Raw genomic sequence first — 72,089 nt, 5'->3', positions numbered from 1 at the left:
AGAGTAAGCAGGAACTTTGCCATAGAGTGTTGAAACTTGAGGAGGAAAATGACGATCTAAGGGAGCAGAACTTTTTGCTCAAGTGGAAATTAGACAAGCTCAAGACTGCTCCAACAACACCACCATCACCACCAAAGGAAGACAACTAAGCATTGGTATGGGCAATCCCCTTGGCTTCTGCCAAGCTTGGGGGAGTTGCCCTGGTATCGTATCACCTTTATATCTTTTGCTTTTACCTTTGTTTTAGTTCTTTCCTTTTCAGTTTTTATTTCTTCTTTTAGAGGAATAAGTTTTTAGTTTTTAGTTTGAGTCTTTTACTTTTGTCTCTCCCCTCATGTATTCAAGCTTACGAGCCATATAATAAAGAGTATCTTAGTCAAAGGCTTTGCTTTGTGCCATGATCAAAAGTATGAAAAGAACGATAGCATGAAAGATCATGAGACGATCTTACGGAAAGTGATAACTTCACATATGACACGTATGATGATTGAAACATAGACATTAGTCATTGTTGCAATTAATAAGAAGTAATAAGGAAAGAGAGGTTCACATATAAATACATCATCTTAGACACTTTTTACAATTGTGAGCACTCACCAAACTATTACATGCTTAGGAGTAGATGTTGGACAAGGAAGACAACATAATGAATTGTGTTTGCTTGGTTCCAAACAATGTTATATGATTAGAGATCCCTTAGCATGTGACGATTGCTTCCACCTCATATTAGCCAAAACTCCCGCACGAAGTAGAGATACTACTTGTGCATCCATAAACCTCCAACCAGTTTTGCCATGAGAGTCCGCCATACCTACCTATGGATTGAATAAGATCCTTCAAGTAAGTTGTCATCGGTGCAAGCAATAAAAATTGCTCTCTAATATATATGATATATTAGTGTGTGGAAAATAAGCTTTGTACGAACCTGTGATGAAGAAGACATAAAAGCGACAGACTGCATAATAAAGTTCTTTATCACAGGAGGCAATATAAAGTGACGTTCCTCCACACTAAGAGGACACACATTCAAACCTCAAAAGCGTATGACAACCTCTGCTTCCCTCTGCGAAGGGCCTATCTTGTACCTTTACTTTTTGCCCTTGTAAGAGTCATGGTGATCATCACCAATTCCCTTATTTTGCCTTTGTCTTGGCTACCGTCACATGTTTGGGAAAGATCTATATTCATATATCAACTTGGAGTTGAGTGCTTATGCTTTATTTTTGTTGACTTTACCATTGAGGTAAACCGTTGGGAGGCAAAACTATAAGCGCCTATCTTCCTCTGTGTCCAGCTGAAACTTTAACACCATGAGTACCACGTGAGTTGTAACAATTGAGGAAAACAAAAGAGATGATTGAGTATGTGGGTTTGCCTTACAAGCTCTTATTTGACTCTTTCTGATGTTGTGATAAATTGTAATTGCTTCAATGACTATGGACTATTGTTGGTTACTTCTCGGTAAGGTTTGTTGCTTCATGCTTTGCTTTGTGAAGGAATTGTTACTTTCCCATAAGAATCTTTATGATGTATTGTTGTTCTATGTGTGATCATGATGCCCTCATGTCCGTATTATGTTTTTTTCGACAGCTTCGTCCCTCAACATGTGGACATGTTTTTGGAACTTGGTTTTTGCTTGAGGACAAGCGAGGTCTAAGCTTGGTGGAGTTGATACGTCCATTTTGCATCATGCTTTCATGTTGATATTTATTGCTTTTTGGGCTGTTATATTACTTGTGGTACCATATTTATGCTTTTTCTCTCTTATTTTGCAAGGTTTATTTGAAGAGAGAGAATTCAGGCAGCTGGAATTCTGGACTTGAAAAGGAGCAAATCCTAGTCCACTATTCTGCACATCTCCAAATGCCCTCAAATGTTACGTGGATTTTTTTGGGATTATATAAAAAGTACTGGGCAAAAGAACTACCACAGGGGGGCTGCCAGGGCGCCACAAGCCCTGACACCGCCACTCCCTGGTGGCGGAGTGGGGGCTTGTGGGCTCCCTGACGGCCCAGTAGCCCCCCTCTTTTGCTATATGAAGCGTCCTGGTCCAGAAAAAAATCAAGAGGGAGCTTTTTCGTGGTTTCGCCGCCGCCACGAGGTGGAACTTGAGCAGATCCAATCTAGAGCTCCGGCAGGACGATCCTGCCGGGGAAACTTCTCTCCCGGAGGGGGAAATCATCGCCGTCGTCATCACGAACACTCCTCTCATCGGAGGGGAGGCATCTTCATCAACGTATTCATCAACACCATCTCCTCTCCAATCCCTAGTTCATCTCTTGTAACCAATCTTCGTCTCGCAACTCCGATTGGTACTTGTAAGGTTGCTAGTAGTGTTGATTACTCTTTGTAGTTGATGCTAGTTGGATTACTTGGTGGAGGAGTTTATGTTCATATCCTTGATGCTATTCATTACACCTCTTATCATGATTATGATTATGTTTTGTGAGTAGTTACTTTTTTTCCTGAGGACATGGGATAAGTCATGCTGATAATAGTCATGTGAATTTGATATTCGTTCGGTATTTTGATATGTTGTATGTTGTTTTTCCTCTAGTGGTGTTATGTGAACGTCAACTACATAACACTTCACCATATTTGGGCCTAGAGGAAAGCATTGGGAAGTAGTAAGTAGATGATGGGTTGCTGGAGTGACAGAAGCTTAAACCCCAGTCTATGCGTTGCTTCGTGAGGGGCTGATTTGGATCCACTACCTTAATGCTATGGTTAGACTTTGTCTTAATTCTTCCTTTGTAGTTGCGGATGCTTGCGAGAGAGGTTAATCATAAGTGGGATGCTTGTCCAAGTAAGGGTAGTACCCAAGCGCCGGTCCACCCACATATCAAACTATCAAAGTAACGAACGTGAATCATATGAACATGATGAAACTAGCATGACAGAAATTCCCGTGTGTCCTCGGGAGCGTTTTTCCTCCTATAAGACTTTGTTCAGGCTTGTCCCTTGCTACAAAAGGGATTGGGCCACTTGTTGCACCGTTGCTACTACTTGTTACTCTTTGCTTGCTACATTTCACCTTGCTACACAATCACTTGTTACCGCTACTTTCAGTGCTTGCAGTTATTACCTTGCTGAAATCCGTTTATCAGAGCCTTCTGCTCCTCGTTGGGTTTGACACTCTTACTTATCGAAAGGACTACGATTGATCCCCTATACTTGTGGGTCATCAACCGCCTTGACCTTTGCCCTCTCCTGGTACTCCAGCATCAACCTGGACCGGCTGAGCACCATGAGGGCAGCGTTGCAGGTGGACATGGCGCAGCGTGAGGAGGAAATCGGCTTCCCAACCCACGAGCATGCTAGCTACGTGGCGCTGGACAACTACTTACCCAAGCTTGACGAAGATGGCGTGCCCCTCCCAGAGGATGACTACGATGTTCCCATCATCGACGGTGACGAAGAGGTGGCGTCCAACTCAGAGGAGCCCGAAGGCGATGAAGGAGCTGCCAAGATGGCTGCCTGGGGCGCAGCCGAGTCTTACGACCAAGGGATGCAGCCGAGTCTTATGCCCAAGGGATGCAGCCGCCTCTAGCGATGGCGGGGTGCCGTCGACTGGGGATGGTGGAGTGGAGCCGGCTAGCGACACGGAGGTGTCGCCGACTGGTGACAGCGGAGCGCCGCCGGCTAGTGATGCGGAGGTGCCGCCGTATCACGAAATGGAGGCGAGCAAGGAAGTGTCGCCAATTCCCAACGCTTAGACGAGCCAGACGACCACGGCGGCTGGGACCGGGAGGAGGCACTGTTGTAGCCATCTGTTATCTTTCTTGTTTTCCTTAGAATCTGAAGTTTGTTATGAACAAGTCCACCCACTGAGGATGTATTGTAACGTACTATCGGCCTTGTGCCTTTATATTTTTATTTAAACACCGCACTTTTGGTTTTAATATGTTGCTCTCTGTACTTTTGCTCATTATCTTTCCTTGCTCCGAATCCTTTTTTCCCATGTTCCCCGCTCCTTTGCCTTTTTTCCTGCCAGGAGGCCGGCTTGCGGACTGTGGCCGGGAAAAGAGTGGGCTGCCAGAGGCGGGGTGTTGGTACTTTAGATTTTTGCAAGTTAGATTTTTGAACGGTCTGGACAGTGTGGCTAGACCCGGCCCGCCCCTTGTCAATATTTCCCATGTACCCCGCCCCCTTGTACATGTGCACCTGCCGGCTGGATAGCCAAGTTGTGGTATGCAGCCGGCTAGGGTTAAGCCGTCAAGGAGGGGGGCTATGGTACTTTACCGAGCTGGGGTGGGGATTGGGTGAGCCGGCAGTCCCCGGGTTGGCCGAGCCAACTCGGGGCACCCGGTACGGAAGAAAACTTAACCATAGCTAAGATGGAAAGGCAGTCCCCGAGTCCTGCTCTAGGGTGCCCGCTGCTCATTCATTGAAAGTAGGGCGGATACATACATACAGTTTTCAAATGTAAAACGGGCGGAGGAGTTCTACGTTCCATGGCACTTTGTCTCGAGGCCGGAGGCGTCCTTCTTGTTCTTTCTTTCCTTCTGAGCGTCGATCAGATAGTAGGCATTATAGCTCAAAGCCTTGCCAATGATGCATGGGCCCTCCCATGGGGCGGACAGCTTGTGCTGGCCGACTGTCCTTTGGATCAGCAGGAGCACCAGGTCGCCCTCTCGGAATGAGAGTGACTTGACCCGCCGACTGTGGTAGCGGCACATGGCCTACTGGTAAATGGCTGTTCTGGACAACGCCAGCTCGCGTGCCTCCTCGAGGAAGTCGATGCCATCTTCTCTAGCCTCCTTGGTGTCAACCTGAGTGTATAGGGTGACCTGAGGTGAATATAACTCCGTATCGGTGGGGATCATTGCCTCGGCCCCATAACAAAGAATAATGGGGTAAAACCAGTCGAGCGATTGGGCAAGGTTCGCACGCTCCATAGCACAACCCACAATTCCTTAACCAAGGCACCGGCCGAGCGCTCGAGCGGATCGACCAGCCTGGGCTTAAGGCCGACCAGGATGAGGCCGTTTGCCCGCTCGGCCTGGACGTTTGACTATGGGTGGGCCACGGACGCGAGGTCCAGCTGAACTCCGGCTCGCTGCAGTAGCGGGCGAGCGCTGATACGTCTCCAACGTATCTATAATTTTTTATGGTTTCATGCCATTATCTTGTCAAACTTTGGATGTTTTGTATGCCTTTTATATCTTTTTTGGGACTAACTTATTAACTCAGTGCCAAGTGCCAGTTCCTGTTAGTTTTCCTTGTTTTTGACCCTTTTCAGAGGAGGATTTTAAACGGAGTCCAAATGGAACGAAACTGCCAAAAAGATTTTTTCTGAAACAGAAGACGATCGGGGAACTTGAGAACCAAGGCAGGGGGCTACCAGGGACCGCACAAGCCCCCTAGCCGCGGCCAGGGGGCGCGCCTCCCAGGCTTGTGGGCCCCCTGGGCCTCCTCTTCCCAAGGTATTTCGCCTATATATTCCCTAAAATCCCAGAAAAAATCAGGAGATCATCGAAAGTACTTTTCCGCCGCCGCAAGCTTCTGTCTCCGCAAGATCCCATCTGGGGCACGTTCTGGTGCCCTGCCGGAGGGGGGATTCGGATACGGAGGGCTTCTTTATCAACACCATGACCTCTCCGATGATGCGTGAGTAGTTCACCATAGACCTACGGGTCTATAGCTAGTAGCTAGATGGCTTGTTCTCTCTCTTGGATCTTCAATACAAAGTTCTCCATGATCTTCATGGAGATCTATCCGATGTAATCTTCTTTTGGAGTGTGCTTGTCGAGATCCATTGAATTCTGGATTTATGATCAGATTGTCTATGAATCTTATTTGAGTTTCTTCTAATCTCTCTTATGCATGATTTCATATCCTTGTAATTCTCTTCAAGTTGTGGGTTTTGTTTGGCCAACTTGATCTATGATTCTTGCAATGGGAGAAGTGCTTGGTTTTGGGTTCATACCGTGCGGTGACCTCACCCAGTTACAGAAGGGGTAGCGAGGCACGCATTGTGTTGTTGCCATCAAGGGTAAAAAGATTGGGTTTTCATCATTGGTTTGAGTTTATCCCTCTAAATCATGTCGTCTTGCTTAAGGCGTTACTCTGTTCGTCATGAACTCAATACACTAGATGCATGCTGGATAGCGGTCGATGTGTGGAGTAATAGTTGTAGATGCAGAAAGTATCGGTCTACTTGTCTCAGACGTGATGCCTATATGTATGATCATTGCCTTAGATATCATCATGACTTTGCGCGGTTCTATCAATTGCTCGACAGTAATTTGTTCACCCACCATAATATTTGCTATTTTGAGAGAAGCCTCTAGTAAACACTATGGCCCCCGGGTCTACTTCACAACATATTTTCAGCCTTACTCTTTTACTTCATTGCACTTTCCGCCTTCAGATCTCACTTTGCAATCAATCTTGAAGGGATTGACAACCCCTTTATAGCGTTGGGTGCAAGCTCTTTTGTGTTTGCGCAGGTACTCTGGACTTGACGAGATTCTCCTACTGGATTGATACCTTGGTTCTCAAACTAAGGGAAATACTTACTGCTCGTGTGCTGCATCACCCTTTCCTCTTCAAGGGAAAAACCAATGCAAGCAAGTCTCCGTCAACGTGTCAATTTCTGGCGCTGTTGTTTGAGAAGTAGCAAGCGCACCCTTGCCGAAATTGGTGCCGCTGTCGGTGATGATGTTTTTGGGGATGTCGTAGAGGACAACGATGTCCTTGATAAAAGTGACGACCGTAGGGCCGTCGACGACCACCAGGAGATGCGTCACGCCGCCCCGGGCAGTCTTCAATGGACCCACCATGTCCAGGCCCCACAGGACAAACGACCATGTGAGGGGGATGGTTTGAAGAGCCGCCGCCGGCTGGTGGCTGCGCGCCTTGAAGCGCTGGCAGCCATTGCACTTGTCGACCAATTCCTTGGCGTCCTTTACGGCGGTCGGCCAGTAGAACCTGTGGCGGAATGCCTTGGTCACCTAGGAGCGTGTGGCAGCGTGGTGGCCGCACTCGCCCTGGTGGATGTCGAGGAGGATCTTGCATCCTTTGTCCGCCTTGATGCAGCACTGGAAAACTCCAGACACGCTGCGCATCACGAGCTCATTGCTGATGATGGTGTAGCCGATAGCCCCCGAGTCGGCATCGACAGCCCCCGGGACCGACGGCGCAGCCCCCGAGTCTGCCGGAAAGATGATGGACTCGGACTCTAGAGAAGGTGTGATGGAGGGACTACACAGGTGCTCCAAGGACACGCCAGCTGGGATGGGCTGTCTCGTGGAGCCAATCTTTGCTAGCGTGTCGGCAGCCTCATTGTCGGCTCGCAGGATGTGGTGGAATTCACAGCCCTCGAAGCCGCCAGTCAGCTGCTGGACCAGGAAGCGATAGTTGATCATGTACGCGTCCCTAGCGTCCCATTCGCGTGTGACTTGCTGCACTACCAGGTCAGAGTCACCGAAGTAGAGTATGCGTCGAACGGCGATCTCCGTGGCCAGTCGGAGGCTGTGGGTGAGCGCTTCGTACTCTGCCACGTTGTTTGACGCAGCAAAGTGGATCTGCAGGACATACTGCACCCGGTTCTCCTTGGGGGAGGATAGAACGATGTCGGCTCCGAGGTCGGTGCGCATCTTCGAGCCATTAAAGTGCATGCGCCAATGGGTGGAGTCGAGAGGCGACGGCAGGTACTCCGTTTCTGCCCAGTCGACGAGGAAGTCCGCCAATGCTTGTGACTTGACGGCAGTGTGGGACTCATACCTAATGTCATGGTCGGCTAGCTGGAGAGCCCACTTGGCGATCCGGTTAGCCACGTCCATGTTGCCCATGATCTTCCCAAGGGGAGTGGTCCTCACCACTGTGACCGGGTGCTCCTCTAAGTAGGGCTTGAGCTTCTGGGCTGCCAGGAACACATCGTAGCACATCTTCTCGTAGTGCGGGTAGTTTTGCTTGGAGGCGGACAACACCTCGCTCAAGACGTAGACCGCTCACTGGACCGGCTGGGCTCGGCCCGGGTCCGAGCGCTCGACGACCATGACGATGCTGACGACACGGCTGGTCGCTGCAATGTAGAGAAGCATCGGCTCTTTGTCCGCTGGTGTGGCCAGCACCGACATTGTGGTCACCGCGCGCTTGAGGTCGCGCAGAGCCTTGTCGGCTTCGTCTCTCCAGACGAAGTCATCTGCCTTCTTGAGCAGGCGATAGAGTGGGAGGGCCTTCTCTCCCAGCCGGCCAGTGAAGCGGCTGAGCGAGGCGAGGCAGCCAATGACCTTCTGGACGCTGACCAGGTGACTCGGCCCCGCCATTCGCTCGATGGCCCAAATCTTCTCCGGGTTTGCCTCGATCCCTCTTTCGGAAACGAGGAAATCAAGGAGTTGTCCGGCTGGTACGCCGAACACGCACTTCTCTGGGTTCAGCAGGATCTAGAACTCGCGCAGGCTCGCGAACGTCTCTTTGAGATCGTCCAGGAGGGTGCGACTTTCATTGGTCTTGACCACAATGTCGTCTACATTAGGAATGTTGGATGGGAAACAAAAAAATTCCTACGCACACGAAGACCTATCATGGTGATGTCCATCTACGAGAGGAGATTGGATCTACGTACCCTTGTAGATCGCTAAGCGGGAAGCGTTAAGAAACACGGTTGATGTAGTGGTACAACTTCGTGATTCAAATCACTGTCGTCCCATGATCCGTCCGACGATCCATTTAGATCTAGCGCCGAATGGACGGCACCTCCGCATTCAGCACACATACAGCTCAATGACGATCTCGGCCTTCTTGATCAAGCAAGAAAGACGGAGAAGTAGATGAGTTCTTTGGCAGCATGACGACGCTCCGGTGGTGGTGATGATCTACTCTTGCACGGCTCTGCTACGGCAACAAAAGACCTTCCCCGGCAACGGCGTCAGAGGTCCTTCTACTGCTGGCTACGCCTAGAGGGACTTCCTTGGCAAATATGCAAAGGATTCCCCCGCGGCCTTGGAGCCTTGCGTTGGTGTTCCCTTGAAGAGGAAAGGGTGATGCAGCACGGAAGCAGTAAGTATTTCCCTCAGTTTGAGAACCAAGGTATCGATCCAGTAGGAGGATCGCGTCAAGTCACAAGTACCTGCACAAACACAAAGAGCTTGCACCCAACGCTATGAAGGGGTTGTCAATCCCTTATAGATTGTTTGCAAAGTGAGAACTGAAAGCAAAAGTAAACAAAGCAAAGTAAAAGTAAAAGTGGAGACGATAGTTGTGAATAGACCCGGGGGCCGTAGTGTTCACTAGTGGCTTCTCTCATGAAAGCAAGTAGACGGTGGGTGAACGAATTACTGTCGAGCAATTGATAGAACCGTGCAAAGTCATGATGTTATGTATGGCAATGATCATATCTATAGGCATCACGTCCAAAACAAGTAGACCGATACTTTCTGCATCTACTACTATTACTCCACACGTCGACCGCTATCCAGCCTGCATCTAGTGTATTGAGTTCATAAGAACAGAGTAACGCCTTAAGCAAGATGACATGATGTAGATGGACAATCTCAAATCTATGATGAAAGCCCATCTTGTTACCCTTGATGACAACAACATGATGCGTGCCTTGCTGCCCCTTCTGTCACTGGGAAAGGTCACCGCACGGTATGAACCCAAAACCAAGCACTTCTCCCATTGGAAGAATCATAGATATAGTTGGCCAAACAAAACCCAATACTCGGAGAGACTTACAAGGATATCAAATCATGCATATAAGAAATCAGCAAAGACTCAAATATAAATCATAGATAATCTGATCAGAAATCCACAATTAATCAGATCTCGACAAACACACCGCCAAAGAGGATTACATCGGATAGATCTCCATGAAGATCATGGAGAACTTTGTATTGAAGATCCAAGAGAGAGAAGAAGCCATCTAGCTACTAACTACGGACCCGTAGGTCTGAAGTGGACTACTCATGAGTCATTGGAGGGGCGATGATGTTGATGTAGAAGCCCTCCAGCTCCAAAGTCCCCTCCGACAGGGCACCGGGAAGGGTCTCCAGATGAGATCTCGCGGAAACGGAAGCTTGCGGCGGCGGAAAATTGGTTTCGTGGACGCCCTGATTTTTTCTGGGATTTTAGGGAATTTATAGGCCAAAGAGCTAGGGCAGGGGAGCGCGAGGGAGGCCACAAGCCTGGTCACCGCGGGCCCCCCTGGCCGCGGCAACAGGGCTTGTTGGCTCCCTGTGGGCCTCGTGCCTTGGCCCTCAAGTCCCCCGATCTTCTTCTGTTCTAGAAAAATTTATTTCGGGGATTTTATTCCGTTTGGACTTTGTTCCAAAATCAGATGTGAAAAGAGTCAAAAACACAGAAAAACAGGAACTGGCACTTGGCACTGAATTAATAAGTTAGTCCCAAAAAAGATATAAAAGGTATATAAAACATCCAAAGTTGACAAGATAACAACATGAAACCATCAAAAATTATAGATACGTTTGAGACGTATCAAGCATCCCCAAGCTTAACTCCTGCTCGTCCTCGAGTAGGGAAGTGATAAAGAATGAATTTTTGATGCTTTCATGCTACCTAGCATAGATGTCATTTGTAACTCCTCTTATGTGACGTGAATGTCGATACGTCCATTTTGCATCATGCTTTAATGTTGATATTTATCGCTTTATGGACTGTTATTATACTTTGTGGAACAATACTTATGCCTTTTCTCTCTTATTTTGCAAGGTTTATTTGAAGAGGGAGCATACCAACAATTGGAACTTTGGACTAGAAAACGAGCAAGTCTGAGTCCTCTATTGTGCGCAACTCCAAATGCCCTGAAAATCAACGTGGAATTTTTTGGGAATATATAAAAAATAATGGTGGAAAGAAGTGTCAGAGGGGAGCTACCAGGGGCCCACAAGCCTGGTTGTCACGGCCTACCCCCCTGGCCGCGGCAACAGGGCTTGTGGGCACCCTGGTGGCCCACTGCCCCCCTATTTTGCTATATGAAGGGTTTCGTCCGAGAAAAAATCAAGGTGGAGCTTTTCCGTGGATTCGCCGCCGCCACGAGGCGGAACTTGAGCAGAACCAATCTAGGTCTCCGGCAGGATGATCGTGCCGGGCAAACTTCCCTCTCGGAGGGGGAAATCGTCGCCTTCGTCATCACCAACATTCCTCTTTTCGGAGGGGAGTCATCTCCATCAACATCATCATCAGCACCATCTCCTCTCCAAACCCTAGTTCATCTCTTGTAACCAATGTCCGTCTCGCGACTCCGATTGGTACTTGTAAGGTTGCTAGTAGTGTTGATTACTCTTTGTAGTTGATGCTAGTTGGATTACTTGGTGGAAGAGTTTATGTTCAGATCCTTGATGCTATTCATTACACCTCTAATCATGATTATGATTATGCTTTGTGAGTAGTTACTTTTGTTCCTGAGGACATGGGATAACTCATGCTAATAATAATTATGTGAATTTGGTACTCGTTCGGTATTTTGATAAGTTGTATGTTGTTTTTCCTCTAGTGGTGTTATGTGAACGTCGACTACATAACACCTCACCATATTTAGGCCTAGAGGAAGGTATTGGGTAGTGGTAAGTAGATGATGGGTTGTTAGAGTGACAGAAGCTTAAACCCCAGTCTATGTGTTGCTTCGTAAGGGGCAGATTTGGATCCACTAGTTTAATGCTATGGTTAGACGTTGTGTTAATTCTTCTTTCATAGTTGCAGATGCTTGTGAGAGGGGTTAATCATAAGTGGGATGCTTGTCCAAGTAAGGGCAGTACCCAAGCGCCGGTCCACCCACATATCAAACTATCAAAGTAACAAACGCAAATCATATGAACATGATGAAACTAGCATGACAGAAGTTCCCGTGTGTCCTCGGGAGCATTTTTCCTCTTATAAGACTTTGCTCAGGCTTGTCCCTTGCTACAAAAGGGATTGGGCCACTTTGCTGCACCGTTTCTACTACTTGTCACTTGTTACTTTTTGCTTGCTACGTTTCACCTTACGACACCATCACTTGTTACCGCTACTTTCAGTGCTTGCAGTTATTACCTTGCTGAAAACCGTTTATCAAAGCCTTCTTCTCCTCGTTGGGTTTGACACTATTACTTATCGAAAGGACTACAATTGATCCCCTATACTTGTGGGTCATCAAGACTCTTTTCTGGCGCCGTTGCCGGGGAGGGAAGCGCCTTTGGTAAGTGGAATTTGGTAAGGAAACATTTATATACTGTGCTGAAATTTATTGTCACTTGTCACTATGGAAACTGTTCCTTTGAGGAATTTGTTCGGGGTATCTTCACCACGAACGGAAGCACGAGGAGTTGTTCCTCAACCTGAGGTACCTAGTGAAAATTTCTTTTATGAAATTCCTTCGGGTATGCTTGAGAAACTGTTGGCTAATCCTTTTACAGGAGATGGATCTTCACATCCAGACTTGCATCTAATCTATGTAGATGAAGTTTGTGGTTTATTTAAGCTTGCAAGTTTGCCCGAGGATGAGATAAAGAAGAAAGTCTTTCCTTTATCTTTGAAGGATAAGTCGTTGACATGGTATAGGCTATGTGATGGTACTGGATCATGGGACTACAATCGGTTGAAATTGGAATTTCATCAAAAGTTTTATCCTATGCATTTAGTACATCGTGATCGGAATTATATTTATAACTTTTGGCCTCGTGACAGGGAAAGCATAGCTCAATCTTGGGGGAGGCTTAAATCAATGCTACATTTATGCCCCAATCATGAGCTCTCGAGAGAAATTATCACTCAAAACTTTTATGCTCGGCTTTCTCATGAAGATCGTACCATGCTTGGCACTTCTTCTACCGGTTCTTTTATGAAGAAGGATATTGACCACAAGTGGAATTTATTGGAAATAATCAAACGTAACTCTAAAGATTAGGAGCTTGAAGAAGGTAAGGAGTCCGGTATGAATTTCCAGTTTGATTGCGTTAAATCTTTTGTTGAAATAAACACTTCTAGAGATTTTAGCGCTAAGTATGGACTTGACTCTGAGATAGTAGCTTCTCTATGTGAATCTTTTGCTATTCATGTTGATCTTCCAAAGAGAAGTGGTTTAAGTATCATCCGCCTATAGAAGTCAACATAGTTAAACCCAATCTAGTTGAAGAGAAAGTCATTGCCTTTAGTGATCCTATTGTTCCTTGGGCCTACGCTGAGAAACCACCTTACCCTACTAGGAAAAAGGATTATTATAAAGCTCCAACTCTGATACGTAGGGGTTACATTAGACCACTTGCACCCCCTGAGGAAATTAGAGTTGAACCTAGTGTTGCTATTATCAAAGATCTCTTAGCCGAAGACATAGACGGACATGTTATCAAATTCTGGGAGGAGTCCGCTAGAATTGCTAAACCTCACGCGAAAGACAAATACGGACCTGTAGTTGGCCTGCCCGTTGTTTCTGTCAAGATATGAGATCACTATTATCATGGTTTATGTGATATGGGTGCTAGTGTTAGTGCAATACCCCAGTCCCTATATGATGAAATCAAAGATGAGATTGCACCTACTGAGTTAGAACCCATTGATGTCACTATTACGCTAGCTAATAGAGACACTATCTGCCCTCGGGAATTGTGAGAGACATAGAAGTCCTATGTGGTAAGACGAAGTATCCTACTGATTTCCTCGTCCTTGCTACTGCACAAGATAGCTTTTGGCCCATCATATTTGGTAGACCCTTTCTCAATACTGTCAATGCTCACATTGATTGCATTAAACAAACTGTCACAGTTAATTTCGAGGGTGTGTCTCATGAATTTAACTTCTCCAAGTGTGGGAGACAACCCCACGAAAAAGAGTCGTCTGGTAGGGATGAAATCATTGCTCTTGCCTCTATTGCCGTACCTCCTACAGATCCTTTAGAGCAATATCTGCTTGAGCATGAAAATGATATGCATATGGATGAAAGAGATGAGATAGATAAAATTGTTTTAGAACAATATCCTATTCTCAAGAATAATCTACCCGTTGAACTGCTTGGGGATCCTCCCCCACCAAAGGGTGATCCTGTGTTCGAGCTAAAACAGTTACCAGATACTCTTAAGTATGCCTTTCTTGATGAGAAGGAGATATATCCTGTTATTATTAGTGCTCACCTCTCGAATCACGAAGAGAAGAAGTTATTAAAAACTTTGAGGAAGCATCGTGCTGCCATTGGATATACTCTTGATGATCTTAAGGGTATTAGTCCCACTCTATGTCAGCACAAGATTAAAACCGATCATGATTCTAAGCCAGTTGTTGATCAGCAACGGAGATTAAATCCGAGGATGAAAGAGGTCGTGAGAAAAGAAATATTAAAGCTTCTGGAAGCAGGAATCATTTATCCTGTTGCTCATAGTGATAGGGTAAGTCCAGTACATTGCGTACCTAAGAAGGGAGGTATCACCGTCGTTCCTAATGATAAGAATGAACTAATCCCACAGAGGATTATTACTGGCTATAGGATGGTGATAGACTTCCGGAAACTGAACAAGGCAACCAGGAAAGACCATTATCCTTTGTCGTTTATCGACCAAATGCTAGAAAGGCTATCTAAACACACACACTTCTGCTTTCTAGACGGTTATTCGGGTTTCTCGCAAATACCTGTTGCACAATCTGATCAGGAGAAAACCACTTTCACCTGCCCCTTCGGTACCTTTGCTTATAGACGTATACCTTTTGGGTTATGCAATGCACCTGCCACCTTTCAAAGATGTATGATGGCTATATTCTCTGACTTTTGTGAAAAGATCGTTGAGGTTTTCATGGATGATTTCTCCCTTTACGGTTCTTCCTTTGACGATTGCCTCAGCAACCTTGATCGAGTCATACAAAGATGCAAAGATACCAACCTCGTCTTGAACTGGGAGAAGTGCCACTTCATGGTTAATGAAGGCATCGTCTTAGGACACAAAATCTGTGAGAAAGGCATTGAAGTTGATAAGGCTAAGGTAGATGCAATTGAGAAAATGCCTTGCTCCACAGATATCAGAGGTATACGAAGTATCCAAGGTCATGCTGGTTTCTATAGAAGGTTCATTAAAGACTTCTCTAAGATTTCTAGGCCTCTTAGCAACCTCTTGCAGAAGGATGTTCCTTTTGTTTTCGATGAGGATTGTGAGGAAGCTTTCGAAATACTTAAGAAAGCCTTGATAACCGCACCTATTGTTCAACCACCTGATTGGAACTTTCCCTTTGAAATCATGTGCGATGCTAGTGATTATGCTGTTGGTGCTGTTCTTGGACAAAGAGTTGACAAGAAGTTGAATGTCATTCACTACGCTAGTAAAACTCTAGACAGTGCCCAAAGAAACTATGCCACTACGGAGAAGGAGTTTTTAGCAGTCATGTTTGCATGTGAAAACTTCAGATCTTATATAGTTGACTCCAAAGTCACTACTCACTCTGATCATGCTGCTATTAAGTACCTTATGGAGAAGAAGGACGCTAAGCCTAGGCTAATCACATGGGTCCTCCTCCTACAGGAATTTGATTTGCACGTTGTTGACCGAAAGGGTGCTGATAACCCTGTAGTAGATAACTTGTCTAGGCTAGAGAATGTCCTTGATGACCCACGACCTATTGATGACAGCTTTCCTGATGAGCAATTGAATGTCATCCGCACTTCACATAGTGCACCGTGGTATGCTGATTACGCAAATTGTATCGTAGCCAAATACATACCACCCAGTTTCACCTACCAGCAAAAGAATAAATTCTTCTTTGATTTGAGACACTACTTTTGGGATGATCCTCACCTTTATAAGGAAGGAAGATATGGTGTTATTAGATGTTGTGTGCCTGAACATGAACAGGGATAGATCCTGCAGAAGTGTCATTCCGAAGCCTACGGAGGACACCATGCTGGAGACAGAACTGCTCATAAGGTATTGCAATCAGGGTTCTATTGGCCCACTCTCTTCAAGGATGCCCGTAAGTTTGTCTTGTATTGTGACGAATGCCAAAGAATAGGGAATATCAGTAAGCGTCAAGAAATGCCTATGAACTATTCACTTGTCATTGAATCATTTGATGTCCGGGGCTTTGATTATATGGGACCTTTCCCGAGTTCCAATGGGTATACTCACATCTTAGTTGCTGTGGATTATGTCACTAAGTGGGTAGAAGCTATCCCCACTAGAAATGCTGATCACCACACCTCTATTAAGATGCTTAAAGAAGTCATTTTCCCAAGATTTGGAGTCCCTAGATATCTGATGACTGATGGCGGTTCACACTTCATTCATGGGGTTTTACGCAAGATGCTCGCTAAGTATGATGTCAACCATAGAGTTGCATCTCCTTATCATCCTCAGTCTAGTGGTCAAGTGGAGTTGAGTAATAGGGAGATCAAGTTGATCTTACAAAAGACCGTCAATAGACCTCGAAAGAATTGGTCTAGCAAACTTGACGATGCACCATGGGCTTATAGGACTGATTATAAGAATCCCATGGGCATGTCGCCGTATAAAATGGTTTACGGTAAGGCCTGTCATTTACCTCTTTAGCCGGAACACAAAGCTTATTGGGCAATCAAAGAGCTCAACTTCGATTTCAAACTTGTCGGTGAGAAGCGGTTGTTTGATATCAGCTCATTAGATGAATGGAGGGCCCAGGCATATGAGAATGCCAAGTTGTTCAAGGAAAAGGTTAAAAGATGGCACGATAAAAGAATACAAAAACGAGAGTTCAATGTAGGTGATTATGTCCTGCTATACAATTCTCGTTTAAGATTCTTCGCAGGCAAGCTTCTCTCTAAATGGGAAGGTCCCTACGTTCTCGAGGAAGTATATCGTTCCGGTGCCATCAAAATCAATAACGTGGAAGGTAATTTTCCTAGAGTGGTAAATGGGCAAAGAATCAAGCATTACATCTCTCATACTCCCATAAACGTTGAGACCAATATCATCAATATCATAACTCCAGAGGAGTACATAAGGGATGTTTATCAGCCTATTTCAGACCCTGAAAACGAAGAGGTATGTGTTTCGGTAAGTAATTGGACTCCGAAACTTTTCCAATAGGAAATTTTCTCCATTCTGGAATTTATGGAAAATTAGAAAAATAAAAAGCAGTCCAGAGAGCGCACGAGGCGGACACAAGCTTGGTTGTCGCAGCCTCCCCCCTAGCCGTGAGAACAGGGCTTGTGGGCACCTCGTGTGCCTCCCGGACTCCATTTTCTTGCGGAGCACTCCTTCCGGTCCAGAAAAAATCATTATATATACACCCGAGGGTTTTGATCTCTGTATCGCGCAGTTTTCCTCTGTTTTCGTTTCGAGCCTGTTTCTGTTGCAGATCTAGATCGTCATGACTTCCCCAAAAGTTCCTAAGGACAAGACCTTCGAGAAGGTCATCAATCCCTACCTCACGGAAGTATTGCAGCACCCCCAATCTATCAAGATGAGCGAGGGGATGTTGCACGTCGGTGATGTTGAGGGGCATAAGAAGACCGGAAGCATGGAGACGAGGCTCGAAGCAATGGAGCAACAAGTCTTCAAGTGCCAAGGGATGGTGGAGCGTGGACTCAACGCCAACCAAATGATGATCACAGAGTTCACCAACAATCACAAGATGGATGCCATTGACATTGGGAAGCACCTCTCCAGGCTCTATGACAGGGTTGATCAACTCCAGGGCCAGATCTATGACCCGCAGAACCAAAATTGTGAGTATGAGTATAGATTTAAATCAATACGGTTGGCTGCAAATTTGAGGATTCCGGCGACTCGTTCATCCTGCCATGATGGAGCACCTATGCCTTGGAAGACGGAGGATCAAACTCATGATGCAACTTCACCACCATCACCACCAAAGGAAGACAACTAAGCATTGGTATGGGCAACTCCCTTGGCTTATGCCAAGCTTGGGGGAGTTGTCCTGGTATCGTATCACCTTTATATGTTTTGCTTTTACCTTTGTTTTAGTTCTTTCCTTTTCAGTTCTATTTATTCTCTTAGTGGAATAAGTCTTTAGTGTTTTAGTTTGAGTCTTTTGTCTTGTGTCTCCCTTGATGTATTCAATCTTGCGAGCTATATAATAAAGAGTATCTTAGTCAAGGGCTTTGTTTTGTGCCGTGATCAAAAGTATGAAAAGAACGATAGCATGAAAGATCATGAGATGATCTTATGGAAAGTGATAGCTTCACATATAACAAGTATGATGATTCAAACTTGTTGAGAGTAGACCAACATAGAACTCAGTCATTGTTGCAATTAATAAGAAGTAATAAGGAAAGAGAGGTTCACATATAAATATATCATCTTAGACACCTTCTATAATTGTGAGCACTCATCAAACTATTACATGCTTAGAAGTAGATGTTGGACAAGGAAGACAACATAATGAATTGTGTTTGTTTGGTTCCAAACAATGTTATATGATTAGAGATCCCTTAGCATACTACTTGTGCATCCATAAACCTTCAACCCAGTTTTGCCATGAGTGTCCACCATACCTACCTATGGATTGAATAAGATCCCTTAAGTAAGTTGTCATCGGTGCAAGCAATAAAAATTGCTCTCTAATATGTATGATCTATTAGTGTGTCGAAAATAAGCTTTGTACGAACCTGTGATGAGGAAGACATAAAAGCGACGGACTGGATAATAAAGTTCTTTATCACAGGAGGCAATATAAAGTGACGTTCCTCCGCACTAAGAGGACACGCATCCAAACCTCAAAAGCACATGACAACCTCTGCTTCCCTCTGCGAAGGGCCTATCTTGTACCTTTACTTTTTTCCTTTGTAAGAGTCATGGTGATCTTCACCAATTCCTTATTTAGCCTTTTTCTTGGTGAACGTCATATGATTGGGAAAGATCTATATTCATATATCAACTTGGAGCTGAGTACTTATGCTTTATTGTTGTTGACTTTACCCTTGAGGTAAATGGTTGGGAGGAAAAATTATAAGCCCCTATCTTTCTCTGTGTCCAACTGAAACTTTGATATCATGAGTACCACGTGAGTTGTAACAATTGTGGAAAACAAAAGAGATGATTGAGTATGTGGATTTGCCTTACAGGCTGTTATTTGAGTCTTTCTGATAATATGATAAATTGCAATTGCTTCAATGACTATGGCCTGTTGTTGGCTACTTCTCGGTAAGGTTTTTGTTTCATACTTTGCTTTGTGAAGGAATTGTTACTTTCCCATTAGAATCTCTATGATGTATTGTTGTTCTGTGTGTGATCATGATGCCCTCATGTCCGTATTATGTTTTATCGACAACTTCATCCCTAAACATGTGGACATGTTTTGGGTCTTGGTTTTCGCTTGAGGACAAGCGAGGTCTAAGCTTTGGGGAGTTGATACGTCCATTTTGCATAATGCTTTCATGTTGATATTTATCGCTTTATGGACTGTTATTATACTTTGTGGAACCATACTTATGCCTTTTCTCTCTTATTTTGCAAGGTTTATTTGAAGAGGGAGAATACCGGCAACTGGAATTCTGGACTGGAAGAGGAGCAAGTCTGAGTCCTCTATTCTGCGCAACTCTAAATTCCCTGAAAATCAACGTGGAATTTTTTGGGAATATATAAAAAATACTGGGCGAAAGAAGTGTCAGAGGGGAGCTGCCAGGGCCCCACAAGCCTGGTTGCCGAGGCCTACCCCTTGACCGCGGCAACAGGGCTTGTGGGCACCCTGGTGGCCCATTGGCCCCCCTCTTTTGCTATATGAAGGGTTTTGTCCGATAAAAAATCAAGGTGGAGCTTTTCCGTGGGTTCGCCGCCGCCACGAGGCGAAACTTGAGCAGAACCAATCTAGGGCTCCGGCAGGACGATCCTGCTAGGGAAACTTCCCTCCTGGAGGGGGAAATCGTCGCCTTCGTCATCACCAACACTCCTCTCATCGGAGGGGAGTCATCTCCATCAACATCTTCATGAGCACCATCTCCTCTCCAAACCCTAGTTCATCTCTTGTAACCAATCTCCATCTCGCGACTCCGATTGGTACTTGTAAGGTTGTAGTAGTGTTGATTACTCTTTGTAGTTGATGGTAGTTGGATTACTTGGTGGAAGAGTTTATGTTCAGATCCTTGATGCTATTCATTACACCTCTGATCATGATTATGATTATGCTTTGTGAGTAGTTACTTTTGTTCCTGAGGTCATGGGATAAGTCATGCTAATAATAGTTATGTGAATTTGGTATTCGTTCAGTATTTTGATATGTTGTATGTTGTTTTTCCTCTAGTGGTGTTATGTGAATGTCGACTACATAACACTTCACCATATTTGGGCCTAGAGGAAGGCATTGGGGTGGTAAGTAGATGATGGGTTGCTAGAGTGACAGAAGCTTAAACCCGAGTCTATGCGTTGCTTCGTAAGGGGCTGATTTGGATCCACTAGTTTAATGCTATGGTTAGACGTTGTCTTAATTCTTCTTTCGTAGTTGCGGATGCTTGCGAGAGGGGTTAATCATAAGTGGGATGCTTGTCCAAGTAAGGGCAGTACCCAAGCGCTGGTCCACCCACATATGAAACTTTCAAAGTAACGAACGCGAATCATATGAACATGATGAAACTACCATGACAGAAATTCCCGTGTGTCCTCGGGGGCGTTTTTCCTCTTATAAGACTTTGCTCAGGCTTGTCCCTTGCTACAAAAGGGATTGGGCCATTTTGCTGCACTGTTGCTACTACTTGTCACTTGTTACTTTTCGCTTGCTACGTTTCACCTTACGACACCATCACTTGTTACCGCTACTTTAAGTGCTTGCAGTTATTACCTTGCTGAAAACCATTTATCAGAGCCTTCTTCTCCTCATTGGGTTCGACACTCTTACTTATCGAAAGGACTACGATTGATCCCCTATACTTGTGGGTCATCAAATGTTCAGATCCATTAGATTCAAAACAATAGTTTGCTATTGACGTGGAGACAATAATACTTCAAGCAAACTAGCAAGGTAATCATGAACTTTCAAAATAACAAGGCCAAAAGAAAGTTATCCCTACAAAATCATATAGTCTGGATATGCTCTATCATCCTTGCACAACGAATTTAAATCATGCACAACCTCGGTATTGGCCAAGTAATTGTTTTCACACCTTTACTTTCTCAAACTTTTTCAACTCTCACGCAATACATGAGCTTGAGCCATGGTTTTAGCACTATAAGTGGAATGGAGTGTGGTGGAGGTTGCAAGGCAAACAAGGAGAAGAAGGTCACATTGACTAGGCATATCAACGAGCTATGGAGATGCTCATTAATAGATATCAATGTGAATGAGTAGGGATTGCCATACAAATGATGCACTAGAGCTAAGAGTATGTCAAAGCTCTTAAAGAAAACTAGTGGGTGTGCATCCAACTTGCTTGCTCACGAAGACCTAAGGCAATTTTGAGGAAGCCTATCATTGGAATATACAAGCCAAGTTATATAATGAAAATTTCCCACTAGCTATATGGTGGTGACAAAATGAGAGACTCTCAATCATGAAGATCATGGTGCTTAATAAGCACAAGTGTGGAAAGATAGTAGCATTGTCCCTTCTCTCTTTTTTCTCTCATTTTTTTGGTGGGCTCTTTGGCCTCTTTCTTTTTTGGTGGGCATCTTTGGCCTCTTTTTGTAAATGGGCTTCACTGGCCTCTTTTATTTCCTCACATGGGACAATGCTCCATAAATGATGATCATCACACTTACAACTCAAAACTTAGAGCAATTATGACTCTATAAGGAATGCCTTCGGTAGTGTACCGTGACAATGATCTAGCATGGCAGAGACATCAATGGAAACATCATGCTAGCTATCTTATGATCATGCAATGGCAATGTAGAAGTGGTGGCACATGTCATGGTGGTAGTTGCATGACAATATATCTCGGAATGGCTTTGAAGAAGCCATAGTGTGTAGGTATGGTGGCTGTTTTGAGGGAGGCTATATGGTGGGTTTATGCACCGGAGAAAGTTGCATGACAGTAAAGAAGATGGTGATGGTGGAAGGTGAAACTGCATCTAAACCATGGACTCAACATTAGTCATGAAGAACTCATATACTTGTTGCAAAAGTTTTAGTAGTAATCAAAACAAAGCATTCAACGCATACTCCTAGGCGAAGGGTTGGTAGGTATAAACCATCGCGCGATCCCGACCGCCACACAAAGGATGACAATCAATAGACTAATCATGCTCAGACTTCATCACATAGCGGTTCACCATACGTGCATGCTATGAGAATCACTAACTTCAACACAAGTATTTCTAGATCCACAACACCTTACTAGTATAACTTCAATATTACCACAACCACAACTCAAAACTAATTGAGATGAATCAAACTTCTCTAACTATTCAATGCACATGAAGGTGGAAGTTTTCATATCCCTTTGGATAACTACCCCTTTTGAGACTACTTTCATAGCATAGATCAACTACCAAGCCATGCACCGCTGTGCTCTAAAAGATATAAGTGAAGCACATAGAGCAAAAATAAACTAGCTCAAAAGATATAAGTGAAGCACATAGAGCAAAAATCAACTAGCTCAAAAGATATAAGTGAAGCACATGTGAGCTGAATTGTCTAACCAAAGGATATAAGTGAAGCTCGACAAAATCACGGTGACTGCATGTCTCTCTCTCTAGGTGTGCAGCAAGGAAGATGATGACACAACAAAAATAAAAGACTCCTACAATACAAGACGCTCCAAGAAAAACACATAACATGTGGTGAATAAAAATATAGCCCCAAGTAACGTTACCGATGGATTGAAGACGAAAGAGGGGATGCCTTCCCGGGGCATCCCCAAGCTTAGGCCTTTACGGCATCCTAGAATGTAAGCAGCTTCTCCCAGGTCCTTCATAGAGAAACATTTATTCAAGTAATCCTTTACGCTCTCCAAAAATTCCACGTTGTTTCCAATCAGCAATATGTCATCCACATATAATATTAGAAACGCCACAGTGCTCCCACTCACTTTCTTGTAAATACAAGATTCTCCAACCACTTGTATAAACCCAAATGCTTTGATCACCTCATCAAAGCGCTTATTCCAACTCCGAGATGCTTGCACCAGTCCATAAATGGATCACTGGAGCTTGCATACTTTGTTAGCATTCTTTGGATCGAAAAAACCTTCGAGTTGCATCATATACAACTCTTCCTTAAGAAAACCGTTAAGGAACGCTTTTTTGACATCCATCTGCCATATTTCTAAATCGAAAAATGCAGCTATTGCTAACATGATTCGGACGGACTTAAGAATCGCTACCGGTGAGAACGTCTCATCGTAGTCAACTCCTTGAACTTGTGAAAAACCCTTTGCCATAAGTCGAGCTTTTATAAACGGCCACATTACCGTCCGCGTCCGTCTTCTTCTGAAAGATCCATTTGTTCTGAATATCCTTGCGGCCTTCAGGTAATACTTCAAAGTCCACACTTTGTTTTCGTACATAGATCCTATATCGGACTTCATGGCCTCCACCCATTTGTTGGAATCCGGACCGACCATTGCTTCTTCATAATTGGCAGGTTCATTGTCGTCTAACAACATGATTGATAAGACAGGATTACCGTACCACTCAGGAGTAGTACGTGATCTTATCGACCTGCGAGGTCCGATAGAACTTGATCCGAAGTTTCATGATCATCATCATTAATTTCTTCCTCAACTGGTGTCGCTTCGACAATGGTTTCCCCTTGCCCTGCGCCACCATCTAGAGGGATTAGAGGTTCAACAACCTCATCAAGTTCTATCTTCCTCCCACTCAATTCTTTCGAGAGAAACTCCTTCTCAAGAAAAGCTATGTTCTTAGCAACAAACACTTTGCCCTCGGATTTGAGAAAGAAGGTGTACCCAATTGTCTCCTTTGGGTAACCTATGAAGACGCACTTTTCCGCTTTGGGTTCCAGCTTTTCAGGATGAAGCTTTTTGACATAAGCATCACATCCCCAAACTTTAAGAAACGACAACTTTGGTATTTTGCCATACCACAGCTCGTATGGTGTCGTCTCAACGGATTTTGATGGTGCCCTATTTAAAGTGAATGCAGATGTCTCTAATGCATAAACCCAAAACGATAACGGAAAATCGGTAAGAGACATCATAGATCGCACCAGTTCTAACAAAGTACGATTACGACGTTCGGACACACCATTACGCTGTGGTGTTCCAGGTGGTGTCAACTGTGAAACAATTCCACATTGTCTTAAATGAGCACCAAACTCGAAACTCAGATACTCACCCCCACGATCAGGACGTAGGAACTTGATCTTCTTGTTACGATGATTTTCAACTTCACTCTGAAATTGCTTGAACTTCTCAAACGTTTCAGACTTGTGCTTCATCAAGTAGATATATCCATACCTACTCAAATAGACAGCGAAGGTGAGAAAATAACGATATCCGCCGCGCACCTCCATACTCGTCGGACCACACACATCGGTATGTATGATTTCCAACAAGTCACTTGCACGCTCCATTGTTCCGGAGAACGGAGTCTTAGTCATCTTGCCCATGAGGCATGGTTTGCACGTGTCAAGTGACTCCAAAAGCCCATCGGAATGGAGTTTCTTCATGCGCTTTACACCAATATGACCTAAGCGGCAGTGCCACAAAAACATGGCGCTATCATTGTTAACTCTACATCTTTAGGTCCCAATGTTATGTATATGTGTATCATCGCTATCAAGATTCAATATGAACAATCCTCTGACATTGGGTGCATGACCATAAAAGATATTACTCATAGAAATAGAACAACCATTATTCTCTGACTTAAACGAGTAACCGTCTCGCAATAAACAAGATCCATATATAATGTTCATGCTTAACGCAGGCATTAAATAACAATTATTTAATTTCATAACTAATCCTGATGGTAACTGAAGTGAGACTGTGCCGACAGCGATTGCATCAACCTTGGAACCATTTCCCACGCGCATCTTCATTTCATCCTTTGTCAGCCTTCGTTAATTCCGTAGTTCCTGCTTCAAGGTGCAAATATGAGCAACTGAATCGGTATCGAATACCCATGCACTATTACGAGAGTTGGTTAAGTACAAATCCATAACATGTATATCAAATATACTTGATTTTCCTCGGCCGCCTTCTTATCAGCCAAATACTTGGGGCGGTTGCGCTTCAAGTGACCCACTCCCTTGCAATAATAACACTCTATTTCAGGCTTAGGTCCAGCCTTGGGTTTCTTCGTCGGATTGGCAAGAGGTTTGCCGCTCTTCTTGGAGTTACCCTTCTTGCCCTTGTCGTTTCTCTTGAAACCAGTGGTCTTATTGACCATCAACACTTGATGCTCTTTCCGGAGTTCTAACTATGCGACTTTTAGCATCGCGAATAACTCACCGGGTGACTTGTTGATCCCTTGCATGTTATTGTTCAACACAAAGCTCTTATAGCTAGGTGGGAGTGATTGAAGAATTTTGTCAGTGATAGCCTCTTGCGGGAGTTCAATCCCCAGCTCAGCTAGACGGTTTGAGTACCTAGACATTTTGAGCACATGTTCACTGACAGACGAATTCTCCTCCATCTTGCAAGCATAGAATTTATCGGAGGTCTCGTACCTCTCGATCCGGGCGTTCTTCTGAAAGATAAACTTCAACTCCTGGAACATCTCATATGCTCCATGACGCTCAAAGCGACGTTGAAGTCCTGGCTCTAAGCCATACAAGACTGCACATTGAACTACTGAGTAGTCCTCCTTACGTGTTAACCAGGCGTTCAGAACATCTTGGCTTGACGTAGCGGGTAGTTCATCTCCTAGTGCAGCATTAAGGACATAATCCTTCTTCCCAGCTTGCAGGAGAAGCTTTAGATTACGGGCCTAGTCTACAAAGTTGCTTCCATCATCTTTCAACTTAGTTGTCTCTAGGAACGTATTAAAATTCAGGGTTGCTACTGCGTGAGCCATTGATCTACAACACAAATATTGCCAAGTGGACTTAGACTATGTTTAAGATAATTAGAGTTTAACTAATCAAATTATTGATAAACTCCCACTCAAAAAGTACATCTCTTTAGTCATTTGAGTGGTACATGATCCAAATTCACTAATTCAAGTCCGTTCATCACGTGAGTTGAGAATAGTTTCAGTGGTAAGCATCTCTATGCTAATCATATCAACTATACGATTCATGCTCGACCTTTCAGTCTCATGTGTTCTGAGGCCATGTCTGCACATGCTAGGCTCGTCAAGTTTAACCCGAGTGTTCCGCGTGTGCAACTGTTTTGCACCCGTTGTATGTGAACGTTGAGTCTATCACACCCGATCATCACGTGGTGTCTCGAAATGACGAACTGTCGCAACGGTGCACAGTCGGGGAGAACACAATTTCATCTTGAAATTTTAGTGAGAGAACACCTTATAATGCTACCATCGTTCTAAGCAAAACAAGGTGCATAAAAGGATTAACATCACATGCAATTCATAAGTGACATGATATGGCCATCATCTTGTGCTTCTCGATCTCCATCACCAAAGCACCGGCATGATCTTCTTGTCACCGGCGCCACACCATGATCTCCATCATCGTGCCGCCATCGGGGTTGTCATGCTATCTATGCTATTACTACTAAAGCTACGACCTAGCTATATAGTAAACGCATCTGCAAACACAAACGTTAGTTTAAAGACAACCCTATGGTTCCTGTCGGTTGTCGTAGCATCGACGTGCAAGTCGATATTAACTATTACAACATGATAATCTCACACATCCAATATATCACATCACGTCATTGGCCATATCATATCATAAGCATACCCTGCAAAAACAAGTTAGACGTCCTCTAATTTGTTGTTGCATGTTTTACGTGGCTGATATGGGTATCTAGTATGATCGCATCTTACTTACACAAAAACCACAACGGAGATGTGCAAATTTCTATTTAACCTCTCTCCAAGGACCGCCTCGGTCAAAACCAATTCAACTAAAGTTGAAGAAACCGACACCCGCCAGTCATCTTTATGCAACGAGGTTGCATGTCAATCAATGAAGCCAGTCTCTCGTAAGCGTACGAGTAATGTCGGTCCGGGCCGCTTCAATCCAACAATACCGCCGAATCAAGAAAAGACTAAGGAGCACAGCAAATTGAACATCAACATCCACAATACCTTTTGTGTTCTACTCGAGATAACATCTATGCATGAACCTACCTCATGATGCCACTGTTGAGAACGTTGCATGGGAAACAAAAAAAATCTACGCACACGAAGACCTATCATGGTGATGTCCATCTACGAGAGGAAATTGGATCTACGTACCCTTGTAGATTGCTCAGCGGGAAGCGTTAAGAAACGCGGTTGATGTAGTGGTACAGCTTCGTGATTCAAATCACCGTCGTCCCATGATCCGTCCCACTATCCGTTCCGATCTAGCGCCAAACGGACGGCACCTCCGCGTTCAACACACGTATAGCTCGATGACGATCTCGACCTTCTTGATCCAGCAAGAGAGACGGAGAAGTAGATGAGTTCACCGGCAGCGTGACGACGCTCCGGTGGTGGTGGTGATCTACTCCTACAGGGCTACGCCCGAGCTCCGCAGAAATCCGATCTAGAGGTAAAACTACGTGGTATAGGTTTGAGTTGCACGTGGCAAAGTTGTGTCTCAAAAACCCTAAAACCACCAGTATATATAGGAGGAGGGTAGGGGCTAGCCTTGGGGCTCAAGGATCCCCTTGGTGCGCCGACCGAATTTGAGAGGAGGACTCCTCCAATTCGGTTTGGGGAAGGAGGAGTCCTCCTATCCCTTCCCACCTCCCTCCTTCCTTTTTTTCTTTCCTTTGGTGTTTTTCCACTTGTGGCGCCATGGACCTATTGGGCTGGCCTCACCAGCCCACTAAGGGCTGGTGCGCCACCCTAGGGTCACTGGGCTCACTCCCGGGTAGGTGGGCCCCTCCCGGTTAATACCTGGAACCCATTCGTCACTCCCGGTACACTGCCGGAAATTCCCAAAACTTTTCAGTGACCAAATGAAACCATCCTATATATCGATCTTCGTCTCCGGACCATCCCGGAAACCCTGGTGATGTCTGTGATCTCATCCGGGACTCGGAACAACATTCAGTAACCACACATATAACTCAACTATGCTAAAACATCATCGAACCTTAAGTGTGCAGACCCTGCGGGTTCGAGAACTATGCAGACATGACCCGAGACACTCCTAGATCAATATCCAATAATGGGACATGGATGCCCATATTGGATCCTACATATTTTCCGAAGATCTTATCGGTTGAACCTCAGTGCCAAGGATTCATATAACCCCGTATGTCATTCCCTTTCTCCTTCGGTATATTACTTGCCCGAGATTCGATCATCGGTATCCGCACACCCATTTTAATCTCGTTACCGGCAAGTCTCTTTACTCGTTCCGTAATACAAGATCCCGTAACTTACACTTAGTAAAATTGCTTGCAAGGCTTGTGTGTGATGTTGTATTACCGAGTGGCCCCCGAGATACCTCTCCGTCACAGGAAGTGACAAATCCCAGTCTTAATCCATACTAACTCAACGAACACCTTCGGAGATACCTATAGAGCACCTTTATAGTCACCCAGTTACATTGCGACGTTTGATACACACAAGGTATTCCTCCGGTGCGAGTGAGTTATATGATCTCATGGTCACAGGAATAAATACTTGACACGCAGAAAACAATAGCAACAAAATGACACGATCACATGCTACGTTCATAGTTTGGATCTAGTCCATCACATGATTCTCCTAATGATGTGATCCAGTTATCAAGCAACAACACTTGCATATAGTCAGAAAACGTTGACTATCCTTGATCAACTGGCTAGCCAACTAGAGGCTTGCTAGGGACATTATTTTGTCTATGTATCCACACATGTATCTATGTTTTCATTCAATACAATTATAGCATGGATAATAAATATTATCTTGAAACAGGAAATATAATAATAACTATTTTATCATTGCCTCTAGGGCATATTTCCAACACAAGGTGCTTGTAGAGGCATCGCTGCATGCAGCGCTGGAACATGGCGCCGACATTTTTCAGCATGAACGTCATCGTGATGTAGCAAAACGCCCCAAATGGGGTAATGAAAGTTGTTTTGAGCTTATCGGCTGGATTTAATTAGCTTGATCTGGTGGTAGCCTGAATATGCGTCCAGGAAGGACAGTAGCTCGCAGCCGGTCGTCGAGTCAATCACTTGATCGATACGGGGCAGAGAAAATGGATCCTTGGGGCATGCCTTGTTTAGGCTCGTGTAATCGATGCACATGCGCCAAGTCTTATTTTTCTTCAGCACGAGGACAGGGTTCGACAACCAGTCCGGGTGGAAGACTTCCATGATGAAGCCGACTGCTAGCAGACGGGCAACTTCTTCACCAATGGTATTCCGCTTCTCCTATGAGAAGCGCACACGGGTTACCTAACCGGTTTTGCATTCGGTCGGACAAGAAGAAAGTGCTCGGCGAACTTCCTCGGGACTCCTGGCATGTCTTTTGGGGACCATGCAAAGATATCCCAATTCTCACGGAGAAAGTCGGCGAGCTCGCTTTCCTATTTGTCGCTGAGGTCGTCCCCACCAGGACATACTTGTCGGTGGGGTCGGCCAGGTCGAAACGGGCCTTCTTGCTGTCCTTTCCAATGGCCGGCTAGAACTGGGCCTCTTCAATAGTAATGGGAAATACGCAGAGACAAGTAGACCGTTTATTCATCAGCATCTACTTACTAATCATCCACCTTGAGATATCTATCCAGAACATCTCTCCGGTATTAAGTCGTGAGTCCCACCCAAAGTGTAAACTCAAAGCAACGGACAATTGCATTAACGAACTATGCGTAAGGTAAACAATCCTTGCAACCATGGTCACAAGCACCGTTGTTTTCTCCCTGGTGGCAACAAGCACATCCCCTAGTCTCATGTTTGTGTCACTCAAGCTAGACATCGAGGGGCCCAAACCCACAATCAGGCATAACACTCCCTCTTGGAGTTACGATCTACTACTTGGCCAAAGCAATATAAAGCAACAGAGAACATGCATGAATCACTAAGGAACATAATAAAAAAGTATAATCAAATATATAAGTCATAACAATCTGAACATAATCTCATAATCCATCGGATCCCAACAAACCGAGCATAGCAATAGCAAGAGAATTACATAGATGCCTTGATCATGTAGGGTATCTCACAAGGACTAACCATTGAAGCACAAGATTGGAGAGAAAACATCACATAGCTACTGGTCATGGACTCATGGTCCAAGGGAAACTACTCATGTCACATTCGGGAGGCGTCCATGGTGGTGGAGAAGCTCCCGGAGGTCAATCCTCCCTCCGACAGGGTGTCGGGAAGAGGTCTCCTGATGCTCCCGATCTCGGAAGCGTTGCGGCGGCGGAACGATGGAGAAATTCGCGATTCCAGAAAGTCTACGAGGGTTTCCACACGGATCTCTAAATATAGGCCAAAGGAGGGCACCGGAGGAGGTGGGACCCACCCAGGCGACCTCCTGGCGCGGCCTAGGGCCTGGCCGCGCCAGTAGGCCTCCTGGCAGGCCCCTGGCCCTCCTTCGGTGATCCCAAAGCTTTTGTTTCGCTGACTTTTTATATATACTTCTGGATTTTTTCGGACTTCGAAAAATTGGGTAAAAGACCGTGCAAAATAGACATCAGCAAACTAAAACTGGCACTGGGTGCACTGAGTTAGGCCTAGTTCTTTTGCCGGAATCTGGGCCTTCTCCCAGAATCCGACCCCTCCCCAGCTTCTCCCAGAATCTTTGACCCCCATTTGTTTTACAATCCTATCTAATTAGACCCTAACTAGATAGGATTATAAAATAAATGAGGCTCCAAGATTCTCGGAGAAGCTAGGGAGGGGTCAGATTCTGGGAGAATCCTGGGATTCTGGCAAAAGAACTGGGCCTTAGTAGGTTAGTACAAATATGTGTAAAATGGTATAAAAATGTAGCAAAACATGTAACAATGTCACCCAAAAGATCATGGAACAAGAAGAAATTATAGAAACGTTTGGGCTGTATCAGAGGGCCACGAGCCAGTCAATCTATCTCTGCTCCTCGACGATGACGAGCGACTCGGCCAGCTTGGAGCCGGCCAGAGCACACTTGGATGACTTCTTGTAGTTGCCTCCAACGGTTATGATTCCGTGCGGGCTTGGTGGCTTCATCTTCAGGTAGGCGTAATGCGGGACCGCCATTAATTTAGCGAGGGCCAGCCGGCCCAAGATGGTCTGGTAGGAGCTGGTGAGGTTGACGACCTCGAATTAGATGGGCTCACGGCGGAAGTTCTTCGGCGAGCCGAACAGCACGTCCAGCCAGACCTTGTCGATTAGCGAGCAAGAGTGGCGAGGGACGATGTCGTGGAACACCGTGCGAGTTGGCTGGAGCTCGAACTCCAGAATGTCGAGCTTCTGCATGCTATCCCGGTAGAGGATGTTGATGCTGCTACCACTGTCGATGAGCACTCACTGAAGCGGCACGTGCTCTATCGGGAGACGAAGGTTGGATCCAGCACCAGCGCATAGCCTCGTGGCATCGACATCACAGCCGGATGGTCCTCACGGCCCCACGTGATTGGCTTGTCCGACCAGTGCATGTACTGAGGGACCGGCGGGACGATGGCGTTGACCTCCAGCGCGCGCTTGCGCTGGCTTTGCTTGTCGTCAGGCTCGCTGGTTAAGATGACGTAGGTTGCATCCTGATGAAGGTATTCGTCGTGGCCCCGCCAACTCCCGAAGCGAAAGGCGACGGCGGCGGCGGCGCGGGCGACAGAGCCTCGCCACGCGCGATCTTGTTGAACCAGCTGCACTAGCGGGTGGTGTGCGTCGCCGGCTTGGCCCCACTATGGAACTTGAAGGGCCCGTCGAGCATGGCCTCGAAGGTGTACTTGGCTTGCCACGGCTGCTTGCCTTCGTCGGTACGCTGGCGCCGACTGGAGCCTTGGCCGTCGGCCATGCGGCCGTCCTCGACGGCCGCGACCTGGCGGGCGTCCGGCTGGTCGGCCTTGCACTTGCTTTGATCCGGCTGGGATTGGCCGACTGTCGGGTCGGCAGCCGGCTTTGACATAGTCAGCTTGCCAGCCGCGTCGACGAGCACGGGGAGTTTCATGGATGACTCGGCCATGGCGTACTGATCGACGACAGCCATCAGCTGCGCGAGGGTAGAGGGTTCCCGACGCATAAGCTTGTGCTTGAGGAGGGTGTCGTCTCGACAGTCATCGATGAAGTACTGGATCACTTGCATCTCATGGACGCCCTCGCAGGAGTTGCGGAACTTGGTCCACCACGTGAGGTAATCGCGGAGTGGCTCCCCGGGCCCTGTACGCACAGAGCGAGCTGCTGGGGCCGACCAAGGCGCTTGTACGTGTCGGTGAAGTTGCGCACAAACGCCTCCTGGAAGTTCAGCCAACCGTTCATGCTGCCGGTCGACAGGCTTTTAAGGCACTCCCGGGCCAAGCCGAGAAACATGAGGGGCGCTAGAGTATCGCTACGCGCTTGTTGCCGCCGACGATGCCGACGGCGGTGGTGTAGTCGGTCATCCAATCCTCGGGCTTGGTCGACCCGTTGTACTTGGGGGTGTCGCACGCCAAGGTGAAGCCTTTAGGGAAAGGCTCCTTGAGGATGCGTGGCTCGAAGCACGGCGGGCCGACAGTGCGTTCCTCCTCGGCGGCGCGGGATTTGGCAAGACACTCTAGGCGGAAACGCTCGTCCTGGTCGTCAAGCTGGCGCGCGCCGATCCGCTCGTATGCCGGCACGCGAGGTGCCGCCGACCGATCACGCTCCTCGCGTCGGCCGCTCCGTGCCAACTTGCGGTCGCCCTGGCTAGCCGACACCCGCACGCGGCTGTCGACAACCGACGGGCTATGGTCCCGTCGGCCGTGGCTGCCCGCTTGTCGGCTGCCGCGAAGGTGATGGGTGTCGGCACACGAAGAAGCCTGATTTGTCTCCCGTCGGTCGGCTACGGGCTGGCTGGCGTCATTGTAGGTCCTTGAGCGGGAGCCGGCCGGATCGCGGGATGACTAGGCCTGCCGCGCGTTGGTGGCCTCTATGAGGACGCGGATGCGCTCCTGGTGCGCGTCGCGGGCGGGACCATCGAGCCCTTCGAGCTCACTGATGGCGGCCTGCGCAGCTCGCATGTTCTTGACTGTGGTATCGTAGACGGGGCGGTCGCCGACCAGCTCCTGGCCGACTGCGCCTCCTCAGCGTCTTACTGGCTCTAGCTGGCTGGGCCCAGGGGCAGCCGGCGTGAGACCATGGGTCGCGTTAAACTCGCGTCGAGTGGTCTCAAACTCGCACTGAGCGTCCTGTCTCCGGCTCTTGGACCATCAAAGAGGAGAACTGCTACGAATCGCCTCGAGATGAAAAATCGGGCTGGAGGTTTTGCTTGATTGGAAGGTTGTTTCCTTAGGGCGCATTCTGGTTGATGGGCCATCAAGCTTCCAATCCAGTCTGCTGGTAAGCCTCGAATTGCTCTATTTCTTCGTTTTTTCCTTATGTCTGCTTGGGTGTTGGCCTTGTTTGCATTGTAATAAGTAAGCATTTTGCCCTCCCTGGCTTGAAGTTTGGATCCCGTAGGCTGGATATGTTGAACAACTCTATGCTCCATTTTATGCAATAAAATAAAGTGGGGAAAACTCCTTTCGATCAAAATAAAGTTTGGAAAAGGAGGAACGCCCGCGTCTTCCGTGGCAAGGTGGTGTGAGTTGGGGTTCTTGTCCCTAGAATCGAAGATGAGTTCGAGTTGCGGTGTTTCGCGGGGGCTAAATTCTTGAGTAGTTATATGCCACTAGAGTAATGTGTTATAATTCGGCCTTGGGCCTAAAAGCTCTAAACATCTTCTTAATCAATGAATTTGTCAAATCTTTTGCTGAGTTCCAAAAAAAAAACACATACACACTGCCAAAAATATTTGAAACTAGGTTCGACCACCATTCAGTTTTAGATTTGTCCAGTGAGCTGAAACCTGAAAAGAAGGGTTGCAGTCCATGCACGACCGCTTGCCGAACAGGCACACCCCAAGTCTAACACCCAAAAGAACCAAAAAAAGGAGAAATCGCCACTGCTCCACCGATGGTGCATTCTCTAAGCGAGTCGCAGGGAACCTAGAGCGTCACAGATACTGTCTGCTTCACACCCCACCAGCTGCGTGTCAAAAGCTGAAGCTGCTCCACCGCGTTCAGGCCCGATCAGTCGAGCGCGGTGAGAAATGGCCCGAGAAGCGCTCGTGCCACCATCGTCCCAGTCGAAGAAGCACCGACGCTCCTTGGCGTCCTGGACCAGCTCTCCCCAGATCGAGCCGCTGCCGCTCAACGTCGTTGCATTGCCCAGGATCAGAGGCAGTGCCTGCAACCAAAAACCAAGCAAACCGATCGAGGCGACAGGTAAATATCAGGCCTTTCCAGGTTCAGGCAGGATTGCCTACGTCTCAGTCAAGTAATATAACATGCAAAAAGAAAAAAAACTGGGAAATTTTTTCATTTGCACGAATCTTGATGCAAAATCAACGGACAACAATATCGACTGTGAAGTCTCAGTCGACTGATTTTTAGCAAAGCCGTTTACATTTCATCCAGATCTAGGTGTGCGCACGAACGCACGTACCTTGCCCTCGTCAGGGCGACGTTGGCGCGTCGCCGGTTGGAGAGGAAGCCGATGGAGCCCGTGGCGTTGGACCTGACGGTGGAGAGGATGATAACGTCTTCCTCGCTGCCCTGGAACCCATCCACGGAGTTGACGCGAAGAACCAGGGGCCGCATCGCCTTTACATCCCCTGTCCTCCCCTGAATCGCCTCCACCTGCGCGGCGTACGGGCATATGACGCCCACGCTGACCACCTGCCCCGCGCTGACACAAGCTGCACGGTAAACCACACGGCATAAGCAGTGAGCATGCAGATGTTCAGAGAGAAACTCAGTGACAGGCCATATATGTGGACGCACCTTGCTTGAGACTGCCCAGTATATGCAGTATGGCTGCCACCTCGGCCATGTTCCTCTTGCTGCGGCCGCGATCTTCCAGGCTGTTGATGTTGATGAACGAGTATGGCCCGAACATCGCGCCTGGGAGGTAGCTACGGCCGTGTTTCGTCTGCGTGACGTTGGGGCCGTCCAAGATCTGCCTGTTGTAGAAACTGAGGTTCGGGAAGACGCTGATGGAAGGGTGCATCCTGTACTGCATGTTCAGAAGGTGCTTCTTGTGCCCCAGTAAACCTAGTCTTTCAAAAAGGCTTCTACCCAGCAACGCACTATCCGAAACCTGCGACATGTAGTAATGCTCAAGTTTGTGCAGAAACATAAGAAAGTACTGCTAGAGCGAAGCCATTTCTGAAGAAATAATTCGCAAGGAGAGTTGACTGTAAACTGGACCTTGCTTTTCACGGTTGCTGGCAATTGGCACTCATCGCCGATAAGGACTGCGTGCTTCAGTCCAGAGACCTGTAACGGGATGAGGGATTCGCATTCCTTCAGCTGTGCAGCCTCATCGATCAGCAGCAAGTCCATCTTCTGCTTGTTCAGCTTGGCCGAGCCAGACACGGTGCAGAAAACAAGGGAGGCACTTCGAAGGCAGAACTTCTTGATCGTGGGGCCATGGCGTGTGCGAGGAAGCTTCAGGTCTCTTGCCAGAGCTCTCGTGACGCCTAGGATCGCCGACATGGTCTGCCTCAGGGCGCGAACTGTTTCTGAGCCATGGCATTGCTCTCCCGTCACCGTACGCATGAACACGTCCGTCACGACCGCGTTCCCGGCATGCTTCCCGCCGAGCAGCTTGCTGAAGTCCCCGAGCATCTTGTTCAGCGAAGCGATGTTCCGACAGTTCTTCTCCAGGATGACGTCTCTAGGGACGTGTGACATGATTGTTCTCAAGCACGCGGTAAGCTTCCGGGAGATCTCGTGGAACCTTGACCTGACGAAGGACGACTCGGGTAAATTTGTGCTAGCATTCTTCTCGCGTGCTTGATTATACTGGTATTTCAGAGTTATCGGATCTGTCAGAAAGACTTCCAGTGAAAGGAGGCCCGGCTTCCAGCCGGTCGCCGGCGAGAAGCACTTGCTTAGCCGCTTCACACGAGTGTCCAGGAAGATCTCACTGAGATCGTTGTCGATGGCCATGCGTTTCTTGTTGCCGAACAGCAGAAGATCTCCGTGGCACCCTCCGGCGCCGGCATTTGGGTGCTGCTTCCTTAGTGCGAGGAGGCGTGATGCTACCTGGCAGATGGCTGTGTTGGTCGGCGCGCACGTCAGGACCCGGCATTTGCTCTGGCTTTTCGTCATCACCATCACCGCCAGCAAGAGCACGCTGATGGTCTTTGTTTTGCCCGTGCCGGGCGGACCCCAGATGAGACTGAACTTGTCGCACTGCACCGCCGAAATGCAGCTCAGAATGGCGTTGGCTTGCGACTCGTTGAGCCCGAACGGAGATAGCGTGCCGGCCGTTAGCAGAACGCCGGTGCCGCGGGTCAGGCTAGTGCACTGCATGCCCGATCACGAGGATCATTCACACGAGGAAATCAGAGAAACGAACGCCCAATTCATGCAGAGCGAGCTATGTAAAGCGAGCGCAATTAATTAGGCATTAGTAGTTGCTTGCCTGCAGGGTGCTGTCGCCGGCGATGACCTTAACGAGGTCTGCATTCCTCTCGACGGCAGCTTCGTAGTTGAGGCACCGCCAGATGCGCGCGTAGGGTATGAAACTGAGCAAGCTGACAACGAACGCGTAGCAGCTTACGTCTTCAATTACCTTGGACGCTCTGATCACAAAGCTGCACTTGCTGGTGACTTCCTTGACGTGGGCGAGGCAGTAGGGGCTGCCGTCGCTAACGTGCCCCGACGGCCGAAGCGGCGTCGCCCCCGACAGCGCGACGATGTCGCCGATGCACGGGGAACAAGCCCCACGGCGGCCGGAGACGGTGACGCGGTAAAACGGGGTGATCTTGACGCCCTTGGCTCCCTTGGGAAGGAGGCTAACCAGCGACCGTATTTCCACGGGGGTGGAGCCATTGGGCTGCGGGTCCAAGGTGGAGCTCATCTCCGCTCGGATCTCCTCCAGCAACGGTGCCCTGAACGAATCCAGGTAGCTCTTCAGACCGAAGAACCTCTCAGGTATCGTGTTCACCTGCGTGACAGAGATCGATGCACATCGCATTCACGGTCGTCAAGTGCTGCTCTGCATGCATGTTAGCATGATTCGAGCTGGGAAAATGGTGGTCGAGCGTATGAGATCGATCGAGTTACTACGTACGTACCTTGTCCCTGAAGAGGTCCTGGTTGGCGACGTCTCGGAGGGACCAGGAGAAGATGAGGTTGACGAGCTCCTCGTCGTCGTCCTGCCCCTTCTTCCTCTTCCTCTCTCCACCTTTCTTCCCCATCTTGGCGATGTGGCCTTCCGCCCCTGCTCTCACCGTGATGGGTCACTGCTGCTCCCCGTGCGTGCGTATGTGTAACCGTACTCTTCAGTCTATGGACTGGTTCTCGGTACGCGAAGCACTGGTATTGATTGAGCATGCATCGGGAGTTTGCTGTGCGTGCAGCCGCGCGCCAACCGCGTGCCCCTGCCCAAGATACCGCGCAGCACGCCTGTGATCTCGTCTCTTGCGGTTTCGAGGAGGAAGCGGCTGCGGCTGCCGCTGCCGGGCTTCCGCTCTCGGTTTATGCGACGTGAACATACCATGAATGCGAGCGAGAGAGAGAGTGTGTACTTCATTGAACACACTTTTGTCATTGATCGGAGTAGTAGTAGTAGGAGTAGCATAACCGATGCTTTAGGACGTGTGCGAGCCACTATCTACCCGCTAACCACCGTGCACAACATGTACGAGGATGGCAACCGTGCGTATTGGCACGCGCACACTCATCTCTATATAAACACATACGCATATACTCTATCATTATAAGTACTGAACCGACATATCATCTTAAGATTTACGAAGTCATCGTAATCGCCTCGTCATTGACGAAAATGTCTGCAAACACAAACTTTAATTTAAAGACTTAAGATTTACGACCTAACAATATAGTAAACACATCTGCAAACACAAACGTTAGTTTAAAGACAACCCATGTCTCTTGCCGGTTGCTGTAGCATCGACGTGCAAGTCGATATTAACTATTACAACATGATCATCTCATGCATCCAATATATCACATCACGTCATTGGCCATATCATATAACAAGCATACCCTCTAAAAACAAGTTAGATGTCCTCTAGTTTGTTGTTGCATGTTTTATGTGGCTGCTATGGGTATCTAGTATGATCGTATCTTACTTATGCAAAAACCACAACGAAGATGTGCAAATTGCTATTTAACCTCTCTCCAAGGACCGCCTCGGTCAAAACCAATTCAACTAAAGTTGAAGAAACTGACACCCGCCAGTCATCTTTATGCAACGAGTTGTATGTCAGTCGATGAAACCAGTCCCTCGTAAGCGTACGAGTAATGTTGGTTCGGGCTGCTTCAATCCAACAATACCGCCGAATCGAGAAAAGACTAAGGAGGGAAGCAAATCGAACATCAACGTCCACAAAACCTTTTATGTTCTACTCGAGATAACATCTATGCATGAACCTACCTCATGATGTCACTGTTGGGGAACGTTGCATGGGAAACAAAAAAATTCCTATGCACACGAAGACCTATCATGGTGATGTCCATCTACGAGAGAAGATTAGATCTACGTGCCCTAGTAGATTGCTAAGTGGGAAGCGTTAAGAAACGCGGTTGATGTAGTGGTACAGCTTCGTGATTCAAATCACCGTCGTCCCTCGATCCGTCCCACGATACGTTTCGATCTAGCGCGGAACGGACGACACCTCCGCGTTCAGCACACGTACAACTCGATGACGATCTCGGCCTTCTTGATCCAGCAAGAGAGACGGAGAAGTAGATGAGTTCTCGGGCATCGTGACGGTGCTCCGGTGGTGCTGATGATCTACTCCTGCAAGGCTCCGCCCGAGCTCCGCAGAAATCCGATCTAGAGGTAAAACTACGTGGTATAGGTTTGAGTTGCATGTGGCAAAGTTGTGTCTCAAAAGCCCTAAAACCACCAGTATATATAGGAGTAGGGGAGGGGCTAGCCTTGGGGCTCAAGGGAGCCCCAATGGCGCCGGTCGAAGTGGAGAGGAGGACTCCAACTCCAATTCGGTTTGGGGAAGGAGGAGTCCTCCTCTCTCTTCCCACCTCCCTCTTTCTTTTTTTCTTTCCTTTGGTGCTTTTACACTTGTGGCGCCATGGCCCTATTGCGCTAGCCTAACCAGCCCACTAAGGGTTGGTGCGCCACCCTAGGGTCACTGGGCTCACTCCCGGGTTGGTGGGCCCCTCCCGGTGAATACCCGGAACCCATTTGTCACTCCCGGTACACTGTCGGAAATGCCCGAAACTTTCCGGTGACCAAATGAAACCATCCTATATATCAATCTTCGTTTCCGAACCATTCCGGAAATCCTCGTGATGACCGTGATCTCATCCGGGACTCCAAACAACCTTCGGTAACCACACATATAACTCAACTATACTAAAACATCATCGAACCTTAAGTGTGCAGACCCTGCAGGTTCGAGAACTATGCAGACATGACCCGAGACACTCCCCGGTCAATATGCAATAGCGGGACCTGGATGCCCATATTGGATCCTACATATTCTACAAAGATCTTATTAGTTGAACCTCTGTACCAAGGATTCATATAATCCCGTACGTCATTCCCTTTGTCCTTCGGTATGTTACTTGCCCGAGATTCGATCATCGGTATCCGCATACCTATTTCAATCTCGTTACCGGCAAGTCTCTTTACTCGTTTCGTAATACAAGATCCCGTGACTTACACTTAGTCACATTGCTTGCAAGGCTTGTTTGTGATGTTGTATTATCGAGTGGGCCCCGAGATAACTCTCCATCACACGGAGTGACAAATCCCACTCTTGATCCATACTATCTCAATGGACACCTTTGGAGATACCTGTAGAGCACCTTTATAGTCACCCAGTTACGTTGCAACGTTTGATACACACAAGGTATTCCCCCGATGTCAGTGAGGTACATGATCTCATCGTTATAGGAATAAATACTGGACACGCAAAAAAAATAGCAATAAAATGACACGATCACATGCTACGTTCATAGTTTGGGTCTAGTCCATCACATGATTCTCCTAATGATGTGATCCACTTATCAAGTGACAACACTTGCATATAGTCAGAAAACCCTGACTATCCTTGATCAGCTGGCTAGCCAACTATATGCTTGCTAGGGACATAGTTTTGTCTAGGTATTCACACATGTATCTATGTTTTCATTCAATACAATTATAGCATGGATAATAAACGATTATCTTGAAACAGGAAATATATTAATAACTATTTTATCATTGCCTCTAGGGCATATTTCCAACAAACATGTGGCCCATGTGGCCCATCTTGTAGGTTCTGGCTTATTTTCTCCCGAAAGAGATTTTCTGGAGTTTTTGAATCTCCAAAAAAATACTTTTTTATAGTACATTTTTGCTCTTCCTTTCTTGATGTCCGAGGATTTCCTCAGAATTTCTTTCTTTGAATACTTCGTGCAAATTAAGAGAAAAATGTTAGAATTGAGCAATAATGTGTCATATCGTAGATTTTTCCCAAACCTGGTATGTATTTTTTTTGCACGGAATTAATTTTATTTTCAAAAAACCCTGGTTTGATTTCTTGTTAGCTAATATTGCTTGCTTGATTGATTGATTGATTAGAAGGGGTGGAACACTAAGGAAACTAGTAGAAACTTAGCTAGCCGTAGTTGGAACCCAGGCCCTTTGAAAAATTGTTGGACAAAAGTAGTTACATAAGTCCCAAGAATATCCAAGTCAAATTGAAATTTCCCAAAAATTTGAGTTGGAATCATTTTCAAACTAATTTAAATAAAAAGGGTATTCAATGAAATTTTTAATTGCATTTAAATTTGGTTGGAATTGATATTTCATAAGTCCGAATAAAGACCTAGACCCTCTACCTATTTTCAACATTGAAACTCACACAACTTTGGCTTTGAAAGCACGTTCAAATTCAAAAGGGAAATATAATTGCAGTAAATATATTGTCCAAATGCCCAAAATAATTGTCCATCATTTCACAAATATTCCATCTGGAATTTATAAACTATCATCTGTTGAAAGAAAAAAAATCAAATTCAAATCCTATGTGAATTTACAAACATACACAAAAAAGAAGAAGCAAAACAAAAAAGAAAAATCAAAAAAAGAGCCAACAAGACAAGCTAGCCACACCGAAGCACACCTAGTGATCCCAGCCAGCTAACCCAGCCCCCCTCTCCCCTCCCTCTATTCCACTCACATTCCGGACCCGCGTGCCAGCCTTGTCTCTTCGGCAACCCTCCCCTCCCCATTATCCCGAGAACGACCCTAGCCACGCCGTCCACATCCAAACGCTCCACAACCATCGTGCTCATAAATACACCATCGACCCCCTCGTCCATTTGCCCCACTAAATCGAGCCCGACACCGGCAGACTGCTCCGCCACACCCCCATTGTCGGTGCACTGATATAGAAACCCCGACAATGATTCCGGCCACCACCGACCCCCTCTCGACAATCTACCGCCACAATTGTAACCACTGCATGCCGACAAACCTTCCAGACAATATCCAGAATCACGAAGACCCCTAGAGGGCCACCTTCAATGGAACCCAAACCCTCTTTCGCGTCGTCGTTGTCTCCGGCGAGATCAACACCCAATTGACACCGCAACCATGTCTAGTGCGATCGACGTGCACATATGCACCTCTCTGACCTTTTGGCGCGTCCAAACGCCCTTTGTTGTGAGCATAGCAACCACGCCTGAAGCTCTCTGCCATCCGCACCAAATCCGGCGACTCCCCGGGGTCATCTCTGTCGTCCCCAACCATCCTGAGGCCACCATCGACCCCCATTGTCGACCCCCTTGCGCCCGTCCATCCCATGGTCGCAGTCCAGGACCTCATGGGGTGTCGAATCTAACGACGCTCGAGTGTAGTGCCGCCGTGCTTGCATTTTTCGGCGAGGTCCGATGACCTCACCGCTTAGGTGAGCTGTGGATCTAATCTCGTTCGTTAGATCTCCATCGTGCGGTCCATGTTAATCCTCTTAAACTCAATCAATATCAGCCAATAGAAACATGCCACGTGTACCAACCTTATCCACAATAAAAAAATCAAATTAAATTGATAATTCAAATAAAATGGTAATTTTGCAGAAAAGCCCCTCGACTTGAATCACTCATAACTTATTTATTTGTAAGTCCAAATTAGGTGAAACTTTTTCAAAATGAACCTTATGAAATGCAATTTTACACAGGTATAAAATTTTGAATTTGAATTTTAAATTTCAAATTCTAATATAATGAGTTTGAATTTGAATAGGTCATACCTTGCATTTTAAGAATCCAAATTAATTGTTTCTTTTTGCAAAAATGAACCTAGTGGAATTTAGTTTCATTTCAACAGACTTTGGTTTGAGTAATTTAAAATTATGTTTTAAACAGAATACAATATAGGACATAATTAAAATCTAATTAGGTTTAAATTAAGTCAAGTGTTGTTAATAAAACAATTATGAAAGAGTTAGTTTGAGAAACATAAAATGAACTTTAGTAAACATTTTGGATTATTATTTGACTTTACGTAATTTAAATAATATTGGAACCTAATTCAAGCATAGTTTCAATACAATTTTGAAACCCTAGGTTTAATTTGAATAAAATTAATTCAAATAGTCTATTAAATAAAATTATACCTAGTAAATTATTTTTTAGTTAATACTTGATTATTAAGGATAGATGAACCCAAGCTAGTTTGAAACTCTTTTAAACCCTAATAAATGTTTTGGGATTGATATTTGACTTTAATTCAACTAAAATCAATAAATAAACTATCTAAGTTATTGGATTTATTATTGACTTTAGCTTAAAAATTATTTAATAATAAACTTAATGATTATTGGATTTGTAGTTGAATTTAGGAACAAAGAGATGGTATAAGTTAAATTGATTCAAGCTCGTGAAAGGTCAACAAGTTTGAATTTTCATTCAAACTTGAACATGAACTTTGATATCCAAGATTCATAGACAGTGACTCTCTTGTTAAGATTCTTTGATTGGATTATGATAACCACAACTTGACATCACATACTTCTTGTGTGATGAACCCTTACTGCAACTTGCATATGAAATCTTATGTCATATCTATCCCAAGAGACAAGCACTATGTTGTTTCCATACTCAATTGAGTTAACCCTCACATATGATCCCACAATACAATGAAACTAACACTAGGCACAACACTTATTGTTTGTTGATTGTACTGTATGGTTCACTGGTGTAACGACGTCCTAAGCAAACAGTTTTTAACCCCTTTTAGTGACACAGTTTCAAACCATCACCACGCCCGTGTGGGCTATGAGGGGGGAGTCCATCGCACACGCTACCAAAAATGTTTGTGATTTGGGGTACATCCCACACAATTCAACACAAAAACTGTGTGCAATTTGGATTAGCATCACCCACGATCATTTCATGAAAAATGTACGTAATGCGCGAGTCATTAGACATGATTATAACTAAAAAATTTGTATGATATAAATGCCATCACACACAATTAGATCCAAAAAACTATGTGCAATGTGTGATATTAGTGCTACGTTAACTAGTCCTAAAATCATCTAGATAATAATTAATTTACTATGATCATGTTTCAACAAACAAACATAACGCAAGAATGCACATTCAAAATCCATTATATCATTTCTTTTCAATCTTTGTCATAAAACACACAAAATACAACGTACTATCTCACATCACACTATAGTCAATACATACAACTAGTAATCACATCCAATTATGTCATAAAGCTTCATCAGTCTATTGGTCATCGATGACATCAACGGCAAAACCTTCTTAGGTTTCTTATTGTATCCCATCTTGAAAAAACAAGAGAAAAAGGTGTCAAGATAAAAAAAAGTGCATCATTACACAAAGCAACGATTCGGTGCCCACACTCATGTGCGCCTATGATGCATCAAAAAAATCAAAACAAATACTAAAACAAAATAAAAAAAATCCATTTTTTGCACATTAGAGAATTTGGTGTGTGCGGTGCGCACCAAATTTCGGATCATTTGGACATTTTCGTATCCCTCGACAAAAAATATAAATTTGGTGTTTGTAAAAAAGTTTATTGTTCATGTATTGTTGTGACCCAATTTATCCTCTTTTTTGCTCACACTTACTCATATGTCCAAATGAGCTGAAATTTGGAGCGCATCTCACGCATTAAATTAACTATCTTGTAGAAAAATTGAATTTTATTTCTATTATTATTATTTTTTATATTACTTACTCAAGTATACTAATGGAAATTAGTTATTACACTAATTATGCATAATGTTTTTTCTCAAAAACAATTGCACGAGAAAGTTCGGGACTTCACAAGAGAGATTTTGTGATTAGTTTGATGCCTTGGAGAATTTTCATGGATGAGAAGAATCAACAATCGATTAGATGGCTAGATATACCATACTTAGACATAGAAAAACAATATTGGATTAGTACTATCCGGCAAACTTGCTAGCACCCAGCTTGGTGGATGGCTTCTTGGAAAGAGATGCATGGAAAGCTAGCTTACATGTCCACGAAATGCGCCTCCATGATGCTACCTTTTCGTATGCTGAACCCATTGAAGCAGTTATGCCACCGGATAAAGAAAACGAGTTGGACAATCGCTTCGTGCTCGTGCCCGCGTATACGCCCAGCGACGGGCCTCGTGCTCTCCAGGGCACCCGCTTCACACACGACCACCCGATGTTGAGCGCTCCCTGCCCCATCGTGTCATGTTCCTAGTCGGAGTGTGGAGTAGGCCTCCTCCGTCCCTTTAGCCATGGCATGAAAGAAGTGTGTGTCATGTCCGTGGTTCTACAAAAGGTTGGATTGTTGTGGTAGAGTACGTCGTCAAGAGATAAGGCAAGATATTTCTCTTGGATGTGGAGTGTGGACGGATGGATTCATGCCATGTCATCGATCCAAGGCTTCAATCTCTTCACCAATAAGAATTCAGTACACACATGTGTGATTTTTTGCCATTTGATTTTTGCCCTTAAATCGTTATAAAAATAGTGAAAACCTTCTCAATTTTTTACTACATTATACTGAGGTCATATCTTGACACCATGCCAAGTTTCATATTTATTAGACATGATTTACATTTTCTAGAATTAAAATAGCAATAGACTTCATGTCCACGGTTGATTCTTGCCACATAGATATTTGAATTTTATATTTATTTTTTGTATAAGGCATACACATATACTCACTTACGTAAATACAATTTTTCAAATCATTTTTGTATATTATTTTCTATACTCGTAGTTCAAATTCGAATGTAACCGTTAAATGACTAGAAATGTAGCTAATGACTCAAATATAGCAAATAAGCTCCAAAAAGTGCCAAATTTTAGTATGGAGGATTTATGGTGTACCTTAACTGTAGAATAAAATCAAGGTCAAATGACAAAGGAAAATACAAGTTCTCCACCAACCACTCTCGAAACCATGATCATTCCTCACATGTTGTCTGATTTCTAAAGGATGTACATAAAAAATGTGAAACCTTCTTAATTATTTATCACATCATAGTGAGGTCATATCATGACACTGTGCCAATTTTAATATTTTTCACACTTGATATACAGCTTTTATAATTTAAATACGAATAGACTCCATGTTCGCGGTAAATTCTTGCCACATATGTCTTATAAATTTATATATGTTTCTTGTATGAGGCATACAAATATACTCAATGCCCTAAATATGATTTTTCATTTTTGCATACTGTTTCATACAATCATAGTTCAAATTTCAATTATATTCATTAAATGACTTGAAATGTAGTTAATGACTCAAATATAGCTAATGAGCTTTGAAAAGCGCCAAATTTTAATTTGGAAGATTCTATGATGCATGTTAAGTGTAGAAAATAATAATTTAAGGCATCACACACGGTTCCATTTATGAAAGTGTGTGCGATGGCAGACTACATCGCACACACAATGTGTGCAAAAAATGTATGTAAGACATCACACACATTTGCGTTTTTAACATCGTGTGCAATCATATGCTACATTACACACATATTTTTTGCAAAAACTGTATGCATGGCATCACATATGGTCGCATTATAATAACTGTGTGCAATGATAAAGTACACACACATCATTTGTAAAACTGTGTGAAAGCATGACACATGTTTACGTTTGATAAAACGATGTGCAATAATAGGCAACATCACATACACAATTTTTACAAAAACTGTTTGGGTGATATCGCACACAATTACTTTTTTGACATGTGTGTTATGTTACATCGCAAACAATTTCGTCGAAGGGTCTCCGATACGTGCGTTGTCTTTGGACCATACTGCAGTAGTGGTTGTTCATGATTGCTCTTTACTTACGATAGACTGTTACAAAGAGCGAGAGTAATTTGATCAAGACTAGGAGATTGAAGAAGCATCAAAACAGGCAAGTGGAACCCTACATTAGAACCTATGTTTTCTTGCATTATATTTTTTTCAACTAGGAATTTCTTGTAGGATTTTCAAAGACCAATAGAATGATTATAGGTTCATTATACTCTGATCTTGTAACCCATGTGTACGTGCTTAGTTGCTATAACATGGATTGGGAAGCACCAATTATATTCCAAAATATGACCTCATGGTTGACTACTCAACTACAACATAATAATGAATCCTATGGGCGGTGTTTCGGTATTGCTTTGGTTGCCACATGTGTTTTGGGCACCTGCCCAGGCTTAAACAGTTGTACGAGTGCAAAGTTGAGTAGCTTTCATGTGTGCATGTGAGGCATTATGGGCTCTATTTGGACCAAGTAAGTTATGGGGACCCTCCCATGGCACACCAGCAGATGTAGCACTTGCACGTAGGTTGGACTGGGTCAGTCATTTCTGAGAGGGCGACTACTTCCCAAAAGTCTTATCTTGATCTACTTAGCAACTTCACAACTGAACTTTAGTAGTAGGAGGGTATGATCAGGAATCACGGGTAGAGTACACAAACCTCTATAGAGGGTATACAACTAATCATGATTAGGTGTGTCCCTGGTTTCTCACAACTCTTGAGAAACTCATGAGAGAATTGTTATCTTGATCACATCACCTCTTCTTTTAAAATAAAAGGGTTAAACCAACGGGGAGTTGTTGTACCGATCTCACGGGACTAGGATTGAACCAGGACCATCTATAGGAAACCTTGGGGCTCAAGATGTGGAGGCCCACACACTCAAATGCTTATATTAGGACTGTTGCATTATACTGTATGTCCAGGATTGCGGCTTGATATGGTATATTCTACTATTAGAGGAGACCACCATTGCAAATATAGGGAAAAAATATTTCTCGCGCAAAAGGAAAACAACCACTCCAACTTGCATGTTTATGTTCCAATAAGCCAATCCTGGTGAAGCTTGCCAATACATCCAATGTATGGACCCTTGTGGGTACAACATATAATGTTGCAGGTTACCATAATGAAGGGAAGGTGTGAAGTAGGGTTACGAAGCTATAATCTTGCCTGTGAGTTGACGAACGCCACAAGACTAGAACACTATATGTGCTGCATGATTGTATTGTAAGCAAGCCCATGAGCTAAGAAGGTATGTATTGTAAAGCACTCGATCTTTAATGTAAATACTATGACATGTGTTGTCTTCTCGATATTTCACCATCGATTGTGCGTGTCAGCTATTGATGCAGGGACTAACACAATACGCACACAGGTTTGGGCCCTTATTAGCGACCGGGTCATGACACAATGTGTAAAATATCATTTATAAAGAGTAAGTTATAGTACAAATGGTGTACAAATGGAGTACTAAATGAACATATCAATAATAAATACAATATCTATCAGAGATGTCCATAATTCATCTCGGTGTTAAAGCGGCGCCACCCTTACTGTTGGAAATATGCCCTAGAGGCAATAATAAAATGGTTATTATCATATTTCCTTGTTCATGATAATCGTCTATTGTTCATGCTATAATTGTATTAACAGGAAATAGTAATACATGTATGAATAAATAGATCAAAATGTGTCCCTAGCAAGCCTCTAGTTGGCTAGCTCGTTGATCAATAGATGATCATGGTTTCCTGATCATGGACATTAGATGTCATTGATAACGGGATCACATCATTGGGAGAATGATGTCATGGACAAGATCCAATCCTAAGCATAGCACTAGATCGTGTTGTTCGTATGCTAAAGCTTTTCTAATGTCAAGTGTCTTTTCCTTCGACCGTGATATTGTGCAACTACCGGATACCGTAGGAGTGCTTTGGGTGTATCAAACGTCACAACGTAACTAGGTGACTATAAAGGTGCACTACGGGTATCTCCGAAAGTGTCTGTTGGGTTGGTACGAATCGAGATCGGGATTTTTCACTCCGTGTGACGGAGAGATATCTCTGGGCCCACTGGGTAGAACATCATCATGATCTCAATGTGACTAAGGAGTTAATCACAGGATGACGTGCTACGGAACGAGTAAAGAGACTTATCGGTAACGAGATTGAACAAGGTATGGGTATACCGACAATCGAATCTCGGGCAAGTTCTATACCGACAGACGAAGGGAATTGTATACGGGATTGATTAAATCCTTGACATCGTGGTTCATCCGATGAGATCATCGTGGAACATGTGGGAGCCACCATGGGTTTCCAGATCTCGCTGATGGTTATTGGCCGGAGAGTGACTCGGTCATGTCTGCATGCCTCCCGAACCCGTAGGTCTAGACACTTAAGGTTCGATGACGCTAGGGTTATAGGGAATTTATATATGAGGTTACCGAAGGTTGTTCAAAGTCCCGGATGAGATCCTGGACGTCATGAGGAGCTCCGGGATGGTCCTGAGGTAAAGATTGATATATAGGATGGATGGGTTTGGACGCCGGAAATGTTTCGGGCACCACCGGCAAAGTGTCGGGACCACCGGAAGGGTTTCGGAGGCTCACCGGGAGGGGCCACCAACCCCAGGAGGCTACATGGGCCAAGTGTGAGAAGGAACCAGCCCCTGGGTGGGCTGGTGCGCCTCCCACACACATCCCAAGGCTCCTAGAGAGGGAAGGGGGGGGGAACCCTAAGTCAGGTGGGCCTAAGGCCCACCAGGGGTGCGCCACCCCCCTCTCCCCCTCCTGGCCGCCACCCCCTGTCCCATCTAGTGCTGCCGCCCCCCTTTAGGGTGGGAAACCCTAAAGGGGGCGCCACTCTCCCTTCCCCCTATATATAGCGGGGGGTTTTGGCCATTGAGAACACGGTTTTCCATCTCTCTCGGTGGAGCCCTGTCTTTCTTCTTCCTCCTCTCCCACGGTGCTTGGCAAAGCCCTGCCGGGAGACCTCGTCTCTCCATCGACACCACGTCGTCATGCTGCCGGATATATTCCACAACCTCTCCCTCCTCCTTGTTGGATCAAGGAGTGGGGGACGTCACCGGGCTACACGTGTGTTGAACGCGGAGGTGCCGTGATTCGACACTAGATCGGAATCACACCGCGATATGAATCGCCACGAGTACGACTCCATCAACCGCGTTCTAGCAACGATTCCGCTTAGCGATCTTCAAAGGTATGAATATCCATTCACCCCTCTCTCGTTGCTGGTCTATCCATAGGAAGATCTGAATATGGCATAGGAAAATTTTGAATTTATGCTACGTTACCCAACAGTGGCATCAGAGCCAGGTTTTCTATGCGTAGATTCCATGCATGAGTAGAACACAAAAGGTTGTGGGCGCTGATTTGTCAATTGATTGCCGCTACTAGTCTTATTCTTTTCTAGTGGTATTGTGGGATGAAGCGGCCCGGACCGACCTTACACGTACGCTTACGTGAGATAGATTCCACCGGCCGACATGCACACCGTGCATAAAGGTGGCTAGCGGGTGTCTGTCTCTCCCACTCTAGTCGGATTGGATTTGATGAAAAGGGTCCTTATGAAGGTAAATAGCTTTGGCATATCATCGTTGTGGCTGTCACGTAGGTAAGAAGGTGTTCTTTCTAGAAACCCAAATCAGCCATGTAAAACTTGCGACAACAATTAGAGGACGTCTTACTTGTTTTTGCAAGGTTTGACATGTGATGTGATATGGCCAAACTTGTGATGTTACATGTCTAATGTATGAGATGATCATGTTTTTTAATAGGAATCACGACTTGCATGTCGTTGAGTATGACAACCGGCAGGAGCCATAGGAGTTGTCTTAATTTATTGTATGAGATGCGACGCCATGTGTTTACTACCTTTTCTTCATTGCTAACGGTTAGCTATAGTAGTAGTAGTAGTTGGCGTGACGACTTCACGGAGACACGATGATGGAGGTCATGGTGATGGAGATCATGGTGTGACGCCGGTGACAATGATGATCATGCGATGCCCGAAGATGGAGATCGAAAGAGCAAAGATGATAATGGCCATATCATGTCACTATATGATTGCATGTGATGTTTATCATGTTTTTCATCTTATTGCTTAGAACGACGGTAGCATAATAAGATGAGCCCTCATAAAAATTTTGAGAAGGTATTCCCCTAAGTGTGCACCGTTGCGTAGGATCGTTGTCCCGAAGCACCGCGTGATGATCAGGTGTGATAGATTCTAACGTTCGCATACAACAGGTGTAAGCCAGATTTACACACTCGAAACACTTAGGTTGACTCGACGAGCTTAGCATGTACAGACATGACCTCGAATACAAGAGACCGAAAGGTCGAACATGAGTCGTATGGTTGAATACGATCAGCATGAAGTTGCTCACCATGACGACTAGTCCGTCTCACGTGATGATCGGACACGGGTTAGTCGACATGGATCATGTATCACTTAAATGACTAAAGGGATGTCGATTTAAGTGGGAGTTCATCAGACAAACTCAATTATCATGAACATAGTCAAATAGGTCTTTGCAAATTATGTAACTTGCGCTATAGCTCTACGGTATTTGATATGTTCCTAGAGAAATCTTAGTTGAAAGATAGAAGTAGCAATTGTGCGGACTCGGTCCGTTAACTGAGGATTGTCCTCATAGCTATGCAGAAAACTTTATGTCTTTAATGCACCGCTCAGTGTGTTGAACCCCAAGCATGGTCCGCAGATATTGCGAACATCCGACATACATGTTTTTTATAACTACATGATAGTTCAGTGCGTGTTGCATGAACAACTTAGAATTAAGCCATTAAAGACGTTTTGAACGTCGTGGGACATATCTGATGATCCAAGAGATGAAATTGGGATTTCATGCTCGTGCCCTTGTTGAGAGGTATGAGACCTCAGACGAGATTCTTTGTTTGCAAAGTAAAGGAGAAGGGCTCAATCGTAGAGCATGTGCTCAAATTATCTGAGTACTACAATCGCTTGAATCGAGTGGGAGTTGAACTTCCACATGAGACAGTGATAGTTCTCCAAGGTCACTGACACCAAGCTACTAGAGCTTGGTGATGAACTATAACATATCAAGGATGGATATGATGATCCTTGAGCCATTCGTGATGTTTGACACCACGAAAGTAGAAGTCAAAACGGAACATCAATTGTTGATGGTTTGTAAAACCACTAGTTTCAAGAAGGGAAAGGGCTTGAAGGGATACTACATTAAACAACAAACCAGTTGCTGCTCTATGAAGACATCCAAAGGTTGAACCCAAACCCGAGACTATGTGCTTATGAAATAAGGGGAATAGTCACTGAAGAGGAACTACCCTAGACACTTGGTAGATGAGAAGGCTGGCAAAGTCGACAGAAGTATATTGGATATATATGATATTGATGTGTACTTTACTAGTACTCCTAGTAGCATGAGGGTATAAGATACTGGTTCGGTTGGTAAGTGTTAGTAACTCGAAATGAAAGCTACAGAATAAACAAAGACTAGTTAAAGGCAAGGTGACGATGTGTGTGTTTCCAAGGTTGATATGATCACACATCGCACGCTCCCTCTACCATCGAGATTAGTGTAAAACCTAAGTAATTGTTATTTGGTGTTTGCCTTGAGCATAGACATGATTGGATTATGTTAATGGCAAATACGATTATTCATCTAAAAAGAATAATGGTTATTTTGTTTAGTTGGATGATACCTTAAATGGTCTTGCACCTAGAATGAATGGTTTATTCAATCTCGATCATAGTAATACACATGTTCATAATATTGTTACCAAAAGATACAAAGTAGTAATGATAGTACCACTTACTTGTGGCACTGCTACTTGAGCCATATTGATATAAAATGCATGAAGAAGCTCCATGATGATGGATCTTTGTACTCACTCATTTTTCAAATGTTTGAAACATGCAAACCATGCCTGTTGGTATAAACGCATGAAGAAACTCCATGCGGATGGATCGTTTGACTCACTAGATTTTGAATCACTTGAGACATGCAAATCAAACCACATGGGCAAGATGACTGAAGACCTCTTTTTCCAGTGAGATGGAACAAGAATGTAACTTGTTGGAAGTAATACATTTTGATGTGTGCAGACCGATGAGTACTGAGGCACGCAGTGGATATCATTGTGTTCATACTTCACAAATGATTTGAGTAGATACTAGTGTATTTACTTGATAAAATAGAAATCTGAATTATTGAAATGTTCAAGTAATTTCAGAGTGAAGTCGAAGATCATCGTGACAAAAGGATAACATGTCTATGATGTGATCGTGGAGGTAAACATATATATCTGAGTTACGAGTTTGGTAAACATTTAAGACAATGTGAAAATAGTTTCACGTTAAAAAATGTTTGACAACTCATGCCACCTGGAACACCATAGTCTAATGGTGTGTCCGTATGTCATAGTCGTGCCCTATTAGATATAGTGCAGACTATGATATTTATTATCAAATTACCAATATCGTTTATGGGTTAGGCATTAGAGACAACCGCATTCACTTTAAATAGGGCACCACATAATTCCGTTGGAGATGACACCGTATGAACTATGGTTTAGAGAAACCTAAGCTGTCATTTCTTAAAAGTTTGGGGCTCTGATGCTTATGTGAAAGAGTTTTCAGCCTGATAATGTAGCGACCCAACTCAAAACGAGTCAAGCCTCTGTGTCTCTGTGCCATCCCTGGATCAGTATGCTGGCACAGACGGTACGTCAATGTATATATCAAAGTGCAATCACATGGAAATAGCGTAAAACTGATATATACCTTAAATATCTCAGCGGAAGCAGTCAAGGGAGTGGAGTCCCAATAAACACCAATGACAAGTTGAGTGCGGACCGTAACCCTGAATCGTACTCTTACTCATCGAAGAAAATATCTGCAACATAAGACGTTGTAGCCGTGTAGGTCAGCATATTGAATATGCCGGCAAGTCACTTATGAGAGGGGGGTAAAATGTCATCTATACTATATGCATATATGGCAGGTGGGGTTGTAAGTTTTAGCGTAAAGCAATTTTTTCTCCTACAACAAGAGGGGCTAAAACCAAAATATTACTACGCTGTTTGTTGTTAATGAGATGGTTCCGCCAACCAGTTCTCATACCCAGGTTATTAATATTACCCACATCAAATATATATAAATCGTGTTGAGAATTCCAGATAACTTCAGTTCCTTTGGCTCAAGTTGTCCATGACCGTGGACACGACTAATCGATTAGGTTTGAGTACTCTGCAGAGTTTTGCACACGTTCCCCACAAGATTTGATCGCCTCCGTGTATGTCCTCGCACTTCAGGGTGTTTGAAGACCGGATGATCAAAACATAATCTTTCAACGGGTCCCTCTGAATCCCTGACGGTGCCCATCCAAATCCTACCATTCTTCTACATTTGCTAGCACCGCCTGTCCAGAGTCGCCGCATAGTCCAACCAAGCCAGAGCCCATAATGACTTGTGGCTGTGCAGGTAAGCCTTGGGTCTTGAAAATATCCGTCCGTCTCTTTGAGCCTGGGTGAAGCTTTCCGCAAGATGTCATGGCACGTCTCCAACATCCCGGGTCATCCACTGGTTTCTCCAGGGATCCGATCAACCGTCCTTCACCCAGAGTTGCATTGCATCACGAGGTCTTGAAAAGTCTTGACTTAACCAGTCTTGGTTATTAAATTATTCTCGCATCACTCGTGATAAACTCTCAACCAGAATCCCGTCTACTCAAGCATAGCAATATGAAATTGGTCGTCCCGGGCCAAGTAACGGGGTTGTTGGGTGCCTACCACATGATACTACAATATGTAACCATAATTTCCAAGTACCTAGTCAGCATGCAAATTGGGCATAGGATGGTAGAACTACGATGCATAAAACATAGGTGATACATGATCAAATGACTTGCCTGGCGATGTTGACGAAGAAGAATTTCGTTCTCGAGGAATAACTTGATAGACTACTCGTCACTCTCCAATGAAATCTATATGACAACCATATCATACTAGCAATCATTCTAGCAATCCAAACAAAAGAGAGGGTGAATAAGAATCCGAAGGAAACTTCAAATAAGACGAGGGAGTCTTCTACTACATCAACACTAAATAGTTTTTGTCTAAAAAATAAAATACTTAAATAACTCGGAACTAAGATATAAATTTAACTAGGATAAAATAAAGTACTTTTCACAAAACTATTTGAAAGTATTTCCAAACGGGATTTGAAACAGTGGAGAAACCAATTGCAAGTTATTAGAGAACTAGAATTGATTTCATGATAACATATAAAAATAAAATCAAAACTTGTTGCAAACCTACTGTTAACTAACAGAAACAAAACATAATATTCCTGAAATATAAAAGAAAAATAATTTAAAAACAACTAAATAAAGGAATATAGTCATAATACTAAAGGAAGTGAAACAGAAAGTGTTTCACCATAAATAATGAGCTAAGATACTCAAAAAATTCTGAAATTTTTACCACTAATAAATAAGATCACTAGTGATCAGTAGCAAAAATAATTAATTAAAAATCTATTTTTAAACTCCGAGAATAAGCAAAACAAGGTTTAAACTAAATCTGATCTAATTAAAATTTGAAAATATCAAACATAGGCAAATAATATGTTTTTGTAAACTACAGAAACATTGTGATCTACTGGAAAAAGAATCAACCTCATTGGAGTTGTGCATCAAAAGTTATGAGAAAACGAAAATTGAAACTCTCTGTGTTTCAGAATTAAAATAGAAAAGAGAACCGATGACGTGGCACGATCTGATTTGATGAAATCCGTTCACTGCTACAGCTTAACTAGCAAATGGCCGCTATATAACAAAAGTCCTCCGACTAAACTATAAGTAAAGAAAAACTGTTTCGGTTTTTGGCAAAAAACCGAAGAGGTATTTTGATCTAATCTAACACGTTTGTTAAAGATCTAACGGTATAAAAGCAAAAAAAAATAGAGAGTGAGAGATAATTCTCACCGTTGCTGGCACGGGGAAGATTTTCCTCCGGCGAGGCGGCTGCTCCGGCGAGGTGGCGAAGTCGCCGAAGGGGTGGGGCGGCGGAGGAGGGGCGGTCGGCGGTGGGGTTCTCCGGCGGCGTGGGGGGGGGGGGCGCTGGGGCGGCCGAGGCGATGAAGGCGCGGGCAGGGGAGTTCCTGGAGTGGCTCGGCTTGCCGGCGTGGCAGTGTCTCCGGCGATGGGGCGGCGAGGGGAGGTGGCTCCGGTGCAGGCGGCGGTGTGGTGCGGCAGATGGAGGAGGTTCCCGTCGGGGCAAGGGGTGGCACGGCACAGGCGGCCAAAAGGCTCTCGGAGCTTCGGCTCCGGCGAGGTTTGGGGCGGGCGGCGCGGTGACGTGGGCAGGAGCGGTCAACGCGCTGGGGAAAATGGAGTGCGGAGGCCGGTGGGGTTCTTATAGGGGCGACGGGACGAGCTAGGAGGGAAAGGAATCTGCGAAATCCGGCGAGGAAGTTTCCTGGAGGCGCTGGCCATGGCCAGAGATGGAAGGCGTTGGAGGTAGGGGATGACGGGATCCCTAGGCCGGATCTGTTTCCTTTTGGGCCCAGATGCCTTTCCTAAATAAAAGTTGTTTCCTTTTTTATTAAAACTAGGAATGAAAAACGTGTAATAGGAAATAGTTTAAGCACGGAATATAGGGGTATTATATACCAAAATTTTAAGAAAAATACTCTCTACACGATGAACATTTCTCCACGGCCAAAATAAAAACTTCAAAAAATGTTTTTTTCAGAAAAAACCCATAAAGGTTTGTAATTATTTTCTCAATAAAGATCTGATTTTCTTGGCTCAAAAATATTTCCAAGATGCCCCTGATTTTGGGAGCGTCATTTTCCTCCGCTCTTTCTTGCTTGCAAGAATTTGTTTTTTCGGGGTATTTCTCGGGGAAGAAAAATGGAGAAGCAAGGGCAAATATTTGAAAGAATTCAATTGCAAAACTCCGTTCAAATTCTTTATAGTTGAAGAAGTCATGTCATCTTCTCTCTTTGTTTTTAAATGATTGAATTTGAATTTACCGGAGAAGGGGAAAGTCATTTTATTCCCTCTCATTCAAAAGTTTTTGAAAAGTTTCAAATTTCACTCAAGTTTCAATCACTCAAGCAAACAAACAAACAATATAATAATTATATTAACATTCCAAAATATGGGATGTTACAAACCTACCGCACTTAAAATGGATCTCGTCCTCGAGATTCGGAGGGGCTAGAAAGAAAGGTTAGGGTTTGGGGGTCTTCTAACAAATCCAACCTCCGGCAAAGCGGGATGGTAGCACACTTAATATGAGAGCTACTGGTCCTCAAAATTTTAGACATCCTCTCTGGTTTTGGCATCTGACTCCTCACAGTCTTCATACTAACTCCTCTGGTCATGCTCTTCCATTATACTCATAACGTTCCCATCAAAATCGAGGGTTCTTCTGTTGATACAAGCTTCTTCCGTTACTGGGTCTTCTTAACTGACAAACTCGTGATCAATACTAAATAACCTATCGATGATTCTCATGGTGGTCTACCATTTGTGGTTACCCTGCGGAGAGTGAGGTCTTGTCTTCATCCTCACCGTAAAATTTCTACGCTTATAACAAGTGCCATGTACATGGGCTTTTCTTATACCATTCTAAGTCTTAAACAAAAGCTTCAAAGAATGTCGTCTCTCACTATGGGTAAGTCTCTCAGATTTACCATTCCGAATAGCAAGAGAATGATAATAGTAAGTCGTCAAGGTGGCCAAGCCATGTCGCACTAAAATCATTACCTTGTATAAGGCTTAGTGAATATCGTATTCTAGCACTTGGGCATCCTCACAAGCATTGCAGAATTTCTCTTGTCCACGAACAAAGTTCGGATAATCTATTGGTTCTGCAAGCTGAACAAAACATCTATCGTGACTTCACAATTCTCAGGTGTTCGTATGCTCCTAAGAAAACGTTTGCTGATCCATCATAATTTCTTCCAAGTTTCTTTCTTCATAAAGGTTGTGCTGGATCCTTATTAGTCCCGGGGTCTGTGGTTGCATGCATACTTGGAATTACTCCGCCTTTAAATTCCCTAGTGTTTCATCCATCCTATTCTTGGGGTAACCATCATATAATAATAATCCTCGGACTTATTTTTGGTACACACTCCATTCTGTGGGATACTTTCCATTGGTGTGTTTACCATGAAAAGGTATTGGTTCATCCATAAATCATATTCATTTCATAATCAATCCTTTATTACATCCTTAATTTCTTCTCAAAAACTCCAATTCAAAAGTACTCTATTACAAATGCTGCCATCCACATTGTTCGGTATGATCGAGCATTTCTGCCAACATTATTCATTCGTCTCCCTTGGAGATATTTTAGTCCCACTGGAACTTTCCGAGGTGCTCCTTGAAATCATCCATCTTTTGCCTCATCATGGTGGCCATGAGCTTCATCTCCGCACGTACCTCACTCAGGTATTCCTGGGTATGACGGAGTCTTGCTTCAAGTATTTCCCCAATCTGACGTATGGATTCCATGGCAGCTTCACGAACAGCATCAAAGAAGGTTGCTCGTGGTACACGTGAAATGAAAAAGTATTGCCCCATAGTCTTTGGACAAACTCCTTTCACACGGTGGAGATGTACTTCCACATACCAAAGTTCCACTCCATTTTCCATGAATGGGTAGCCTTTGTAGACTGCATCTCCTTCAAGATGAATGTGCTTCATCATGTCCTTCAGGATTTTTAGGTAATCATGATCACTGGTCAGGGTCATGATCGTTTCTGGGCCCTTGAGGAATGACTCGTAGAGAGTTGTCATCTGCAGGTATCAGTAAATAGGTACTCAGAGGAATGTATGTGTGTCCTTGGTAATTATGGTACATTCCTACTCAGTGGATCCTGTGGGTTTACCGATTACTACCACACTTAAAAATGAATTATACTCATGCCTGCATAGACCATTTTTTTCTCATATCCTCATAATTGTTCAGAGATCTTTCTTCGAAGAGAAACAACGCATACAGTTTCAACATAGGCAATCATGAGATAATAAATTCCATTTATTCATGATGTTATTACAATCTCACGGACTTCTGTTACAAAATTTTTCACTCCATGATCTCATGAAAAACAAGAGTTCTTCAGATTACACTAATTACCGCGGTCAAAACTTAACTACTCCATTTTAGCTTTCTTCCTTTGTGGACACTCGTTAGCAAAATGTCTTGCTTCCTTGCAACGAAAGCAAATGAGTTCTGACAAGTCTCGAGGCGTCTTAGTGTTTGCTTTTGCTCCTTGGGTTTCCGGCTTCCTTCCTGAGCACATGTATTTGTGGTGGCCAAATTCCATGCATTTCTAACATCTGACATGACTCTGGTCTATATCTGCAGAGATTTGGCTCTTCCGAGGGTACTTTTGTTCTTTCTGGACTCCTTTATTTTGGCCAGTTCTTCTATTTCAAGTGGATCAAACTCCACTTTTTCCGTCGGGATGTTTCCCAGATACTCGTGGCTTCCCTTCGTGCAATCCTGTGAATAATGTCCTTCTCCACATGAGTAGCATGCATTGGAGAAAAATCTGGTTAGGCCTTGTCCATCATGGTCTTCAATATTTTCGTTCATCACCGGCTCTTCTAGAATCTTCTTCTTGAATGTTTCCTTCATTGCTTCTTTCTGCTGTTGGACAACCTGTTGCACCTTGGGGTAAATGTGACACTGAGTTGGATAGTGGTTGGTTCCTTCACAAAGGAAACAAGTCACCTGACTACTTGGGCACTCCTTAGCTGGGTGATTTTCTTCACAATGAGTGCATCGATCCTTGTGTTCTTCCTGGGTGTGTCCTATTTCTCCACAGATCTTGCATGCACAAGTCTTCTCCTTCGGATTATCATAGCACTTCTGAATATGACGGGATCTTAACAAAGTCTTCTTGGATTCGTCCCAGGTTTCTGCTCCACAAAATCCTTGTATGGCATGATGCATTTTCCACCAGATTGTAGCACTTTGTGTAAAGTACTGAAGAGCGTGTTCCACTTCATACTTCCTTGAGATCAAGTTGCTCCCGAAGTGGTTCTCCATGTTTTGAATCCATATATCAACCTCCAGTTGGGTCATTGGTCCAGAGACTACAAGTCCAGCTTCATACTCCATCTGGTAGGGTTGAGGCTTGGGGGGTGAGACGGGTAAGAGAGAGGGAGATACACACAATACAAACAATATTTTTTGAGAATAGGTTTTAGTTGTGGCTGTCGGAAAACACACACCAATGATGGCTCACAAATCATCGTAACTAACGTGGGTATATAATTGGGTTTTGGACTTCTAATAAACATTGGAACCTTCGCGGTCTTCGAGTTCTTCGGGTCTTGAGAGTCTTCAATTGGTGTAGCTTCAACTGCATGATGAAATCCTCTTTACTTTGAAGTGGGAGTCGGTTGATCCTTCACGTGGTCAAAGGGGAAAGGGCATTGTCTAACTATTTGAGGTGAGAGAGAACGTTTGATGAAATCAGAAGAGATGAGAAGTAAAAGGTGTTCTTGGAAATAAAATTTTAGAGAGATCCTTTCCTAAGGAATTTCTAGTTTCTAGGGTCATGTCCTACAGTCAACATGTGCTCTAATACCATTTCTGTAGCGACCCAACTCAAAACGAGTCAAGCCTCTGTGTATCTGTGCCATCCCTAGATCAGTATGCTGGCACACACAGTACATCAATGTATATATCAAAGTGCAATCACATGGAAATAGCGTAAAAATGATATATACCGTAAATATCTCAGCGGAAGCAGTCAAGGGAGTGGAGTCCCAATAAACACCAACCGCAAGTTGAGTGCGGACCGTAACCCTGAATCGTACTCTTACTCGTCGAAGAAAATATCTGCAACATAAGACGTTGCAGCCGTGTAGGTCAGCATATTGAATATGCCGGCAAGTCACTTATGAGAGGGGGGTAAAATGTCATCTATACTATATGCATATATGGCAGGTGGGGTTGTATGTTTTAGCGTAAAGCAAATTTTTCTCCTACAACAAGAGGGGCTAAAAGCAAAATATTACTACGCTGTTGGTTGTTAATGAGATGGTTCCGCCAACCAGTTCTCATACCCAGGTTATCAATATTACCCACATCAAACATATATAAATGGTGTTGAGAATTCCAGATAACTTCAGTTCCTTTGGCTCAAGTTGTCCATGACCGTGGACACGGCTAATCGATTAGGTTTGAGTACTCTGCAGAGTTTTGCATATGTTCCCCACAAGATTTGATCGCCTCCGTGTATATCCTCGCACTTCAGGGTGTTTGAAGACCGGATGATCAAAACATGGTCTTTCAACGGGTCCCTTTGAATCCCTGTCGATGCCCATCCAAATCCTACCATTCTTCTACATCTGCTGGCACCGCCTGTCCAGAGTCGCCGCGTTGTCCAACCAAGCCAGAGCCCATAATGACTTGTGGCTGTGCAGGTAAGCCTTGGGTCTTGGAAATATCCGTCCGTCTCTTTGAGCCTGGGTGAAGCTTTCCGCAAGATGTCATGGCATGTCTCCAGCATCCCGGGTCATCCACTGGTTTCTCCAGGGAGCCGATCAACCATCCTTCACCCAGAGTTGCATTGCATCACGAGGTCTTGAGAAGTCTTGACTTAACCGGTCTTGGTTATTAAATTATTCTCGCATCACTCGTGATAAACTCTCAACCAGAATCCCGTCTACTCAAGCATAGCAATATGAAATTTGTCGTCCCGGGCCAAGTAACGGGGTTGTTGAGTGCCTACCACATGATACTACAATATGTAACCGTAATTTCCAAGTACCTAGTCAGCATGCAAATTGGGCATAGGATGGTAGAACTACGATGCATAAAACATAGGTGATACATGATCAAATGACTTGCCTCGCGATGTTGACGAAGAAGAATTTCGTTCTCGAGGAATAACTTGATAGGCTACTCGTCACTCTCCGATGAAATCTATATAACAACCATATCATTCACGTAAGCACTCATACTAGCAATCATTCTAGCAATCCAAACAAAAGAGAGGGTGAATAAGAATCCGAAGGAAACTTCAAATAAGACGAGGGAGTCTTCTACTACATCAACACTAAATAGTTTTTGTCTAAAAAATAAAATACTTAAATAACTCGGAACTAAGATATAAATTTAAATAGGATAAAATAAATTATTTTTCACAAAACTATTTGAAAGTATTTCCAAACGGGATTTGAAACAGTGGAGAAACCAACTGCAAGTTATTAGAGAACTAGAATTGATTTCATGATAACATATAAAAATAAAATCAAAACTTGTTGCAAACCTACTGTTAACTAACAGAAACAAAACATAATATTTCTGAAATATAAAAGAAAAATAATTTAAAAACAACTAAAGAAAGAAATATAGTCATAATCCTAAAGGAAGTGAAGTAGAAAGTGTTTCACCATAAATAATGAGCTAAAATACTCAAACAATTCTGAAATTGTTACCACTGATAAATAAGATCACTAGTGATCAGTATCAAAAAGAATTAATTAAGAACCTATTTGTAAACTCCCAGAATAAGCAAAACAAGGTTTAAACTAAATCTGATCTAATTCAAATTTGGAAATTTCAAACATAGGCAAATAATATGTTTTTGAAAACTACAGAAACATTGTGATCTATTGGAACAAGAATCAACCTAATTGGGGTTGTGGATCAAAAGTTATGAGCAAAAGAAAATTGAAACTCTCTCTATTTCAGAATTAAAATAGAAAAGAGAACCGATGACGTGGCATGATCTGATTTGATGAAAACCGTTCACTGCTACAGCTTAACTAGCTAATGGCCGCTATATAACAGAAGTCCTCCGGCTAAACTATAATTAAAGAAAAACCGTTTCGGTTTTTGGCTAAAAACCGAAGAGGTATTTCGATCTAATCTAACACGTTGGTTAAAGATCTAACGGTAGAAAAGCAAAACAAAAAAAACAGAGAGTGAGAGATGAATCTCACCGTTGCTGGCAGGGGGAAGATTTTCCTCTGGCGAGGTGGCGAAGTCGCCGGCGGGGTGGGGCGGTGGAGGAGGGGGCGGTCGGCGGTGGGGTTCTCCGGCGGCGTGGGGGGGGGGGGGGGAGGGGGCTGGGGCGGCCGAGGCGATGGAGGCGCGGGCAGGGGAGTTCCTGGAGTGGCTCGGCCTGCCGGCCTGGCAGTGTCTCCAGCGATGGGGCGGCGAGGGGAGGTGGCTCCGGTGCAGGTGGCGGGGTGGTGCGGTACATGGAGGAGGTTCCCGTCGGGGCAAGGGGCGCTGGGGTGGCGCGGCAGGGGCGGCCAAAAGGCTCCCGGAGCTTCGGCTCCGGCGAGGTTTGGGGTGGGCGGCGCGGTGACGTGGGGCAGGGGCGGTCAACGGTGGTGGGGAAAATGGAGTGCGGAGGCCGGTGGGGTTCTTATAGGGGTGACGGGAGGAGCTAGGAGGGAAAGGAATCCGCGAAATCCGGCGAGGAAGTTTCCTGGAGGCGCTGGCCATGGCCAAAGATGAAATGCGGTGGAGGTAGGGGATGATGGGATTCTTGGGCCGGATCTGTTTCCTTTTGGGCCCAGATGCCTTTCCTAAATAAAAGTTGTTTCCTTTTTATTAAAACTAGGAAATAAAAACGTGTAATAGGAAATAGTTTAAGCACGGAATATAGGGGTATTATATACCAAAATTTTTAGAAAAATAATCTCTACACGATGAACATTTTTCCATGGCCAAAATAAAAACTTAAAAAAATGTTTTTTCAGAGAAAACCCATAAAGGTTTTATTTTCTTTTGTAATTATTTTCTCAATAAAGATCTGGTTTTCTTGGCTCAAAAATATTTCCAAGATGCCCTTGATTTTGGGAGGGTCATTTTCCTCCGCTCTTTCTTGCTTGCAAGAATTTATCTTTTCGGGGTACTTCTCGGGGAAGAAAAATAGAGAAGCAAGGGCAAATATTTGAAAGAATTCAATTGCAAAACTCGGTTCAAATTCTTTATAGTTGAAGAAGTCATGTCATCTTCTCTCTTTGTTTTTAAATGATTGAATTTGAATTTACCGGAGAAGGGGAAAGTCATTTTATTCCCTCTCATTCAAAAGTTTTTGAAAAGTTTCAAATTTCACTCAAGTTTCAATCACTCAAGCAAACAAACAAACAATATAAGAATTATATTAACATTCCAAAATTTGGGATGTTACAAATAAGCTCGAAACCAAAGCGGATAAATGGATCTTCATAGGACACCCAAACAGTTGGGTATACCTCCTATCTCAGATCTGGAAGCAAATGTGTTTGTTTCTTGAAACGAGTCCTTTCTTGAGCAAAAGTTTCTCTCGAAAGAATTGAGTGGGAGTTTTGGTGGAAACTTGATGAGGTTATGTGAACCATCACTTCAACTAGTGTGTGTGTAGCAGGGTGTAGGAAGTTCTTACTGTGGCACCTACACCAATTGAAGTGGAAGCTAATGATAATGATTGTGAGACTTTAGATCAAGTTACTAGAAACCTCGTAGGTCGACAAGGTCATGTACTGCTGCTACAGAATGGTACAGTAACCCAGTCTTGAAGGTCATGTTGTTGGACAACAATGAACCTACGAGCTATGGAGAGGCGATGGTGGGCCCGTTCCGACAAATGGCTGGAGGCCATGAAATCCGAGAGAGGATCTATTTATGAAGAACAAAGTATAGACTTTGGAAGAACCACTTAATGGTCATGAGACTATTAACTCTGAAAGGATCTTTAAAAAGAAGACAGACGATGATGGTAAAAAGTCAACATTAAGAAAGCTCGACTTGTCACAAAAGTGTTTTCGACAAAGTTCAAAGAGTTGACTACGATGAGACTTTCTCACTCGTATCGATGCTGAAAGTCTGTTGAAATGATGTTAGCAGTTGCTGCATCATTTATGAAATATTGCAGATAGGATGTCAAAATATTGTTTCCTCGACGGTTTCCTTGAGGAAAGGTTGTATGTGATACAACCAGAAGATTTGTCGATCCTAAAGGGTGCTAACAAGTATGCAAAGCTCCAGCGATCCTTCTATGGACTGGAGCAAGCATCTCGGAGTTGGAATATACACTTTGATGAGATGATCAAAGTTTTTGGTTCTATACAAAGTTTATGAGAAACTTGTATTTCCAAAAGGTGAGTGGGAGCATGATACGTCTCCGTCGTATCTACTTTTCCGAACTCTTTTGCCCTTGTTTTGGACTCTAATTTGCATGATTTGAATGGAACTAACCCGGACTAACGCTATTTTCAGCACAATTGCCATGGTGTTGTTTTCCCGTAGAAATAAAAGTTTTCGGAATGACCTGAAAATTTACGGAGAAATTTTCAGGAATTTATGAAAAATACTGGCGCAAGAATCAGCGGAGGATGTGGAGCATGGAGCCCACAAGCCCACCAACCGTGGCCCCCCTGGCCGCGCCTGGCAGGCTTGTGGAGCCCACGACGCTCCACCGCCTCCAATCTCAGCTCTATTTAGTCCATGTCGCCCGGGAAAAAATCAAGGAGAAGAGTTCATCGCGTTTTACGATACGGAGGCGCTGCCACCTCCTGTTCTTCATCTGGCGGGCAGACCTAGAGTCCGTTTTGGGCTCCGGAGAGGGGAAATCGTCGCCATCGTCATCATCAACCTTCCTTCATCGCCAATTCCATGATGCTCTTCACCGTTCGTGAGTAATCTCATCGTAGGCTTGCTGGAAGGTGATGGGTTGGATGAGATCTATCATGTAATCGAGTTAGTTTTGACGGGGATTGATCCCTAGTATCCACTATGTTCTTAGATTGATGTTGCTACTACTTTGCCATGCTTAATGCTTCTCACTAGGGCCCGAGTGCCATGATTTCAGATCTGAACCTATTATGTTGTCACCAATATTTGTGTGTTTTAGATCCTATCTTGCAAGTTGTAGTCACCTACTATGTGTTATGACCCAGCAACCCCGGAGTGACAATAGCCGGAACCACTCCCGAAGATGACCATAGTATGAGGAGTTCATGTATTCACCAAGTGTTAATGCGTTGGTCCGGTTCTTTATTAAAAGGAGAACCTTAATATCTCGTAGTTTCCATTAGGACCCCGCTGCCACGGGAGGGATGGACAATAGATGTCATGCAAGTTCTTTTCCCTAAGCACGTATGACTACAGACGGAATACATGCCTACATTAGATTGACGAACTGGAGCTAGTTACTTATCTCTCTGTGCTATAACCGTTGCACGATGAATCACATCCGGCATAATCATCCATCACCGATCCAATGCCTACAAGTCTTTTCCTACTAGTCCTTGCTATGTTACTTTGCCGCTACTGTTGTCACTTTTGTTGTTGTTACTCTGTTGCTACTGCTGTTACTTTGCTGCTACTGGTTACTGTTGCTACTGTTGCTATCACCTTACTTTGTTACTTATACTTTGCTGCAGATACTAAATCTTTCAGGTGTGGTTGAATTGACAACTCAACTGCTAATACTTGAGAATATTCTTTCGCTTCCCCTTGAGTCGAATCAATAAATTTGGGTTGAATACTCTACCCTCGAAAACTGTTGCGATCCCCTATACTTGTGGGTTATCAAGACCTTTTTCTGGCGCCGTTGTCGGGGAGGCACATCTATATTCTCTGAGTCACTTGGGATTTACATCTGCTGATCACTATGAGGAATCCAAAAGATCCAAGAACTAAAGTCTTTCCCTCAACTACGAGGACAGGTAAGGTACTACCATCTAGCTCTGCACTTGATTCACCTTCAGTTATGAGTAATTTTGCGACACCACCTCCTGCTAGAAATTCTTATATGTCGCCTGATGGGGTCATAGTCCTAGGGTAGGGTCATAGACCTGTCCTACAGGTCCTACCCAAGGACTACCCCACGCAAGGGACAGGACCTTAAGTATGCCCGACTGTATTAAGGTGTCCCCATCATCCAGTCGGTACCGGGCCCAGAATCATCCAGTCGGAGACTAAGACTCGGAGAACACCGGACCTACAGACTGGATACACTCGGTGCGTCGTAACCTCCTTGGAGGGAAACTGCCATACGTTTCTGGGTGCATTAACTAGCATTTATAGCATACGTTACCTGTAACGCATGCATTCAATCGCCACTACTCCACCCTTGAATCAGAACCGTCGTGGAGGGCAGCGCACTCTATATAAGCCGCCCTCCCCCACTGGTAAAAGAGTTAGAAAAACATTGTACTCTATATTACACTCGGTAACCAGCTCCAAGAGCACTGAGACGTAGGGCTATTACCTCCACCGTAGAGGGGCCTGAACTCATACAACCTCACCGTAGCTAGGACTCTGCCCATCTCATTCGTACCCCACACATCTACTGTCAGGCTTATACCCACGACAGTTGGCGCCCACCGTGGGGCAGGCGTCTAAGCGACTTCCGGCGAGTTTGCTACTACCTCCTTTCGTCATGTCGTCCGGTGGAGGTTCGAGCATGGGTTACCAGATCCTCTTCGGCGCTCTCTCCTTCGTGGTCGACGATTCGGCGTGGCTTCGGGATGCACCTCTCGACGTCGAGGCGCTTCCCCGTCGCAGGGCCACGCACTTCCGTGCTGGCTCTCGCGGCGTTCTTCTTCTCCAACAATCGGCTCCATTGCCGGCTTGCACCTTCGTCACGCGCCGCAGCAGGCGATCGCGTAGTCCGCGTCTACAACGTTGGGTGCAGCATGCCCGAGCGCGCCAGTTCGCGTCTTCTCAGGTGGCAGTCCTGGAGTCAGTTGTAGTCGCCCCACGCTCCCAGTGCTCAGACTCAGTTCCTACTGAGCTTCCTACCGAGTACGTGGGTCGTGGGCCTGCAGCAGAAGTACACATGGCCAACTCCCATGAAGATCCTCGTCAAGCCGACCGAGGTGAAGTTGGCGAAGCATCTGGTGCGCGTCGTCCGCCTCGTCATTCTGCTAGCCGACACACTCGGCGGAGCAACGTGGAGGTGTTCCGCACACCTCTCCTCAACCTAGCCGCGGCTGCCCAGATTGCCGATTCCCTCCAGCCGACTGATTCAGAGGCAGGAAGGGGAATCGAACAAATCCTTGCCCTGTTGCGCACGGCGCAGCAGCAGAATTCGGCAGTCTCCCAGTCGCACAATCGGATCCGCAATAGTTCCGTCCATGCAAACACGCATAGATCGGTTCACAGCCCTGGATCTCATCAGTATCGCCGTCGTTCACGCACCCCTCCGCGGGGTGGGCCCTACGGGTCCCGGCATCATGATGATCGGCATTCAGTCGGCGACACCTATGACCCAAGACCCGACGCAAGGGGCCGAATCGCCCAGCGAAGAGTTGACAGGGGTCGAGCCCACCGCGATGGCCGCGATATGGACCGTCCGAGTGGAAGCAGGGCCATCGTATCTGGCCCCGAGTGTTTTAGTTGAGCCATCCGCTCGGCTGATATCCCGCCCAACTTCCGATTGGCTGCGGGGATCGGGAAATTCTTAGGAGAGTCCAAGCCCGAAACATGGCTAGACGACTACCGAGTGGCGGTCCAGATCGGAGGAGGAGACGACCATGTCGCTATGAAGCACCTCCCTCTGTTGCTGGACGGCTCGGCCCGAGCTTGGCTGAACCAGTTGGCCCCCTCAAGCATTTACAGTTGGGCAGATCTAGCCCGATTGTTCATCAGAACCTTCGAAGGAACGTGCAAGCGCCCTGCAGGTCTTGTGGAGCTTCAGCACTGTGTCCAGAAGCCGAATGAGCCCATGCACGACTTCATCCAGCGATGGACGACTCTTTACCACACGGTGGAGAACGTCACCGAGCATCAAGCAGTCTGCGCCTTCAAGGCAGGCGTGCGGTACAGGGAGTTGTACTTGAAGTTTGGTCAAACCGGCGACATCTCCATGAGCAAGATCATGGAGATAGCAACTCGCTATGCAAATGGCGAAGAAGAAGATCGCATCCGGAGCGGTAAACAGAAGACAGTCGGCGACGCCGACGGAGGTAACACTCGGAATGAGAAACCGAAGGTTCCGCCCACACCGCAAGCAGAAGCTGCAGCTGTAACCAGCGCCAAATTCAAGGGCAAAGGGAAAGCGCAGTTCACCCCCAAGAAAAAGCCTTTCAACAATCCCATCCTGGACCAGCCTTGTCCAATCCATACGAAGATGGATGAGGAAGGTAACACCATATACGCAAAGCACACCACTCGGCAGTGCCGTCTCCTAATCCAGGGTTTCAGTGAAGGGCAGCCGAGTGAGAAGAATCCTGAACAGGATGAGGAGGACAAGGAGGATCCGTTCCCCCAAGTCCATGCAACCCTCATGATCTTCGCTGACGTCGAAAGCAAGAGTCGACTGAAGCTAGTAAACAGAGAAGTCAACATGGCCGTTCCGACTGCCCCCAAGTTTCTCAAATGGTCTCAGACTGCGATTACCTTCGATCAGTCGGATCATCCAACACATGTCCCCACCCCAGGAAGGCAAGCTCTGGTCGTCGACCCGGTGGTGGAAGGAGTCCGACTGCGCAAAGTCCTAATGGACGGCGGCAGCGGATTGAATATTATGTACTCTGACACTCTCAAGGGGATGGGCATTCCGATGTCCAGACTCAGCGAGAGCAATATGCAGTTCCACGGAGTCGTTCCAGGGCGGAAGGCCAAGTCACTCGGCCAGATCGCATTCGAGGTCATCTTCGGCTCCGACAAGAACTTTCGCAAGGAGAAGCTCACATTCGAGGTGGTGGATTTCCAGAGTGCTTACCATGCAATTCTGGGCCGCCCGGCGTACGTGAGTTTCATGGCACGCCCGTGCTATGTGTACTTGAAGCTGAAGATGCCGGGTCCAAAAGGCGTTATCACCATCACCGGCAACCGCCAGCGAGCCGAGGAGTGTCTGCAGGAGGGGTCGAGGATCGCCGACCAGCAGATGGCTGTACTCGAGCTTGAAGAGTACAAGAAGACAGTCGACCCTGCCGACTTGATACGCTCGAAGAAGCCAGCTTCTGAGTCCGCGTTCCAGTCGGCGGGAGAGACTAAGAAGGTCTGCATCCACCCGACCGACGAGTCTGCCGCCCCGACAAACATCTCCACCACCCTGGATCCCAAATAGGAAGCCCAGCTCACCCAATTCCTCTGTGAGAACTGGGACATCTTCGCATGGAAGCCATCTGACATGCCGGGTTTACCTAGGGAGTTGGCTGAGCACCGACTGCATGTGGATCCCGCTGCTCGGCCCGTCCGAGAGCGCCTGCTCCGGTCCGCCGCACACAAAAGGAAGGCAACCGGAGAAGAGGTGGCTAAGCTGCTAGCTGCCAGATTCATTCGCGAGGTTCACCACTCTGAGTGGCTCGCCAATGTAGTCATGGTGCCCAAGAAGGACAAGTCACTCCGAATGTGCATTGACTTCAAGCACCTCAATAAGGTCTGCCCGAAAGACCATTTTCCGCTCCCCCGCATAGATCAAATTGTCGATTCGACTGCGGGGTGCGAGCGTTTATCATTTCTTGATGCCTACTCGGGTTATCCTCAGATCCGTCTGTATGGCCCCGATGAGTTGAAAACAGCTTTCATCACCCCGTTTGGGTGCTTCTGCTACATCACCATGCCTTTCGGTCTGAAGAATGCAGGAGCTACCTTTATGCGCATGATCCAAAAATGTCTCCTCGACCAGCTCGGTCGCAATGTGGAGCCATACATGGATGATATCGTAGTCAAGTCCCGCAAGGGTTCCGACCTGCTGACTGACTTGGCAGGAACATTCGCCAACCTTCGTAGGTACGATATCAAGCTAAATCCTGCCAAGTGTTCATTCGGTGTTCCCAGCGGAAAGTTACTCGGTTTCTTCGTTTCTGAACGAGGGATCGATGTTAACCCCGAAAAGATCGGGACCATCGTCCGAATGGAGAGGCCGGTCAGAATACACGATGTTCAACGACTCACAGGTTGCTTAGCAGCTTTGAGCAGGTTCATCAGTCGACTCGGTGAAAAGGCACTTCCTCTGTACCGACTCATGAAAAAATCAGATACCTTCGAGTGGACAGACGAAGCCCATGTCGCGTTCGACGACCTCAAAGTCCTACTCTCCACCCAGCCGGTTCTTACTGCTCCGCTCAGTAAAGAGCCCCTTCTTCTGTATATCGCGGCTACAAATCAAGTCGTAAGTACTGTTCTTACAGTCGAGCGAGAAGAAGAAGGCAAAGCATACAAAGTTCAGTGGCCAGTGTACTACGTCTCCGAAGTCCTGACAACTTCCAAGAAGAGGTATCCCCATTATCAAAAGCTTATCTATGGGATCTATTTGACTGCGAAGAAGGTTGCCCATTATTTCCAAGGCCACTCGGTATCTGTCGTTTCTGATTCTCCTTTGTCGGAAATTCTCCACAATCGAGACGCTTCAGGCCGAGTGGCGAAGTGGGCGATGGAGATGTTGTACTGTGACATCAAGTTCGAGGCCAAGAAAGCTATTAAGTCTCAAGCCCTGGCTGACTTTATAGCAGAATGGGTAGAACAACAGCAACCGACTCACATCTACTCGGCTCATTGGACAATGTTCTTCGATGGGTCTAAGATATTGAATGGATCCGGCGCTGGCGTTGTGATCGTATCACCAAGGGGTGATACGCTCAAGTATGTGCTTCAGATACACTTTGATTCCTCTAACAATGAGGCAGAGTATGAAGCTCTTCTCTATGGATTGCGCATGGCCATCTCACTCGGCGTCCGTCGCCTGATGGTCTACGGCGATTCAGACTTGGTGGTCAATCAAGTGATGAAAGAGTGGGACGTAAGGAACCCCACTATGACAACCTACTGCAATGCAGTCAAGAAGCTGGAGAAGAAGTTTGAAGGTCTAGAACTTCATCATGTTCCAAGACTGAAGAACCAAGCGGCGGACGAGTTGGCGAAGCTCGGATCCACTCGGAGACCCGTCCCGAGTGATGTCTGCCTCGAACACCTCCATCTTCCTTCAGTCAAAGAAGATCCCTTCACGGAAGAGCCAGTACAACCCAAGAGTGCAACAGACCCGACTGAAGTCGATGTATCTGCTATGGTTGATCTGGTCACAGAGATTCTGGTAATCATTTCCGATTGGACTGTGCCGATTATGGCATATATCCTAAGGCACGAACTTCCAGAAGATGAAGTCCAAGCCCGACAGATAGTTCGCAGGTCGAAGGCATTCACTGTCATTGACGGTCAACTGTATAAGGAGAGTGTTTTAGGCGTTCTCCAACGTTGCATTTCCCCAAAGGAAGGGCAGTTGATCCTAGAGGATATCCACTCGGGAACCTGCGGCCATCATGCTTCTTCAAGAGCAATCGTCGCCAAGGCGTTCAGGGCTGGATTCTTCTGGCTGCAGGCTAACGAAATGGCCAAAGCTATGGTCGATCAATGCGAAGGCTGTCAGTTCTACTCCAACAAGTCCCACAAGCCAACATCTGCACTAAAGACAATCCCACTTGTGTGGCCGTTTGCAGTTTGGGGATTAGACATAGTCGGACCATTCAAGACAGGCCAAGGAGGCTACACACATCTGTTGGTGGCAGTCGACAAGTTTACAAAGTGGATGGAAGCTAAGCCCTTCAAGAAACTCGATGCCTCCACAGCCGTGAAGTTTGTCAGAGACATCATCTCCAGATTCGGAGTGCCTCACAGCATAATCACGGACAATGGGACAAACTTCGACTCGGACAGATTCAAAGGTTTCTGCGCGAGTCAAGGTATCCGAGTGGATTTTGCTTCCGTAGCACATCCGCAATCCAATGGACAAGC

The 72,089-nt window shown here is 45.4% G+C and overlaps 1 pseudogene; it reads right to left on the bottom strand.

Moving 5' to 3' along the window:
* Positions 1–33,824: 33,824 nt before the first annotated feature.
* LOC123428669 lies at positions 33,825–37,277 on the bottom strand (annotated as a pseudogene).
* Positions 37,278–72,089: the final 34,812 nt, after the last annotated feature.

The sequence above is a fragment of the Hordeum vulgare genome, chromosome 2H (assembly GCF_904849725.1).
Source record: "Hordeum vulgare subsp. vulgare chromosome 2H, MorexV3_pseudomolecules_assembly, whole genome shotgun sequence".
In the NCBI taxonomy this organism is placed as follows: Eukaryota; Viridiplantae; Streptophyta; class Magnoliopsida; order Poales; family Poaceae; genus Hordeum; species Hordeum vulgare.
This window is presented reverse-complemented; position numbering and strand designations above follow the sequence as displayed.